General features: G+C 41.7%; 1 protein-coding gene across 9 annotated transcripts; it reads left to right on the forward strand.

The window, feature by feature from the left end:
• Window positions 1-1,055: 1,055 nt before the first annotated feature.
• Window positions 1,056-60,391, forward strand: sema3fb (sema domain, immunoglobulin domain (Ig), short basic domain, secreted, (semaphorin) 3Fb). 9 transcript variants are annotated; one of them, XM_085405748.1, is made up of 19 exons: window positions 1,056-1,504; window positions 3,425-3,605; window positions 39,010-39,170; window positions 39,527-39,589; window positions 40,073-40,192; window positions 41,457-41,546; window positions 43,238-43,331; window positions 45,329-45,448; window positions 45,702-45,841; window positions 47,056-47,170; window positions 51,918-51,987; window positions 52,089-52,233; window positions 52,462-52,684; window positions 53,744-53,832; window positions 53,958-53,999; window positions 54,636-54,793; window positions 55,167-55,234; window positions 55,474-55,622; window positions 57,520-60,391. In XM_085405748.1, exons 2-19 carry the CDS (start codon window positions 3,488-3,490, stop codon window positions 57,970-57,972), a joined length of 2,418 nt encoding a protein of 805 aa, XP_085261874.1. In that variant the 5' UTR covers window positions 1,056-1,504; window positions 3,425-3,487; the 3' UTR covers window positions 57,973-60,391. The 9 variants fall into 9 exon arrangements, with proteins under 9 accessions (XP_085261874.1, XP_085261876.1, XP_085261870.1 ...); XM_085405750.1 differs by having other exon boundaries at window positions 55,474-55,607; XM_085405744.1 differs by having other exon boundaries at window positions 54,636-54,792; window positions 55,142-55,234.
• The last annotated feature ends 11,698 nt before the right edge of the window (window positions 60,392-72,089 follow it).

Raw genomic sequence — 72,089 nt, forward strand, 5'->3', positions numbered from 1 at the left:
ACCTCTCTGTGGGTTATGAAAACAGTTTTGTTTTTTGGCCATGTCCCTGCCTACAGAGATTGTTATTCACTTTATGAATCTTTTAATTATGCAGTGCATCATATATGATAAAAACCCCAAATTCTTGGCAACTTTAGATGAACAAATCTTTATTTTAAACAATTTAAATTTAATATTAAGAAACTCAGCCCTGCTGAGTTCTTTTTATGCCCAGTCTGTCACTTATCATCTTAATTACTGACAGATTCTGAAACAGGTGTTTCATAGTTTTTTCTTGAGCACTGCACAACTTCCCCAGTCTTGTATTTCCCTGTCCCATCTGTTTTTGAAGCATGAAACTGGCTCCAGCTTCGATGCATGTCTATTTTTTAAAGGCTGTTTTTCAACATTTGTCTTTTGAGTTAAATTTGAAATGATTTGAAAAGTATTGTTGTCTGATTTAGTTTTCTATTTTACACATCTGTTTCTGGTTGGTATACAGCCTTTGAATTGCCAGTTTGTGAACACTTTCGGCTGTCTCATTGTATGACCGTATATCTATAAAAAGGACCCTAATCGTTATTTTCTACTTTGTTTTACAGACAAAGTAGAAAATAACTAATTATTAAAAAAAAAGACTGATGACTTATTACACTGTCATAAGACCACTGAAAGCCCATAGTTAACAAATAAAGACCGGCAGACAGTGGGACCTGGCGCAGAACACTTTGTCTCTGTTAGTGCGTTAATCCTGATCTTGTTTAAATAAGGTGTGAACCCCTGATAAAATCGTCACAAGGGGATGATCCTAAAACTTTCTGCTTTGATCTCTGTGTAATAATAAATGTTCCATGATGAAATGGTGATACAAATACACTTTCAGTCAGCTACGCGAGACCAGAGCACAGTATAAAGTCTATTCTCTGACTGTGGTATGATAAGGTAGTAAATCACGTCCGTCGTCCCCCCCCCAGGCTGGCAGGCTCACTGATGGGCGGCTCGGCTTGTCGCTGCCCGCCCTGTGGGTGTGTTTAAGGCAAATGGGCCTCTGCATCCACCTGCTAGCGCCCTGCTTCCCTACAGTCAGGAGCGCCCAACTTTCCGACGGAGCACACGCTACGCGTCTGGACACCGCGGGGACTTTTCTTGTATCGAGCGGCTTCCCCCCCACGAGATGTTGATTGTAGTCGTGCGACGACAGCATCCAATCGACTCGCACAAGGTTCAGTTAGGAACATTTTCTCCCTTTTTATTTTCGCGCAACTGTAATTTTTCTCATTGTGTTCACTGACAACTCCGGGGCCAATAGACACGCAGTGCGCACAGGTACAAAGTGCCCCCACCCCACCTCCACCCCACTCCTGAACGGGGTTCGACCAGAAAGCCGCGCCGGGATTTTCTATTGTTATTACTGCTTTCAACTTGGAGAGAGAGAGAGAGAGAGAGAGAGAGAGAGTGATCGATCTGTTGGAATTGGTTTGTTCAATGACTTGCAAGGCTGAACTTATATCCGGAGACCCGTGAGGTAAGCCTGTATGGACTGTTCCTTTGTGATTATGTATCTATGTATTTATTTTACACTTTATTTCCTTATTATGAATATCACGCAACATGTTACCTGCATACAGGATCGCGCTTTTTTTTTGTCAAATACTTGAATTTATGATTGGCACCACGCCTTACCGACTCTCTCATTTTCTTTTTGAAACAATGAAACAGAAACAGCAAATTATGATCATTATTAATTTCTTTTGATCGGAAAATCAATTCCAGCGCGAATCATTATCACTGTTTATTTAATAGCTGTGCAGTTTACCGTGCGCTCTAATACCGCACCAGACTGTTTACAGTTCTGTCGTCCATGTGTAGCCAAGACTGCCAGTCTGTTACACACATTTCAGCGTGTTTCAGCAACATTCAACATTTTTGCATGAAATTTGTTTTATTATTATTATTCATTGCCGAAGAACACATTCATACATGCACGTGAATAAAGTTGTATAGTGTTTTATTTATTTTTACATACAATACAACACTGAGGAATTTCCCTGTGTCACGGTAACTGTGAAATGTTTTAAAAAATGTTTTTAATCGGCAGCAAATGCAGATGGTTATTTTCTTGTCTGCTGGATTAAAGCAGCGCTGTAGCCACTGAGCCCTGTCCATCCAGATTTTACTGGTTTCCGTCTGTAAGTTTTAATGATTGCATTACATTTGTTCAACACATGTCAGTTAATAAACTGTGAAGAAGCTGAGACCTTTTCTTCTTTTAAGCTATTTGGACTAATATGATGTTTCCATGACTAAAAGGGTTTTTGTTTTTTTGTTTTTTGTTTTTGTAAACTTTTGTATTAATATTTCATATCACTGTCTATGACATACATATTTGTATTTTTTACTTCATGGTACGGTGTGTCTTTCGCAATCCTCGGTGTCATCTGTGAGCGGTGCCTTGTTTGATTTCATGCGCTTGTGCGAAGGAGTTGGCCTCTCTCTTAGAATAAACAACTGGATGGTTTACAAATTGTAAACAGCCGAGGTTTAAACAGCTGCTTTTACTCATAAATTCGCTTCAGCCAACCAGTCTGAAGACTGTTCTGCTCTGTTGAGGTCTCTGAAGGTGCTTTTGAGGTGGAAATTCGTCCAATGTTTGAAGTGTCAGTGGTTTGTGCGGAGAGGAGATATGCAGGCTGTAGGTGTCCGGTCAGTGAGCTCAGGGAGGCTTTATGGGAACAAAGGTGGAAAAGAAAAGTTTTGCAGGTAAAGAGGTAGCTGCATACACGAGTATTTCTTATGGTCAGTCACATATGTGTGAAACATCAGCTGCTTAAAGGTATCTATACTTCATCAACAATTAATGTCACCACCTTTTTTTTAGTTGTTCAGCTTTGAGGCTGTCATTACTTGCAGGCCTTTTCTTTAATCAACAGCTAAGACCTGTATTTGAGATGCATCAATCACAATGTTATTTTTGTGCTATTTTCCTTAAGTAAGTGTGAAGTTGTGGTATAGCCTGGCATTAGGTGAACCCAGTAATTACAGCGTGGTGTCATGATGCAGGAATGCATTTTGGTTGCGTGTAGAGGAGCAGAAGAAAAGCTTCAGTGGAGTCAGCGCGATCCTGCCATTATTTTGTCGCGCTCTGAAAAACAAACATAATTTTTACCAAATGGAAGCAATGTGCAAGTCTCTAAAAGTCTGGCTCCTTTCCATTAGGACTCATCAGTTTAATGAAGCTCCCAGAAATCTGGGCGTAAACTCTGCACCTCGGTGCAGTGTCGCCCAAAACTCGCAGTGTGATGGGGCCCTTGGGAGATACAGATTTGACGCGTCACATAAAATTATAAATGAAAAACAGGCTCACGGTGGCAGATTCTTTTTTGGTTTTAAGTGTAAAGTAGAGTCAGCATCTTCTCTTCTCACGTGTTTCTTTTTGTCCCTGCAGATTTAAAAAAACAAACAAAAAAAACAAAAAGCAGCCTTTGGAGCTACAGGAGGTTGGTCCACCATGCAGCTGGACGGTCTGTGGACGGTCCACACCCTCCTGGCACTGTGCGGCTTGGCTTTTGGGAACCAAGTGAGCAATGAGCCACTGGCCGCGCCCCGTGTCTTCATCTCTTTTAAAGGTGGGAACCTGAACTGCTCTCTTCTACCCTCATCTTCCCTCTTGCTTCTAATTCTTGGTTTACTCCTGGCTTTCCTGTGTTTTAGTCAGTGCTGGTTTTTCCTCTGCCATGAGTTTGCTCACCGGCTGACTGATGAAATGACAGTTGTGCAATTGGAGTGATTGTGGCTTTGATAAGTTCTTGAGGGTTTTTCAGAGGAAGAACTTAGAGCATCACCAGAGCAGCGCTGCGCAGACCACAAACAAATCATGCAACTCTCATACGCACGCTGCTCCCTTTCCTCAGACCTCCAGGCATCATAATAACCACCAGATGCTCCCACTGGCCTGTATTGCACAAATACAAACACAAACAGTGACGGAGCAGATGCACATATTGAGAAATGTGTACGTCTCGCCCATTTTGAGAGCATATACATGATTATTGTTTTAGTTAATCAAATGCAGTGTCTTTATCTTCAGTCTTCTTTAGTACTGAATCTCTAAATTGGAGCCACAAAGAGAGATGGGATAATAAGGAGCATGTAATAACTCCATGGCCATTATGTGATTATTCTCTGGTGAAGCAGATGCACTTTGGGAGGCGGGGGGAGGTTGTATTTGTGCGTTCCATCGGCCATACAGATTAGGTGAGATGGTCTTCCGGGTTCTCCGGGGTGCAGAGTGAGAGAGAGGGTATTACCAAGAGCAAATTGCCAGGATCAGCCAAGCAGAGCGACATCCCCGGGGCCTGTCCTGCTCGCAGATCAAGCCTTTGATTAGCATCCAGAGAAAAGCTCGGGGAGCAAGCGGCAGCTCCCCTGTTTGCTTTTGCTTTCTTCGTTTCCCAGCGCTCCCTGGTAGTACAAGTTGACTTAATTAAGTGGACTGGCACAGTTCATTGTCGAAGGCGTTTTCCTGCTTTAATCAAGTGGGATTTAACACACCAGTGAGCTCACATCCCGAGTTCAGCCGTTTTTTCATTTTCCAGATATCATCTTAGTGCTGTGTTGTTTTAGAGAGAACTGTGCAAATTGTTTGTGTGCGTGTTGTTGGTTTTTTTACTCTATAAGCTGTTCTGTGTCCAGTGAGCTTGTGTATAGGTTCATCTTTGGATGGCTGAACTTATATATTTGAAAGCGACAGACTACAGGCGCTGTTCTTTGGCTGACAAGGAAAAAGCTGGGCACTGCTGCTTACCTGTGTATGTTTGCCTCTCTAGTCAATATGAATTTCACAGTCTACTGCTACTGCCTCTCTCAGAGGAATGCACCCCCCTCTCCATTCAATATTATGACTCCCTCTGCCTTAATTGCTTTTTTGAGAGGGGCCTTGTAGTCCTTACCTTGGCAAGCTGGCTGCACTTCCCCTGATGCATCATGATGTGTAAAGTTTTTTGCTTGAGCTGTTTGGGAAGGCAGTTTGCCTCTGAGCGGCGGCATAAATGGAACACAGCTTGAAGACAAGTATGGGCAATATGCAGGTCTTTTATGGTGAGACTACAGGAGGGTATGAGTTAATTTTCAGGTCCCACTTCATAATTATTGATCATTATGCCAGTGAGTCACCCTGTGAAGAAAAATCTTAAATTGCAGCTATAAAGCTGCTTGTCTGTGCTGAACTAAACACATGTTTCAAACTGATTAACTTGGTAGCAGAGCAGCGAGGTTAAGAACCATGACCTCTGTCTGGGAGGCCCTCACTTCCCTATTAAAGCAGGTAGAGTAAATCATGGGACCTAATTGCTTTTGCCTTTCCTCCATGTCGCGTGTGCAGCTTTTATAGCAGGAAAACACGTTCGGCGATGCTAAAATAACCCTCTCAGTGTACTTAGAGGACACGGGAAGTTGAACAATGTATCTGCTCATATGCATTTGATAAAAGATTTGTGTTTGCAAAATCTAATGGATAAAAAGTCTAACGGATAAACTTAGCAAGTAGACTTTGTTCAGGCTTATCAGCTGAGGAGAAAGGGCAACTCTGGCTGAAGAAGCCTTCCTCACTTTAAACAGCAAAAAGCTGTAGTCAGTGTCAGATGAGCAAATTGGGGACAAAGCAAACCCATAACAACTAATCAAGTGACTTTTTTTTTAAGTCGACTGGCATGATAGACTCTTATCAGATAAGTAGCTTATTTACACAGTGAAAGTTTTGATATTAAAATATCTTCCTGTTTGGGGACTGAATCAATTATGGTTTCAATAACAGTTTTTAACACACAGTAATGCACGTTTTCTTCTGTTTTAATGATTTTAATGGAGACATGCATCCTGTGGAGATGAAAACCTGTCTATTGTAATAATCACTTTCTGGCATCTTTGAGCTAAGTTATCTTAAATAAAGCAACCAGTCTTCGTTTAACACCAGATACAGTGCATTAGTGAAGTGATGGGCAGAATTGTGTATGTGCTCCACCCTTTTCTCTGAGACTCCCAAGTCACGCAAGATCTGAGTTTCAACATTTTAAGAGTTACATTTTTTCTTTTTTTTTTAAATCTTTTAAATGTTCTGCTTATATCACGCTGTGTTGCAGAAAACATGGCATTTTCTAAATGGACAAAACACTCCAGGGAGGAGGGAAAAAGTCATGCTGCTTCTGTTGGCCCACATTTCTGCTATAACATGTTTCAGTTCCTGCATAAAGTAGATCCAAATCTAAATCCATACTAATGGCTCTGCTACTCTGGGCACATGAACTTTAGCCTCATCTGGGCTGCTGTGAGTTCATATGCTTAAAATAATCGCAGAACATCACTTAGGCTGTGCTGTGTTCTTCAAATGCTTTAAATGCAGTTGTTGACATAACGGGCGTGACCGGTGATTACGAAAAAAAGAGAGAAGAAGAAGCCTTTTAATGTAAAGTTTTTCTTAGTCTGCTTAATTGCTAAGGCAGACGGCAAACGTCAGCTCAGAACAAACAGAGGCACGGGGTCAAGAGTCTCCATGCAAATTTTCCTTTTGGAAACAAGCTTCTCACACTTAACTTCAGCAATGCCACTCTGTCCCGTCAGTACAAGTAAAAAGTCCTTTAAATGCCATAACATCATCAGGATTACAGCACACTAGCCCCCACCTCCTCCCTCTGACTGCGCATGAGGCCAAAGCCACCGGGATGACGGCAGAATGTGGGTCAGCTCCGCTACAATAAACAGGCTCGCCACAGGCAGTGCAGGTGGCAGTAAGAGAAAGCCACCCTGGCTCATCATTAAGCCACATATTTCTCATCTGCACGCCCTCCTGTGAACGGCAAACAGCGGGCTACTATTTTTACCCCACAGGAAAGTCTGTAGTCTATATTGGGTGAGAGTGCATGTGTGTTTTGGTGGGTGGGTGGCAGCGTAGAGGGTTAGAAACTTCCCTTTGGGGTTAAATGCCAGGCATTCTGGTATGTGTCAACCCGTGTTATGGGGTGGTTATGTTTCTGTTTAGCTTTTAATTCCATCGAGTAACAACAGATGAGGATCAAATCTGAAACTGTCATGTAAAAAGCAGTGTAGCAGGGAAGTAGCTGCTTCGATAAGTCAGTAGTTTGGTATCGCTTCGACTTTGGGCTCGGCCTTTTACAACCAGCCTGTCACTTGTCTAGTAAATGTTTAAACTGTTATTGCTGTTGTTCACACAACACATTCCCATGGTCACTTTCTTCTTTGGAGCTATAGATTAGTTGCCCGAATGAACCCAGGCTCTTAACACTTGTGACCTTATCGGCGTGCATGTTTGAGTCTGAAGCCTTAAGTGTTTATTCAGCATTGATTGTTTCAGTGACAAATGCAGTTTAAACTTTTGATCTTTTGTATTATTACTTGTGCATTTGCTGACAGTAATAACAACCTGCAGCTTCCCTTTCAGTTTCTTGATGCACATCTGACTTGCTTCAAGCATACTGGTAGAATTTCACCCTCGCAGTAATATTGCAATGGTGCCCGACCGCGTGCATAAGCCACGAAACCACTGACCCTGTCGTCTGGGGCTGCTGCTGATGTTTTGCTGTGATCTCTAATTACTGTTTGCGAGGCCTGAGTCCATATAAACCCACGGCAGTAGAGTAATGACTGAAAAAGCACTGAAAACCACTATTACTTTGGCCACGTCCCAGACCTCAGCTTGTCTCCACAGCAGCTAAGCTCAGTTATATTTAGTGTAAAACTCTCTTCTCCCTCGGCAGCCACACAGAAGTCATTTGTGGCGCTGTGGTTAACCACTGAACGCAAACGGCCAAGTGGTGACGGTGGTTTAAGTGCAAGTGTAGTTTGGTCCGGAGCAACTTGTGCTCTGCTGCGATCCAGCTGTCAAAAGTGTCACTTAATTGTAACGTCCAACTTGGCCTGGAAACCACTGACTTTTAATTTAATGGAGTGGGTGTAGAGAAGAGTGTGTATATTAAAGAAAAAAGAGGCTGAGCCCGATGTTCCAGGAAATGGTGTTAATCCTCCGCTGCGGTGTACATGACTTCAAAACATTTGTATTTGTAACGGCCGCTCCTTAAACTTTATGGGGAAAATTTGTCTCTCATTTATAATCACTGCTGAGGACTTTAGAATTCACACATTTGTTTTAATTTATGGACATAACTTCTGTTGCGTGGTTTTCCTATAACTTCACACGTGTGAGGAAACACATTAAGTGGGGATTTGTGCTCAAGCAATTAAAAGCTGAGTTCATGTTAAAATGGGATGCAGCTCAGCCTGAAATCTATTTATCTCTCTGGCCAAGCTAATTTCTGAGCACAGCATGGTTTATGTTCACTTCATTGAGCTTCATTTAAATCTTTTTAGCAGTTGGCGTAAATGAAATGTGACTGCTGGTCTGCAGCAGTCCTCACCCAACTTTAGGCATGAATGCTTGTCTGGTCACAGGTAATCAGTGAACGCTTCACAGCGGTATACGTCCAACGGCCTCAGACTGAGAGGTCAGACTCTGGGATCGATTATCTGTCTGTCTCTGCCCCCCTGCAACCTTAACTCTGCCCCCTATTTGGTGGATGACTGATAGTACCGTGATTACATTTTATTTCTGGACCACTGAGTCTATTGTTTTGATTGGAATGCACTGAAGATGAAAAATAACAGCGTACTTTTCACTTAAAGCACAGTGTCATTAGAATTTGTGTCTGTGGATAATATTTTAATGTGATTCGCAATGAATCAATATGTGTTGCAGGTTCTAATTATTCTTTTCTTCAAGTTTTACTCACATCCGTAATGAAAAGTAATGTAATCTGTAATGCATAATTGCTTTTAAATGTGCTAAGAATTTATCGTCATAAAGTTTTGCAATTGAATTTATTCATCTGTTGGCCATAGACTGCAGTACTGCAGGAGACAGTGCTCCTGCCACCCTCACCCCTCTACTTGTCAGGTATATGTGTGGGACAGACGTGTGATATTCCCTGAAAAGATGAGTCTGTTGGCTCCTTTCAGCATGTTGCCCCTGAATCCAGCAGTAAGCTGATGCCCCGTCTCTATCAGTGCCAATTTCCTTCTGCAAATAAACTCGCGTTCACAGTGTCATCTCATAGCCAACCGTTAGCTCTGTCTGAGCCTCCCACCCGGCGCTGATGCTGCGCCTCCTGGAATATGTGTTTTATCCTCTCACTGCCAATCGCTGTTAAATGCGCACAGGCTTTTCTTTATGATGGTCCATGAATTGACTCATTGTGTTTCAGTGTTATTGAATATAGCCGCTTGGCACCTCTGCTTGATTCTAATGCCATATGGCTGTGAGGTTGTAAAGAGTATCACATGCTGCTTGGGTGGTCCTAAGGTTTGATAAAAGAGGGAGTAGTATCATTGCTGGGATTCTCTTTCTTCAGCATATGGTTACTGGATGTAGGGAGTGTGTGTGTGTGTGCAGGTGTGTGTGTGTGTGTATGTGTGTGTGTGTGTGTGCGTGCAGGTGTGTGCAGGTGCAGAGTTGTTAAGAGAGAACATTGTTCTTATGCTTCTGATGATTGTGGGCAACCAATGAAGGTGACAGCTGATCCCCCACGCACCACTCCCATCCACAACCAGTTGTGCTGCCCCTCATTGAGTGTCCTTCCTGTTAAAAGGGGGATTTTTCATTCCCATTGTCATCAAGTGGTCATTCATTCAAAAAAATATATCCAACATGCTGACTTTCAGTTCTACCAAATTCTATCTGTGACTTTCTGCACATATTTATACTTCACACCTGCACATATGGATAGTATGCATTCAATTGTTTTATAGTGTTGGTTGTGTGTGTGTATGTATGTATGTATATATATATATATGTATATGTATGTGTGTGTGTGCTTCTTTTCATGTGTGCCGAGAATTACCAAATTAAATTTCTTTACGTGTGAACATATAATCACAATAAAGGACTGTTCTTCTTCTTCTTTCAGTTAGTTGAATACATACATACACAATTTCTTTTACAATAGGTCTGTATAATATTAATTAATTTAATGGAATCTGATCAAATGAAATTTACTTGATCGGTATGCAGTTTATGCGAAGCATATTTTCCAAGCATATTGATTATTATTATTGTTTATTTTTTATTATTATTATTATTATTATTATTATTATTATTATTATTATTATTATTATTATTTGAATAAATAAACTTTTGATTTGATATATTTCAGTTGCATTTTACTCTTAAAATTATTGCTTCATGTTTATGAGAATAAACAACATTGTTTTTAGGGTAGGGGTCTGATTGATAGGATCTTACAATATGAAGCACCTGGAAGTGACTGTTGTTGTGATTTGGTGCCATAGAAACAAAGATGAGTTGAACTGAATTAAAAATGGTTGCTGTAACCAATTAACAGTTTAACTACTGGTCATATTGGGTAAAGAAAAGCCTGAACTAATTTCAGAAGCCTGAACTGGTAAATAACTCCACTCTAACCATAACATATCAAAATAGCTGCCAAATAGTCTGTTAATTTCAGCTCAGCTCTAATCGAACTCTTATGCCTTAATGTCCTTTTTCCTTCTACTACTTAGCTAACTTTCTCTGGCATCGGAACTACAGTAAATGCACGGGGACTGGGGTGTTTTGGATTCCTGGCGTGTCAGCGGCGCTCTCTTTTTGCATCTGCAGTATGAGATCTGTCATATCGAGAGCAGGGCGTTTGCGCTTTGGTCAGGGTTTCACCTGACGAGCAGCCTTCTGAGTCAGGTGACTCGCCAGTGAAACCGAGATGGTCTCTCAAAATGAATGAGGACCCAGTGTTGTCTCTCCATCTTGTCTTTCAAGGGCATGTTGCTGCATCTAATGCCGCCACCCTGACTCTCCTCACAAGACTGAAAAATACCACCCAAACTGTCCAGATATTGTTGTAATTTTTTCTTTCTTTCCACCAGTAGCTATCTGTTGCACATATGTTTTCTATTTATGGAACTGTACACTCTTCCAGTTTTTTATGAAATTGCCAAAATATGCAGGTTTAGAGCACTAGAGATCTCAAACCGAGCAGAGGACGTGGTTATGTCACAGTATGGACAAATGTGTTGGAGTCGTAAATTATTTTGCATGTTGAAACCAAGTAATGAGGTTAGATGATGTACTTTGTTAGTTTCTGTAATCACAACAAGCTGCCAGGGAAAGGTTTTACTGCCAACAGTAGCCTAAAACTTCTCAAAGGAGAAAACCATCAGTCACCCTTTGTTGTCATTGTACTACATTTTCCTTTGTTGAGGAAACTGATAATAGATAATGATGTAGCATTCCCAGCCTTGACATCTTGGTAACCTGGTTGGTATCTAGCACACCTGCCAGTCTTCTAGGCTCGTTCTTTCCAGGTGGCATAATTAAGACTTCCTGTGGGACTTCATGTCTTTTCTCACTTGTGAAAACAGGGCATTAGCGGAGACCGGATGAACAGGTTGAAGACTCAGACTAGCTTTGTCTTTGCACTGCTGCTGAGGCTGAACATTGTATATTCTTAGCACCAGTGTTTCTCTTGTGGCAGATTAAGGTGTCAGGGAGAATAATGGTCCAGACGGCTTACACAAGTTCTTGGATCCAGCTCAACCTGCGCCCAAGTTTCACAAAAGGTTTACGGTTTCGAATGTGGCATTGTGTGTTTTCCTTTAGGAAAATGTAACTCAAGAGAAACATGGTAAAAAAGACAGGAAGCTGTACACAGAGGTGTGGGAGTAAGATAATGAGACAGGTAAAATGAATTCAGTGGTTGCCCAGGTGAATGGCACCTGCTTTGAAGTGCTTCTTTGTCTTGTCATCTGGGCAGATGGATGACTTGATCCCTATCACGGTCTAATACTCACCAATTTCTGTTATCTTAGATCATCAGACAGAGAATTGTCGTTGCTTTTTGAGACTTAAAACTGTGGATGGTATTCAGGTTTGAGTCATTTATCTGCTCCTGAACACTTCCCTTGAAGCCAGCCTGTCAAAGCACTCTTTTCATTGCAGCTCATCCAGAACACTGAACCACCTTGTCTTCAACCTCTGCAAATTCACCCCGCCACCCCCAACGCCAACCCCCTACCGGGGCTGTATGTAGACGTTCATATCATATTCAAAGCACAGTTCTGCCATACCAGCTTTTGAAGGTAACAGTCCCTTTCCTCTCCTGCCTTGTACCTCCTGGTCTGTGACTTTAGTCCTGCACACCACCCCAAACTTCCCCGGGGTAAGCTGCAAAAAGACACTTGGCTCGTTTTTTGCTGCAAACAGCCAAATCATCACTTGTTCGTTCTTGTTCCTTACTTAAGGCTTCTGAATGCTTACCTCACTCTAGCCTAAAGAGTACAATCAGTCCACGTCTGTAGTTGCAGGCTTTTAACGTTATCTCTTCACGAGGTATCTCATATCACCCTCATATCAAGACGCTAAGTATATAGGAGTTGCTCAGGAAGGTCAAGTGGGAGGGAGTGACCCAGACACGGGAGGTCAAGGCCACTGTCACCTTCTGATCTACAACCTCAACATTATTTCTCACCCTCTGACGCTGGGGGGTAGTATTTCAGATGCCTCTTGCAGACTTGGAACTCCTAAGATGAGCACTTTTTTCGTCCCTGCAGTAAATCCACCATAGCTGAGATGGTGCAATGCACTGTGACGTCATAGACTGCATATTGCCAGTACAGATTAAATGCTGCACTGGACCATCAGTTTGTTAACTGTCAAGACAGAAATGCTGATAATGTTAATGGTATGTTTTCTATGCTTTTGCTGTGTAAACATATTTACTGTGATATCTGACAGCTTGTTTCAATGAGGCCCCAAATTGCTCCCGATGGTCAGGCCGCTACCTTTCATAGCAGCTCTCTGTGTGTGAGGTCGGTCCAAGTACTTGAGCACTTTGGACAAGCATAGGTTTACTATGTACAGTATGAAATGATTTGTTTTACAACTAAAAGATACTGTAGACCATTTATTTAAGTAGAAGCACTGATAGCACCCAGTTAGTGCTCAGGTAAAGTATGTATAGTAACCATGATAAGATAAAAATATTTTAAGTATTAAAAGTGATTGCAAATCGATTATTGTTTCTCATTCATTGACTCTGGGGCAGCATTTTACTCTTGGAATTAGCTGAAGTGGAACAGATTTTTAAAAAAACAAGAGTATTTTGAGATTTTTGTGTGTTTTGCATGTAAATTAAATAATCTGAAAAGCACCTAGTAGCACAAGCTGTCATATAAAATCTACTGGAATGAAAATAATGTTTATTTCTGATATGCTGTGAAAGTGGAAGTAGCTCAAATTCCAACTTAAGAACAAACCATAAAATTTGCAAATATATTTAAAGGTGGCTACTTTTCACCAATTTATTTTTCTAACAATATGCTATATTTACATTTGATCATATGAGGATTAGTTAGACTGTTCAACAAGCAATAGAGATTAATGTTGAAAAAAGGGTTTTGCAAACATTAGGTCATGTTAGTGAAGCTGACGTAATCGCTGCCATGTAGTTTAAGTCATAACACAGAGTTTTTAAAGTGCGGTGTACAAGAAGAGCATACATCCATAAATATCTTTTTCAGCTGAAGCCCCGGCTCCATTCATGATGTTTCTAGTTGCTGTGTATCAGTGCAGCTGGCCGCAGTGATGAAACTGGATTATTTCTGCTGCGCTGTGACTTTTTATTGGGGTTTCAGAAAATTTAAAAAAAGTGATAGTAAGTAAATCCAGGGCAACATTTGACCTCTTCAGATTCGCATTTAGTGACAAACAAATGTTCATTATCAATCACCAGTCACCCATACTGCTAGGACAGAGAAAGTCGTCTGTGAGATTGGAGTGCAGAACACAGAAACTGTGCGCTATTCAGCTCATAAACTGCAGTCAGCAGTTCACCTCCCGCCTAAAACCTTTCACCATGTTTAGACCCTGCTTCCCACCTCTTCATCCGATCACTGATGAGGTCATACATTATTCCACGTTGGTAAGGGGAAATGAGGCCGTTTGGAAGACACACTGAAGAGTTTAACCCATAAGAGCACTCGGGCATAATACAATGCATGCACTTTGATGTCTTTGTTGTGGTGTGGTTTTGAAATGCTGATTTGGAGATTTCTCTTTTGCATGTTGGTGGAGTAGGTGTTAATTGCAGAGTGTGGGGACGGACTCTTGATCCCACCCATTGAGGATGGGCTGGGGCCGGCAGTGACCCCCTGATAGGCTTGTTTTTTTGTAAATGTCCCCCCTGTGGTGTTGTGTCCTCTTGATTGGTGAGGGAGATGAAAAAGGGGAGACCCTGGCATGCAAGTCCCCTTGTTGTTGTTGTTGTTTGGCGTCGCCCACACACTCTTCCCCCTGTGAAGGTCCTATAGCTGCAGGGGTGTTTGTGTAGGTTTGCCTCTTATTCATAGAAGTTCATTCACATTCTGGGAGACCTGGGGGTGGACGTCAAACTGGCATCAGGCCTTTTTTGTCAATGAATGCCGCACACAGGATCCCCGCAGGCCTTTTACCGTGCTTCCTATAGGATTCCTCGGTCCGGGTCCGAGGAGCACCACTGTGGCGCTCCAAAGGGAGGACAGCAATTTAGAGTGGAGGTGAAAAATGAGGTCCTCAGATGGGAAAATGAAAATCAACAAGAGGAAAAGAGACTGTTTACATCCTGCACTCCACCTGGCACGCTGCCAGACCAACAGTGGGAGATGTGTTGCAATATAAAAGCAGAGAGGATTATGAGTAGTAAGGGAAATATTTGTGAAACTATTTGGTAATGCCCTGGTGTTGCTAACTTTGTTCTGTGATCCTTTTCTTTGATTCTCTCGGCGAGATGTACATGCTCATGAGCTCTCCAAGCCTCTTATTGTTTTGTAAATCTTCAGATGAAAGAGCGTGGTGTTACTGTGTGTTCTAAGTCCCTGTTTGACTTCTTAACTCAGTTGCTTGTTTTCCTGCTTAGCCCTTCAATGGTGGGTTAATGAATACTTTATTGCCACTTTACTGTGTGGATCTTAGTGGCCGTATTTAATTTCTCCCCCCTCGAGGGACGTCCTGTGGCGTTTCCCAGAGTTTCGGCGCAGCCTACTTTGCATTTCTTTTCTGCGAGAAGACAAACGCGCCTAGAGTCCAAGATGAAGCGCTCTGACAGAGGGAGGCCGGGACAGAGAAAAGGGGATGAGAGGAAGAGAGGCAGGCACAGAGTGAGCTAGGATTTCACTCCCACTTCTTTCCCTCCGAGCTCTGAATCAGTCCAAAGTTCCTCTCATGGGCTACAGTGTGGATCAGGTTTTACCCCTGCTTGTCTTCTCCTACCTTCCCAAGTTTTGACATGCTTATGTTTTATCTTTCAGGGTGGAATTAAAAGCAGCACAGTAGGGCTGCACAGTCAAGAATAGAGTTGCAGAAAGTTTGTTGGATGAGCTCTCCAGGATAGACACAGAAAAAAAACATAAACACAGAAAACCCATTCAGTAATCATACACCATGGGATGTGTCCATATTTTGTCATTTAACTGGAGTTGAGCTTCAGTGGTGTGGATTTCAGGGAGCAGTGAATGCATTTCTGTGTCACTGTAGTTGACACCTAGAGAAAAAAGACAAAGCTCTCAGGTCCACCTCATGTGGGTCACCACTGATATCATAGCCCACCTTGAAAGTGTTTCTTCTCTTCACTCAAAATGCTGTCAGACAGATCTCAGTAATCCTGCTCAACTGTGATGAGTGTTTGCTGTTTTAAAGCCTGTAATTAAGTCAGTTAACCTCCCCTCTGTTCCAAGAGGTTCCAGAGAGAGAGGTTCCAGGGGGTCCAGGCGCCCTTCTCTGTCACATGCTGAACCCCGTGGTGAGCGATGGGTTTTTAATGGAGGCCTCCCAGCACAAAACCAACCTGAGGGAATATTTAAAAGATTGGCACAAAACAAAAAAGCGCAGGAATGAATAAACAGCCCCTTCCTGTCCCCGTAAATTTGGAAGCCTCCTTTTTCCAAAGGTAATTGATTGGAACAAATTAGCAGCGGAAAGATAAACTATGGCTAGGTGAGATGCTGGGCTTCTGGTGATACGCTCTGGGCATAATTAACTGTTGCGTTGAGGCCCGTGGTAAAGCTCGCCCCTGTGTTTGCCGTATTAGCACTAGTGCTGGACTCTGTGGAGACGATCTGTAAATCTACTCTACGTTCAAGCAAAGTGTTTGAGTTGTTTTAGGGGATGCAGTTTGTTTCCACAAAAGTATTACGCCAGAAATAAGAAAAAAAGTTGGGCGTTGCTTAGACTGGCAATGATGTGGGAGGCACTTGTTGCACATGTGCTATTGTGGTGGTTGTGGTCATCAGTTTGGACATAGGGTATTGTAGTTGCACCTCATATTGCACCTTAAAAAAATCCGTAGTGGCATCAGAGACTAACATCACAGTCAGAAGTAATTACACCATGACTCAGTTTATTATGATTTGCATGGTTAAGGGAAAAGCAGGAGTGTCTTTTAGCTAAAACTAAGGCAACAGAACATGAAAGCTCAGTGAAATAAAATCAACAGAAGATGATAAAACCTGGCATATTTAAATTATACCTAGTTTAAGTTGCACATTATCGGCTTTCCATTCTCTTTCTATTCTTGCCAAAGAAACTTGCAAAATCTAACAACCAAGTTACGTCAAGTTCTGAAACAGCTTTTAACACGCAGACACCAGAGTTGCTGATAGACGCAGCGATGAGTCTTTTCACAGCTCAAGCCTACCTCTACCTCTGTGTCGTTCCAGGTTTAACACATCCACACTTCTTTCTCTTAACAGTGTGCTTCAGCTGCTCGGCAACGCCTCTCGAGATGTCAAGAAAATTCACTTTCATGCGTTAATCAGACGGGAAGTCTGAGCGAGCTCTGAAAAGAGCTGTCATGACCCCAAACAATCACTGACACACCTGATACTTTACCTGTCACAGGGTTCCCTCTCCTTTTTAATTCTCCTTTATGAGCCGTGCCTTCATTGTGAAGGATGCTTTCATGTGCTGTTAAATGTCTGTTGATATGCCTGCAGACATTTTGTCCTTTTGTCGTTAGGGCTTCACACACAAGGTCTGCTGTTAACATTCTCTAATAATGTCATCTAAATTAGGGCTGATATAACGATATATATCGAATGACAATATAAAAACGTCTATCGTTTCATTTTACGCTATCATTTGTTTCGTGGTGTCGCAAAATAAACTGTTTACGGCAATATTTTTTCATCGTTTTAATGGTCACTGTAGTGACTATATTAATTTCTTAAGTATTTCTTAATTTCTAAGCAAGTGCGACGTTCGTGACAACAGCTGTGTGCAGATCAACAGTGCATCATATATCGAGTACGGGAGAGAGTATGAGCGTGCAGCGTTTAAAGCGTGGAAGTACTGACCTTACTTTGAGTTTGATTCCATAAAAAGTGACAAAAACATTAGTGTCCATTGTGCGTGGGAAGAAAACTTCTTTTTACAGCGAAAAAAACCCCCTAAACTTCCAAGCAAGCACTGAGTGCGCTACCACGTAATGGGGAACTCACAGAGAAACTCGCGGATTCTTCCACTGACCGCCGCGGCACACCTGCACCAGGGTAAACCTCCGCCTACCCAACTCCTGCTTTACAGGTGAAAATAGAGCAAAAGGACCGCTAGTCTTTGACTTTATTTATTTTCTGCTGTGTTTTACTTGCATCTATTTGAAAGACTGAGTGTAAACACACACAAAAAAAAAACATTATGTGCTGGAATGTGCAGAAATTAAAATATTAAACAAATTTCTTCCAGTCAGAGAATGTTGCATATAATTAAATTTTTGCTTGATGCATAAAGTTAAAAGATTAAAACTAATAAAACAAGTTTTAAAAAGAGACTTTTCCATTTGATTATGAAAGAGCTATCGCTTTATCACCTATTCAGGTTGTAAATCGTGTTTTTAAAAAGTAACTAAGTAACTAAGTAATTAATTACTTTTGAAAATAAGTAATCAGTAAAGTAACGGGATTACTTTTTTGGGGAAATAATCAGTAATTAGTTACTGATTACTTTTTTCAAGTAACTTGACCAACACTGTTTGAGGTTAGCAACAACAACGGTAACAGCATCGCGTGTCTGCTTGATTATGTTCCACATAAACCTTTCACAATAAAGCTCAAGATCTTGTTGAGACTTTTCAAAACACCGCTTTTTAGTAAAGCTTCCATCTGCAGCCTTGGTTCTCAATCTGACTCTTGCTTGTTTTGATTTAAAAAGGGCCTTGAGGTTTATTGTGAGAAATAACATCTGACAAAATGAGGTGTGCTCATTTCTGCAACCTAGACAAGGTTAAGGGGAAGATGACTGATAGATGGATATTTCTGTAAGTTTCCCATTCTTTCACTCAATTTCAATCAATTCAGTTTTATTTACAGGGCGTGAAATTTAAAACAACAGTCACCTTCTCCCCCATGAGCAAGCACATTGTGACAGTGGGAAGGAAAAAAATCCCTTTTGACAGGAAGAAGCCTCCAGCAGGACCAGGGGCAGCTTTACCAGATTTGTATGCTTTAACCAGAATCCTTATATCCTTATTATAATTATTTTCTATTACTTTCTTTTACCCTACTTTTTAAAAACATGCTGTTTACAATGACACAAATTGTTTACTTAATTACCCCCCTTTGTTTTTTAATGTCACATAATCGTGACACTCATGCTCTGGTAACTTCAGGTAAAGGTTACAACATGTGACATGAGACGAATCTTGATAAAAGATTTTTGTTTGGCGGCCTCAGGCTACGTCCACACGTACATGCAGAAATGAAGGAAAACGCTGCCAGGAACATGCCAAAGCAACAGGTGGCGATATATTCCTAACCGTGTAGAAATGTTGGCCAATCAGAAGTGTAGAAGCCTCAGTGGGAAAAAGTAAACAAAGCTGGGGCATAGAAGCAGAACCGAGTCGTATGTGTGGAGGGACAGTAACTGTGTGTGTATATGTAAGCATTTAAACACTGCAGAGAGTAAAATTAACAGTAACAGTATTGTAGAAATTCATTTCACGGAAACAATAACGTGGCGCACAGTGTGACGTCAAAAAATGCGCACACCTTTGATGCTGCGTTTTCTCCGTTTTTCTCGTCCACACGTAAATGCAAAAACTGAGTTTTCGAAATTATCCACCCTGGCCAGAGTTTTTAGAAATCTCCGTTTTCAGTGACCGAAAATGCCGTTTACGTGTGGACGAAAGGTGCAAACGCATAGAAAAATCTCAGTTTTCAAAAATACCCGGGTACGTGTGGACGTAGCCTCAGTTTTAGAGCAATTACAGCAGCTGACCTGCTGATCTGAAGCAAGTCTTTCTGGTTGGCGTTTATCTAGAAGTTGAATGTTTTTCAAATATAAACTGAGCATTATGCGTAATAATTTTCACATAATATTGTTTCATGTTTTCTTACTTAAAGAAAACCTTGAGAAGGTTTAAAAAGCACTGATAAATGCAAAATAATCTAACTGCCTGCTTTTCATGTGTATGTCAAACATGCATAATTTGTTTTATACCGGTTAAAATCCGGCACGACCCTTTAATGCTGATGTACACTAATTAATCTCCCACTACTCCCAGCGGTGATACACTGCAGTTAACTGCACATTATTCCCAAATATTTTCTCTGCAGTGAACTCTCCCTGGCTGAGATACAAGCAATATATCTTGGATGAATACTCCACATTCTCAAGATAAACTTGCCCGGGGAAGCAGATTACTCTGCTCATATAGAGGTTCCGCAAGAGCTCTGTTTTGACTTGTCTGGCTTAATTGCTGCGTCAATTAAAATGTTTTTCAGAAACACTGTGTGAGCTGGGCAAGGGCCAGGAGAATTGCTAGAGGCTCCGGCTTGTTCACAGCTGTGTGTTGCCTGCAGTGTTGATGAAGGGAGAGTGAGAGGAAGTGAGGCTGAGTTGCCGAGGAGCTCAAGCGGTTAGCAGCCAAACAAAGGCATAAGGTGCGCGCTCCTGCCCGCAGTAAACAACGAGCGCTGTTATCAAAATGTAAACACAAACATTGGGATGTAGTTAGGCTTTATAGCGAAAGAAATAGACTAAAAAGTCACCTAAATACAAAAAGCATCAGTTGTAGCCTTATGATTGAAATTATGTTCATTTTGTTAATATAGTCACCATGGCCCTCTGCGAGTTTATTATTAAGAGTGGAGCCAATGACAACATACGATATTAACAGGATTATAATTGGAGCTGAATCTTGTTCTCTTTGGCGATGTGTAATATATTAATGTGGTCTCCTTTGGGACATGAAGGACGTGACCCACGATGGGCTTCGTACGAAATTAACGGGTAATTGCCGGGTGCTACAGGGCCACAGATGACTGTGAGAACAAGGCCGCTTTCCTGCACAGATATGCTGGCTGAGAGCATCCTCCCATGAAGAACAACAGCATCAGGACATGTAACATGAACCAAAAATGACACGAGTGACGTAGTGCTCCAGCTATCACGTTAATCATGTTGAGCAATGAAGGAAGTCAGAATACATTATTAAAGAGCGACAAAGTTTGTGTATGGGGGAAGCTAAGCTGGATGGATGGACTGCGTTACAGTCTTGGCCCATCCATCCAAGACTTGTTTTTTTTAAGCTTGGCCAAGCTCCTTCCTAACCTTAACCACATGTCTGGAACCTTTAAGAAGCAGTCGCTTCAATCCATAAAAAGGATGTTTACCTAAACCTCAGCAAGACAAAAGGAGTGCCACCTTAAGGAACAACTGTTTAGGGTTTTAAGAAGTGTAGTAAGATCAGTGTCTGTGTTACAGAACTAACAAGCTTTCAGATAAAAACCTTCAAGTCGAAGACCCATCACTCAAACTAATTCCTGAATTCACAAACGCTGAACCTCCAAAACAGGAGCTCTCAAACTCAGTAAAGGTGAATGGTGCCTCAAACAGGAATCAGCTGTTGCTAGCTACACATGTCGTGGTTACACTGGGCCCCTAAATGTTTTCCAACTACCATAATTTATTTTTCTCATTTTCTTATTCCAGTGATTATTCGCCCATTATTTGTGTCTGTTTCGCAGCAATCCCGTGAAAGCCTTCCCACTCGGCTTCCTCCCCTCTGCTTTTCTTGTCTTTACCATCTAGGAATTCACTCTCAACAGTGCAGTATTTTAGCCACTTTGTAATCCATACCTCCGACCTCTCCTGTAGCTTATTACCTACTGCCAAGACTGTTCAAGAGGACGACTGCGGGGTCACAGAACAGGATATCCTGCATGTCAGTCAAACGTCAAGGCTGTCAGGTGTCTCCGATTTTAAACCCAAATCGGGGAAAGCCTGACTGGTCATTAAAAATCTCCCAGGGAGGCTGAGTTTTGAGTTTTGCCAAAGCTCAGTATACTTCCACAGCTGTCAAGGTGTCTGTATGTCTGCTGCGTTGTGGAGATGTCACCTCAGGCACTATTCAGTCAAGTAAGAAAGAAACAGGCTTCCTCTGGATTAATGAGGAAGGGATATAATAATGTTGGGATATAGATGAGTTGAAATGTGACCGGCTCTTCTTTTACATGTTGTTTTTTTCTTCTATAGATGACTTCACTGTACTCTCCCAGGCGTGTTTCCCAGTGCGTATCCCATATATGGGACTGATATCCAGGCTTTTGGCTGAATGAAAAGAAATTTTTATTAAATAAACTTCCACAACCTCAGGATATAAAATGATTTTAAAAGAAATGTATTCTCATGGTCAAGAGACCCCAAAAGGAGTATAATATGGAAAATAAAATCCTGCTCCAGTTTTTATCTGATGCCGTACAGTATGAGATTTATAAGTTTCAGATTTTCTTTTGTCAATTTTGCAATCTCAGTGGTATTGGCCCATAGGGAGTACAGGCAAAGGGAGCGTGCTAAGGAGCATGTATAGCAGTACAGTGAACTTGTTTGCTCCATTTAGACCATTCATTCACTCTTCTCCTCCCCTCCCGCCTACTCCCTGCTGATTTCTGCTGTCATGCCAGCCTCAAAAGTTATAAATCACTGTGGATTCTGCAGCCTTTTCATGGGTTTGTGTAGGGGAGTCCCTTTTGTAAGCTTCAGATGTTTGGGGTCAAAGCCAGGCTATCAACCAAAGCAACCAAAAGAATTGTTGATGTGTGAAGTGCGAGTTTGTAATTGAAACGATAAAGGAAGTCCTATAGGGACTGTATATCATCCCACTCAACAAACACAACAAAGTGTATTAGAGGGATTGTGGACTTCTCAAATGAGGAGGGGGGTGTCTTCAGAAACAACACTTTTCACATTCTACATTTTTCTTCCTCCCGGTTGTGGTGTGGGGCTGCAAGAGCGCAAAAGCGCCGACCTCTGAGTGCACTCAGGCTCTCGGAGAGATTGCAGCCCTGTCAGAGAACACGATGCCGCCCCATTAACTGAGATAAGGCAGGTAGGGATTGAGAGGCTGAGATCAATGAGTCATTATGGGGAGTGCAGAGGATTCGAGGCCCGAGTGGGATGGTTACATTCATGGCTTAGCAGTAGGACGGCCCAGCATTCCCATAACCACTTCCTACCAATCCGTGGAGCGACCATCAGGGTAGGAAAACCCTGCAGGATTTTCTCTGGATTAACAGTTGAGTCCATGTCAAATATTCTATCCAAGAATAATGAGGCAGGGCACAACCTTTTCACCTGACACATTTTCATATCTCCAGAGCAACACATTTATGGATTCTGCTGTTCTGTGAAAATGCTTCACGGCCTCAGGTCTTTGTTCACGTGAAGAAGATTTAGCTCTTAAAGTAAGATAAAATATCGTACATCCATTTTTCTCCAACTGAGTGTAACTCTTATAAAATCCTGGAGGTTAATTAAAGTCAAAATGAGCTCAGTTTGAACATTTGGTTTGTTTTCCATGTAATATTGTGAATAAACTTTGGGTTTGTGAGATTTATGAATCTTTTTTTAAATTAACATTTTTCACAGCATCACAGCAACGTTTTTTCTGAATTGGGGTTGTAAAAAACAACAAAAACAAAACAAAAAAAACCATTATCTATCTCACTTGTGATTTTATTATGTTGATAGTTGCGGCAAAGCCTCAGAAAGAAGTATTTTTTAAAGAAATATGTTGGTGCAGTTTAGTGTGGTTTGGTTTGTGGTGTGATCCCATTTTTCTGTTTTTCCACTACCCATTTTAAATGCCCACTCTTACCTGAGGCACAGTGCTGACAGTCCTCTGTGTTACTCTCTGACTACATTTTGGCTGATATTGATCAAACTTGAAAGGGGAGCCCTTAAGTGAATGTGTAAAAAGTCCTGGTAATCAATGATTGACAGTTGGCATTTCCCCTCATCAAGGTCACCTTGCCAATTTCAGCGTGTGGAAGAGCTGCAGGACAATCAAGAGATGTGAGAAAGAGAGGCTGTTTTGTCTCTTCAGATTTGGCTTTACCAGAGGGAGGTTGAGCGCAGAGCACGACTTTCAATCACAGAAGTACTTCAGCTGCGAGAGCTCGGTAGACCACAACTTAAAGGAGAAAAGGGAATATCGATCTTTGTGCCACTAGCATATCTGCACTCCGCTAGACATGTAATGCTGCTGGGATGGACTTTTTCGGTCTGCAATTACAGCTACAGCTAATAAACCTGGGACACCACAGGATATTTTTTTTTTGGTTTTCTTTGCAGTTCAGTTCAGTCAGAATCTATAAAACACACTTTCTTGGTGTGTATTTCTCACCCATTTGATTATTGCACTATACACCTATTGCTGAAAAGAAGATGTATAGCCATGTAGTCAGGGCTTAGCCAAGACAACCTGTGGACTTGAATTTCGCCCCCTGAAGTTTCTACATGTGATTTTTAAACCTGGTTGCACCTGAAGTCATTAAATATATTTTGACAAGCACGTTTTATGTAGCATGTGTAAATAAAAGCTTGCTTCTAAATGAAGTCCTGCTGGGCTGGAAGTGAAATGTAAGACCACTCAAGTTCACAGCTTATTAGCTCCTTATTACAGGTCACATACTGGTAGAGTTATGCTCATAACATCCCAGCTCTTTAGATTAATTCTGTTTGGCTGGGAATGTGAGAAAAAACAGGAGAAGGCTCCCCTGATTTAGAAAGCATGTTTCCTGAGTTCGGAAAGAAATGAAGTGTTTATGGTGGGGCAAAAAGAGGCCGCACTGAGGGGGGGTTATAAAGGAGGAGCAGTACGAAGATGCTTTGGCTTCACGTTCCTCTTTTCGCCTCTGGGGCTGAGGTTTTGGTCAACACTGCCAAAGCAAACACCTCCATATTCCACCACAGAGGACCCGATGTGAACCTTTCACACACTTCTTGGTTTCGCCTAATCAGCACCTTCCATCTGGAGTTGCCTCATTTATCCTTAGTTTGCATTGTGGTTTTGCATGTGTAGAGAAACTGCTCTAATGGAGACTCTTGGTTCTGTATCCATTACAGCGTTGTTGCATCGTTTGATTATGTTGTGTGCAGTGATGTTTGAAACAACATGACACACCAGGAGTGGCCTCCACTTGCAGGCCAGGGCACCTCCCCTTACTGCAAAAACTGCTCAGAAACAGCTCAAAGAACACAAGAAACATAACCAGGGCTATTGACCTGACCTCTCCACAACCCCCAGATCTCAGTCTGATCAAGCATGCACAGAATTATTCAGAACACATCTGATCTTCTGGGGCTCCAAACAGCAACCCCAGAAACCAAAAGATCAATTTCTAACATCCCACTCAAGTGGATGAGAGACACCACAGGACACCCTGAGATATGTTTGTGTCCATCCGCTGAAGGGTCAGAGCTTTTTTGTGGGGAAGAGGAAAACCTAGACTACTTGAGCCAGGTGTTGTCAAAGTTGTGGCCCATCGTGTATACGTGCATGCTACACATGTTATCAGTATGTTTGAAAGATACAAAGGGAGGAGGCTGAACACATCACTCTCGCACCCACTTGGTCTGCTTCACTCTCTATCCATCTCAGCAGTTATCAGGCTGATTTTAACATCCTGTTAGCTGCCGGGAGATTACCAGTGACAAACTGGGATGGCTAAATCGGCTTGGTAAACTCGCTGACCCTGCAAACCACCACCCACCCTCTGAGCTACTATCTCCTTAACACCACCTTACATGGGAATAGAGCACGGTTGGCCAAAATAACAGTCTGAACACAGATAAAGCTCAGAGGAAGCATGTAGGAGAAGACTGCAAAGAACTAACTCCCTAAAAAAGTCGATCAGGCCAAGTAGGCATGCATACAGTACAAATTCATTGACCAGGCGACGTGAAATGAACTGTTCCTGATATCATAATAACTTGTTTTACTTATTTATTCATTTCTTTTTTTGCCTTTTTGACGTAAAATGCAAATTGTCAGTTGGGGACAGCATAACCCACCACACTGATTCCTAGGGTCCTAAGGGAACCTATTATCTTGTTATGACTTAGAAGCAGGATAAGATTGCAGAGCCTTAGAAGCCCCTTTAAAACAACACGGTTTAGGAACAGCAGGCTTATAGCACCAGAGAGCATAATGAAGTCACAGTTTAGCTTTTTGCTGACTTGTAACTTCTACGCGGGTTTCCTTTAGTGGCCAACAAACTGTTAGTTTAGTTCAGAAGGAGTTAGCCCTGTGACCCTTGGTTCCCATGGGTGCATGTGTTTGGGGTACAGCTCATTTAAAGCTTAGCCTAGTGAACGGTCCCAGTGAGGCAGTGGCAGCCGAAAACACAAAGCTGTTTATAAAGGCTAATCGCCTTCATTTCAGATGAGCGCCCTTTAAATAGAGAAAGTAAGTGATTAGGCAAAATGCAATGAAGCTGCTGACATACATGTGGAAAAACGGGATTTGTTCACTAATCCCACTTCCTGTCCCCAAGGCCTGGGAATCAGGGGCACACTGGAACTCAGCTGATCATTTGCCCCTGTTCAAAGAGGCGACGGGGAGAGGGGGGACGTCCTGCTTCTATCAACATCATGTGGCTCATGTCGAGGGTGACTGATGACTATACAGGCTCCAAATGGCAAAGAAAATGGCAAAGGCTTTCCTGCCTACAAGTTCTGTTTAAGCCTGCCCACCCAAGAAACAGGAAGACAAGCACTGAGGTGGCACCGTGCGCACTTACCCAGGATGAGGGAGCAGTGGGAGACTGGTGGGAGGAAGAGACCTGGAGCAGAGCCACAATGGCTGCTGTCACAATCTGTCCTGCCTTCATGTCATTCTCAGGAAGGGGCAGGAACAACTGGCTTCCCACACGGTGACCCCACACTGGCTCGACAAATAAAGCATTCATAACCACGGGGCATGTCAGCGAGACACTGGTGTCAGATACATTAGGTTTCTATATCCTGTGCCTGTTCAACTGTGAATCTTCATGTAGCCTGTCAGGATGCACCTGAGAGAGCTGGGACAAATTGTTGCACTGAGACGTCTTTCTGACAGTTTTCTATGTGGTGGTCCTGCTGTGCTCTGAAAGCCCTTTTCAAGACAAAGTTGTTCCCCTGCTCGTGCAAATCAAATTATTGGCTCACTGGATGAAAACTACTTGGAAATATGGTTTATAAATTGGATATTTATAATTGAGCTATTATATATAATAGAGCTATTTTGTTATATTTTGTAATTTTGTAATATATTCTATTATATAATTTAGTGACTTACTGTTCTTACTGTCTTGGAACAACTGCGACCACATAATTTCCTCGGGTATTAATAAATTATTCTTAATCTGATGATTGTGATATTTAATGGTAAATCTGCAGAAGATTTACTTTATAGCACAGCATGAAAAACATCAGCAACAAAAAGAAAAATAGAACCTCCTAGCTGGAAGTCAGCCCATGGCAGCTGAAACCTGAATTTTGATGCCCTTTGATGCAACTGCTTGTGCCTGTCACACTCAAAATATTACACACATAAGCATTTAATAATATTTATTATGAGGAACTGTGTCATTCACGATAAGAAAAGTAAATAGTTTTTTAGTGAAACCTCTGGGCAGATTCTTACAAAAACGACAGATCCATCACAGATTCAGCTTCTTTAAAAAAATCTCTTTGTTCGTAAATTTGACAGCAGCTTTCAGGATGTTTGAACAGAACTGAACTTCAGTCTGTAGAACTGAGTGTTGTGAAGCCTGAGTTTCTATGGGCTGCTGTTCTTTAACCGTACCTGTTTCTGTTCTACTTCTGCTTTTGGTGAAGCGTGGCACACATTCAGTAAAATTAATTTCAGCCTTCTCACAGAGACTTTCTACAACATTAAACAGAGAGTGAGACTGAGACAGATCCATCTCCATTACATTAAGGCTGTTCTGGTCTCGTAGCTGACTGTTTCTCCCAGGTGCACACACCGTCTGGCCGCAGACAGTAGAACGCTCAGGCAGAGTGTGTCTCTGCCTTTTGAGTGTGTCCAGCACCATATGTAGGGATTATAAGCTGACATGAATCTGAGGTATGGCAGATTACGATACGGTAAGGCTAAAGGTAATGAGGCTCCTTCAGTCAGGGTTTCACGTTTAGTCTCTGTGGCTGCTTCGCCCTAAATTCCTTTGCTAATTCTGCAGTGGGCTGTCTTTGTTGTTCTGTTATAAATGCGTGTGCTCTGCCTTCTCCCCTGGCCTTTGTACAAAAAGTAGTGTTAAAATGAATTTACCATGCTAAATGTCCTCAGGAAACCAGAAGGTATGCCAGAAGGTATGCACATAACTGTGGCTAGACCACAACCCTGTGATTCAGTGGTTCTCCGGGTGTAGTAATTCAGAGCTTTTTGCAATTCTTATCTCCACTGAGCTGAAGCTGGAGTGATGGCAGAGAGGTTACAACCCCGAGCCCACTGAGCCATTCTCGACATACACACTCCCTTTTTTTCCTTTGCTCCCGTTCAGTGGACTCATTGAGATTCTGGACGGGCCATCGAGTAATGCCAGTTTACCCGAGGCAATCCCAGTTTCCTGATTCCTCTCAGGCTGAGGAGAGATAACCCTGACCCTGAGCTAATCCCAGATTAAACCAGAACATAAAGCACTGCCACTGCTGTCCAGTGACCTCTGACCTCTGCACGTCTCCCAGCTCAGGCTGCAGCAACACTGCTAAAAGGAGCTTGCAAAGATTTTAGCCAGGTATATTCCAATGAGGGCTTCTTTATCTGTGCTGCTGAATAATAACCCCAGAGATAACTCAGAAAGCCAGACTACTTAAGTAACCAGTAAGTTATTAGGTGACAGTTTTAGTTTATTTGGAGCAAAACAGGTCTGCAGAGCTTGCCAAAGTATTGCAGGAACTGATGCGCAGGATGGGTCAGGCGCATTGATGTGTCAGAGTTGAGGTAGAGACTGATAATAAAACACATGTCTGTTAAAACAGAGCCCTGTTTGTGCAGATGTGTGTGATTAGATCAAGGCTCTCCAGAGAGGATCTCCTTCCCTACTAGTTCTCCACATTTGACATCATCCTCAGCCAAACCTCTGCTTTCATGTGTTTCATCTAGACCGAGAGGGAAGGACATTCATTTGTTTGGAGAGAGAACGCAGAGTCCAAAAGCAGATCCTAGTTCGAGGGAAGATACAGAGTCAGACTTACGGATTCTTCATTGCCTCTGCACCGTGAGCACATCTGTCTGCTGTTACAAGAGTTTACATGAGAATGGAGATAAATGTGTATCTCTTTCCCCTCAACCACAACCCTCCTCACCCCTCCCTCACCCGTTCTGCTTGTCCATCAGCACGCTGGACTTGGCAGGGAGCAGGAGAGAGGCTTAGGTGACGGGAGCCAGAGGCTCTGTGATAAGGCCATCTCTCCGCATGAGAGCTCATCAGAGCTGACAGTGAATACAAATTGATGCCATTAGCGAGGAGGGGGTGTGGATGTAGGAGGGGTGGGGCACGACAGTGGCTCCTAATTATATAGTGGGTGAGCCTCCCTAGGTCGACAGGGGCACGGGGCACGGTAGTAACGAGGTGACGACGGTGGGGTGTCACGGCTCCCGCCGACACAGACGATGGCGGTGCGATTTCTGGATACTGTGAGGACAGACGTGGTGGTTAATGATGTGTGATATGGGATCGCTGTTAGTGCGTATCCATTATGACGGATCACATTCAACGTATGTCGAGACAAGAGGGGGGCACACCTTTTCCCTAGCGAGGGAGCTCGCAGCAACAGAATACAAACAGCATGCCATGAATAGCCAAGTAGCTTCACTTTGTTGTGGTTTTAATGGCTGGAATCACGCTAAAGCTCCGCACACACTCATTTGTGTGTTTTTGTTTTTCATGGCAATAATGATTTCAGATACTTTTGTGCACACTCCTGTTTCTACACTGTAAAAAAAATTGTAATATAAAAGTACTTCACTGTGTGTTTTACAGTTTTGTACTGTTCTGTACCATTAATAGACTGTGATTTTACATTTCAAACGTAAATTAACATAAAATCACTGTAAATGTAATAAAACATAATTTTCTTGTTTTTTAAATGTATTTGTCTGTACATATGCATATTTAGATTGTTAAAATACGTTCACAAATGCATCATAATTTCACAAATATTTGTCCGTTATTTGAAAGATTGAACTGTTAAATTAAAATGTAATGCTATGGAAAAATATATAAAATGAATCTTATAAACTTTTTATACATCAAATAATAATAATTATTATTGCCGTGGTTCAAGAGTTGGCAGTTTGCCTTGTAATCAGAAGGTTGCCGGTTCGAGCCCCGGCTCGGACACTCTTGGTCGTTGTGTCCTTGGGCAAGACACTTCACCTGCCACCTACTGGTGATGGCCAGAGGGGAATTATAAAGTGGGATTGTAAAGCGCTTTGAGGGTCTCATAAAGCACTATATAAATGCAATCCATTGTTATTTAAACCAACTGTTAACTGTATATTTCTGTACATTTAAGTATTATTATTCATATTGCCACATTCATTGACCTTGTTTACAGGTAATTTCATTGTTTAATCACATTAAAATGTTCCTAATTTAATGCTTAAAAGCACTTGAAAAAGGCAAAATCCCATGTAAAATTAGGGCAACAAACTGTATTGTCATTACTTAAAATAACCGTATTTTCATGAGAAAGTTATTTTGTTATTTTATGGTATTATTTTGGTGCCCCAGCTGCCAGAATATTACTGTTTTTTTAGGATTTTTTTTTCACGGTGTAGGATTAATGCTGCTTATCCGGAATCAAGTTGTTCAAATACAGTGCTTACAGTAACAGCTTTTTAATTCACAAAAGAACACCATAAAACTTGCAGAACTTTGATTTTCCAGAGAGAGGAAGCAAGGATTCAGAGCTTTTGTATCCAGATGCTTTCATGACCGACAGACAGCCACGCATTTTAACTTGTCTCTTTAATTCCCCTTTTTCCTTTAAAGTTGCATCTATTTGAGGTCTTTGTATCCACAAATAGATTTAACGCTATAAACATGAGTGCAGAAAATTTGTGTATGTAATTTTGTTCTGCTGTCCTAACTTGAACCCATATTCCAGTTCTGCCGTTAGCTTGATCGGATGATACGGGGATCGTGTGCAAAGTATTCTGAGAATTTTCAAAATGTTTTGGTGTTTGCAACATGTACGAGAAAAGAAGACAACCAAGACAACAAGGCAAAAATAACACGACTGCTAATGACTGATTTGTCATCTTAATGCCATGCCTTGTCAGTTTCAAATTTGAAGTGAGATGATGGCAAGCATAACCGCTTTTGGTGATGCTTTGCACATATGGGGCAGGTGTTTGTACAGGCACGCTGTGTTGTCTGTGTTTTCTTTCCTAGTAGCAAGCTGCAGAGCCTGCCTCTCCACAAACACACACACACGCACAGGGTGCAGTGAAGCTTTGAGGCCATCACAATAGATTACCATTCCTCTGCGGGTCAGACTCTTTGGCATTACCAGTGGGTCAGATCATATCTCTAGATTCTGTGCCCTTGCATATTTGCTATCCGCTGAATGATGTCCTATCTGATGTGACACAGTGGCCAAGCCTTTGACCGCTTTTATTATCCTCTGCCCTCACAGTGACGGAGCCAAGACGAGCAGCTGCTGCGTTCTCATGCTCTTATCGTTCCTTTTCCTTTAGCAGCCCAGCTCACCTCAGACCCACTCTCCAGTAATCACACAGGCATTCTTTAACAACTCTGTCACTCCTCTGCTGGCTTTGAAGCATGCAGCTCACGCAAACCCAAATAAGTCGTGTAAATGTTTGACATGAAGGGAAGTTGAAAGAGGCCGTCGAAGGAGAGAGAGAAGGCGCTCTGGGCCCCGAAAGTTGCTGATTTAAAGTGAGTCTGCTGAAAAGACGGCAGCGCAAGTGGCAGTCAGGCCCTCCAGTGGGCACCCACTTGTCCTAAAGCAGAAGGGGGTTTCTTAATCTCCATCGCTATGTTAGTGCCCCTATATCAAGGCTTCCTTATTCTATAAATACAGGAAATCGCTGTGAGAAAGTTGTGCTAGATTAAGATAAGAGAGGAAACACGGCCGCTCTTGCATACAGGCATCTGGATATCGGCCAACTCTGCTCACAACTGTGCAAATTCAATCATTTCTTGGACTTTTTCTTTCAGAAAAAACTCCCATGTTAAACATATGCGTAAAACAAAAGTCTGAATGTGTTGTTTGTGGCTATTTTGCATAGAGGTGCCAATTCTTTTTCACCAAACAGTTAAATACCACATCGTAACTCAATAGTTAAACAGTAATGTTCCAGCTTAGAGGTAATTGCTCAAATAAAGTGCAGAAAGTGTTCTGAACTCTTTCCAAACACATGAACGCCCTCATAGAAAAGGCAAGCATATTCTCCTGACTGAGAAGATAAACAGAAATCTGCAGGAGCGGCATTAGGAGGTCATGCTACAGCAGGATGAGCATAGATTGACACAGTCCTCTTAGACAGATAGCAGCTTGTTTGCCCAATCTCCACTCTTACTCTCAGCTTCATCTCCACTTTATTGGCAAACATAATAAACAAGGTGCACAACCATGCCCGAGAGAATAAAATGCACCTTTATACAGCTCAGCAGGGAGTGGTTCTTATGAATATTTCAGTGACTTAGACTCATACAAATTAATGAGAATTGTGTCATGTCGAGCAAGTCTCTTAAACCTGTGGCACTGTCGCCTGTGGCGTCTCAACTCATTAATGCGCCTTGTTAAAAGTTGACCCAACTGCCAACTAGGAAACCCTGCATTTATTTTCCTTCACCCCCCAGAAAAGTCTCTGAAGCTGTTTTGTGCCGCTCCATCATTGCAACAAAGCGTGCCTTGTGAGGAGTAATAAGAGTGTCTTAACTGGAGTTTTCCTTCTTTGCATTGACAGCATTCAAATATTTGGCTAGGATTCCTGACAAGTGCTGCCTTTGATGTGTGAGAGCATGCAACCTCTCCCACCCCCTCTTAATCACCCTAATTATCACCTGTGTGTGTGTGTGTGTGTGTGTGTGTGTGTGTGTGTGTGTGTGTGTGTGTGTGTGTGAGAACCGACACACCTTTCTGACGGGTTGGAAACTACCTTGGGGCAATGCTCAGGTAGTGCAGCTTGTTTGTGATATGCCAGGAGCTACTGGGGTATTTCTGCACTACCTATTATTGCACTACCTCAGAACATTTAATCCAAGCCTATTTAACCCTACTTATTTTAATTTACACTTGTTTGATCTGCATAGATCATAACCAGCATTTTCCATCTCTAATCATGCATCGCTCCTTAGACAGAAGCACAGGGCGCCGCAATAGTTTCTAATTAGCCACAAATGTTCCCCAATTGAAAACCACTGAGCTGTGAACTGAGTAGATCATTGCTCCACACAATGCTCGTCCGCTTTGTTCATTGCTCCCTTCCTGCTCAGTGTCAAAGCAACGGACTGCAAAGTTTTGTCTTTTCCCATCATCATCCCCCTCCTCCTCCTCACCTCCCATACTTCTCTACAGGGAGTACTGCAGGCTTCAAGCAGCAACATGCACTGACACTCACAGTGGCCTCCACTTTTAATTTACCCAATTTGAAACCAGAGAAATATGCAGTGGGGTGGAACACCCATATCAGTGTCAAGTAGCGAGTGGCCACTGCGCTGTCAAGTGCCAGGATGTGTATTTAGGCCCTCTCAATTCTCTCGCTCACTGTCACTGTTTTGTTTAAACACACAGTCTGAAGTTTTCCATGATCCAATCACTTATCCGACGCTTGCTGCGAATTTGCCAGGAAAGTTATGAGTGGGACGGGCCGCGTACTGTTAAGCTACGCTGGATACAGTAATCGCTGCTTTAATGAGAGGAAGTTCTTGTGTTACCGAAGCACACTGCGAGGTAGGACGCATTAAAAGCTGAATATGATATGTGAAATCCCGTCTCCTCTGTCCCTCGTGTACGGCATGGTGGGAAATCACTTCATATAAGTCGGCATTAACCACTGCGCTTTCTTACTTTCTTACTTCTGGAGATGAACTCTCGTGAGTGCGCTCCATGCCTGTCCAAACATATTTCCAAAGTAAACTCGGCCCGTTGGCTATTAATTTAAGATCAGGAGATACGCTATAACATGCAGGCCTGCAGCCCTGGAGATCACCGTCAGCAGCCAAGTATTCTCTCAGGAGGAAAAGGGCTGGCTCCATCTGACAGTGAGGCATGCTTCTCCCCCTATGTTTCTATACCTCATTTAACCAGGTAAGCTTATAAAAATACATTTGTACTTCTAATGGTCTGAGGAAAGGGTTGCGGTCAAGGTACATCCACTATTCTCCAGAACAACAACTGTATTGTATTGCAGTCTGCAGAACATGTAGTCACCTTGAGTGAATGAGGAACTCAGGTAATCAGTCACAGCAACCTGCATTTAAACTCGGCTAATTAACCTGATGAATGCAAAGAGAAAGAAATAAAGAATCTGTGCTTTGTTCGATATATGTCTTGCTTTGGCACTTTAGTGCAACGAAACACAATTTTCTTCCTAGCCAATCACCCATTTTAGAGTGGACTCACATTGGTAGTGAAGATGGGTTTTGTAAATGAAGTGCTCTTTAAGGTTTTGAGTTTTTACAGTAGAGTCTGATGGGAACTGCATGATGAAACAACCACTAATAACATCACTGTTTCTAACTCTAAGTACTGAACAATGGCAGTTTTGCAGGAAAATGCTAGAATTATAAACTCGATATCAGTTTGTAGTGCAGAAAAACAAACAAAAATAAACAGAGGAATTTTTTTTTTGTCTGTCTGAGGTAGTGCTGAGCTTCTGCTCAGGTTTTGGCATTGTTGTTAAAACAGAGTTGGTAAGAAAGGCTCACACTTTCAGCTTCAAACTACACCTTTAAAAGAAACAGAACACTTAGGCACAAATAATTGTGCTCCGCTGTTAAATTAACACTGACTATTAACATTACTGACCAGCAGCACTAATAATGTTTGCTAAATCATTTTGTTATTGGTCATAGTCATTTTTCTGCTTGCCACTACCTCAATGGTAACAGCTGGTTAATTTTGGTATTAGGTAATTGCTAATAGTTAAATGGCTGACACTGACAAATGTACAGCAAGATTAAAACTTACAACTGTTTAAAGTCCAGTGGTGTTCAAACAGGAGCTTCACTGAGCTTCAGTGCTACTACTGCTAGTGGCAAATTGTTTGGTATATTAATCTGCAGAATGGTCACAGAATTTGAGTTTTGACAAGGATGGTTGTACTGATTATGTCAAATTCACACAAAACTGAATAGTACTTTTTACTTTCTTGATTTGGGTAGAAGTAAATATTTTTAATACTTAAGTAAATACTTGGTACTTAAGTACAATAGTTTTCCATAGGTCATGACCCTCCAGAGAGGGGAGAATATCTTAAAACAAAACTAAAAAAAAAAAAGAAAAAGTAAAGTTTGCTACAAAAATCTTTTGACATTTTCAAATCTTATTCTTTTTTTGTAAACCGCTGGATAGCTTTACCTCAGTTATTTAAAATATAATTAATAATTAATTCATATCTACAACATTTTTGCACACTTGCATTTTATGTGGTCCTGTGCCAGTTGTCTGTTATATGTAGCACCATGGTCTCGGAGGAACGCCGTGTCATTTCAGTGTGTACTGTACAACTGCACATGGTTGAAATGATAATAAAGCCACTTGACTTGACATGACAAGAGGTCCCAGGTTGCCACTTAATTTCTAACACTGCGTTCAATCTGTGCTGTCGCTGTAATGTTGCTGCATACCATATGACTCGACCTACACCATAGCCTGACATTCACCCGCGCAAGCATGTAAAATTCAGCTGCATGACCACAACAAGTGTGATTGGCCTACTTGGTAGTAATATGCCATGTAGACCAAGTATATTGATCTTGGTATACTGAGCGTAAGGATAATGGCTCCGTGATCCAAGATATAACTGGCTGTGATTGTATCTTGCTTGTCTCCAGTGCTAATGCAGAAACCAGTAATCCCAAGCGCTTAGAGTCAATGCGTAATCTCATTTGGTTCTGAAGTCTTCATTCTATCCTCCATTTTTAGCTCCAACATAAATGTATAAATGCAAAAAAGGCTGTTATCTATATTGATATCTTTACTACTTTATGTCAAATTATAGTAAGTAAAGTATAGTAACTACAGCTGTCTCACACAATTAGTGAAGTACAAAGTACACTGTTCCCTTACAGTTAAAATATAGTAGCAGTTAAAAAAAAAGAGGGGACAGTACAACTAAGTCGTGACTGAGTTTAAGTGTAGTACTCGTGTCAAGATACACATCATATCAACTTACCAAAAGTTTGGTAGTAGATTTTTGGCCTTGTATTGTTGGTAGATCTCCAGCATCTTTAGCAGGTTGCTCTGATGCCACTAAGCTAGAATTTCTTCAGGTCTCGTTCAGCTCAGCATCCAGTTTCTCAAAGATCAGCAAAGGGCTTTCTTGAGGCCAGAGTGCAGCGAGTAGCAAGAAACGGGCAGTGGGCTGTTCGAGCCAAGAGCACCTTGGGTTCCTTGGAGAGAGAAGCGGATTGTCTGTGTTCAGCAGACTGAAGAGTGTGGACCGGAACGCCACACACAAAGGAACCGAGATGCCTGAGGTGACTACTGTGAAATAGCTGAACTTTCTGCCTTTATGCTACACCTGCATTTCTTTCATGAACAAGAAAGACTGAAAATAGGAAAAATGTCATAAAGTGACCTTCTCTCATTTGTGCGCAGGTGCAGGCATGCTACTGTAAAAACCCAAGTGAATGAGGAATGGGATAGACACTGAGCTTGAGGATCAGGTTGCCCCACCGGCTTACTTTCACCTCCTAATAGAGCCATTGCAATTTCACAAGGGAGAAGCAGTGTGGTCCTGAAACAAAGCCCCTGCTGTGTGTGTGTGCGTGTGTGTGTGCGTGCGTGCGTGCGTGCGTGCGTGCGTGCGTGCGTGCGTGCGTGTGTGTGTGTGTGTGTGTGTGTGTGTGTGTGTGTGTGCGCAGACCCCCCAGAGTGGGCCTAAGCCATACAGGCAGTAATGGGCTACTATGAGTTTATCTGGCTCTGATAGACATATTCACACTCTGCTCCCAGCCTTTCAATCTCTCGGATAAGTCTGCATGTGGAAAATGCTGTCATGCTCTAATGTGGCTGACAAAAGAGCACAAGTAGTTCAGCCTCTCTGAGCCTGTCCTGTGTGAAACTGTAATCTGCGGCTGCAAATCTGTAAGTAAGTCTGGGAAAACAGCTGATTGAGTGTGCAGCCTAATATATCCGAGCTCAATAAAATGTGACTGGTTGAAAAACATCGGGGGATTGTCTGCAAATTAGATTCAGCTCAGTGCCAGAAAATTAAGACAAATGAGTCGTGTAGCAAACATAAGATTTTGTTACTCTCTGGGAAATACACCCCAACCCCACAAATTCTCCTTCATCTTTTAGGTATGGGCATAAACAACAAAAAGAAAAAGCACACACACTCCAAACTGGCATTCTGCAAAAGTGTAGCCTCTCTGCATGTCTTTTCGAGCTGATTGTGATTGAGTGTTTGCTTGGCACCAATCTCAGCCCAGAGACATGCTGTGCGGCCTGACCTCTGGAGCAGAGTTGCAGCCAAGCTCAGTCTGCTGCCATTATACGTCCTTGATCAACATGTCAAACGAGCACAATGCCATGTGGCCCCGCCTGAGGTGAAGTTTGACTTTGGGATTGAGTTAAGAGGGACTGACAGAAAAGACAATGATATCCAGTAGGTGGAGTGGCGCGCCTTTTTGTAACCAGGTTCTGTTGTAGTTAAATGGATTTCTAAAAGGTGATGTCTATGGTGGAGACCACATTACATGCAAATATGAAGGATAAGTCACGAGGAAAGGCACAACATTTGGGGTAAATTCTACCTGTGACATAGAATTCAGTCTGGCCTGTCTGCATGTTGTCAGATAACTATGAGATTAGAGTACATGTGTTTGTTTCTTAATGTGCGCCTCTCAATAGGGCGTGTTGTTGCTTTGCGCTGTTCACATTTCCTATTCGGCTGACAGATGGTCCCGTCCAGCTCCTCTCTGACAACAAACACACTGAGAAGTCGCTGACAACCTGCTTCAGAAGGGGGGGCGCCCCGACTGGCCCTCGGAATGTGTGTGTATATGTGTGCGTGTGTGTGCACAATGCATTCTTATCCAGTGTGCACTTGGCCTAGAGTGTATGGGGACTCATCATTCAACTTAAGACTCAACACAAATAATCACAGGGTCCAGCCACATGTTGCAGCTCCTCTACGCGGGGCTGACAGCTGCCAATCACTCTGCTGACCTGTAAACGTTCCATTGGTGGGCACAGTTATTAAATCAAACTGTATAAATATAGAATATCTAATGCTATTAATCTTTGCTTATTGACGTAACCCCCGTGCTAAATTTAGATCTGGCTCAAAAGACTGGCAATATCAGATTCCATAGGGAGTCTGTTTAAAAAGGTCTCTAGATGGTGTTTATTTTAAGGACCAGTGGTGGACATGTGGATGTCTTTGCATGCTTGGGTGGCCAGACCTCTTCTTCAGAAACACCTAACAACCTCGTAGTAACGTCAAACCCACAATACATGACTACACATACAGAGCTTGTTAAAAAAAAAATTAAAAAAAATCTTAAACTGGCCATTATAAAGCTACAGTGTGTTTCCTTCAAGGTCTGATATGCCACACTGGCTGTGCGTTCGCTCCTTTAATAACACGCCGGCACACCAGTGTTCAACTATGTCACATTTAACCAGTCAAATGCAGCTAACTGCATGTAACGGTTTATCCTTTGGTTTCCTTCTGCCATGTTTTGGTGGCTAACTCTGGGTTAACCTCAAATCCGTGCCTGTGATCTCTCGATTATAGAAGGAGGCTAAATGGAGGATGGGAACTTTCCTGCTGTTTGAGTGAAACCTCTCTGTTTGTCCAACAGTATCTGAATGCCAGCGTCTAAGGCCTCTTACCCTATAGATTGCAAAGGAGTGTGTTTATGTATGGTGGGACACGGGGCCTTTGTTGTCTTAGCCGTGGCCTTTTGCTCTGCCTGTACTTGGTTGCTGAACGAAGCAGAACATATCAAACAAACACTCCAGCACAGAGTCTATAGGGAGATTGGGTTACTGTAGACATGCGAGGACGTGTCAACTGCATTGTGTTGCTGAAAGCGCACACTTGTCTGACCTTCAGAGAATGGTGTCCAAGCATGCAATGAAATGTTGTGCCTTACCCTATTCCATGAACTATGTAGTATGAACATCATAGCTAACTGCCGGTCTACTGTTTCTGTGTTTGCTGGCTTCCCACAGACTGCCACTAACGAGTGACTTTCTAGATCCTTTGATCCACTCAGGAGGTATTAAGCCATCAGTGCTGTTTGACAGACACTCAGTAGCACTTGTCTCTAATGAGTGGTGTTCTGTTACACAAGTGTCGGTGAAAAACCATCAGATAAGTCCACGGAGGAGTGGCACGAGGAATGTGTCAGTTGCCCATGCATGTGTGCGCGCGAATATGCGCACATGTAGCTGCAGCTGTCGGTAACCAATGCATTTCTGTTTCCATACAGAACTGAGATCCACTGGTACCGCTCATCACTTCGCCTACCTCATCAACACATCTGACTATCGGATCCTTCGTATGGATGAGGACCATGATCGAATGTATGTTGGGAGCAAGGACCACATCCTGTCCCTGGACCTCCATGACATCAACAAGAACCCACGTATTGTAAGACCTTTCCCATGCTTTTCTCCCTTTGGGCCTTAAAATGGGCTGTTACCGTGGGATAAAGCCAGCACCTTTACTGCAGTTTTACCCAAAGTGAAATGTTCCCCACTCTTGCCCCAGCAGCAGACATTTCGGTTTGCTCACATCAAGTTTTTGTTGGACTACTCTTCTTTTTTTTTTGTTTCTGGTGCAGCTCATTAAAACCCTGTAACTGGTCTATGACAATCCCAACAGGACTTATATTAGCCTTGGTGGATATCCCTTTTAAAATTTTAATCCAAATATGCAATAAATGCCAGTGATGTATAACGTTTTGGGCTGGAGCTATAAAATGTCCCGCGTTCCCACTCTTGCAGATCCACTGGCCAGTGCCTGAACAAAGAAGAATGGAGTGCCTCGTGAGTGGGAAAGATGCCAATGTAAGTATGCGCGTTGAAAATGCACATACCAAGAGCAGGATTGCCCGAGTAAAGTTGTTTCCTTAAACTTGATAGCTTGAAAAAATAAAATATATCTTTTTTTTTTTTAAATAAATTGCATTTAAAATATATAATTCCCTCATCTGTTCACATCAGTTTTAATGTGATGAACCTGTTAAATGGAATTACCTGCGGAGTTGGACCTGGCCCAGTAAAATTCTGGTTCCCTCGTGTCTAGCCAATGAGACAGGAATGGAGCAGAGAAGCCCAGAATCCTTCTTTGTGCCAGCTTGAGTTCGGGAACCAAGCACTGCTGGCTGATAGTTTGATATATTGCCAAAATACAAATAGAAGCACATTATTACTGGCAGATTTTTAAGTTTTAATAAGAATCAGTGAGCATTCAGTAAATCAGCAGGAGGTCTGGCAGTAAAGATTAACTATGAACTGCTATTTAATTTCCTTCAATGTCTGTGTTTCCAGGAGGAGTGTGCAAACTTCATTCGTCTAATTGAGCCATGGAACCGGACTCACCTGTACGTCTGTGGGACAGGAGCTTACAATCCGGTCTGCACCTTTGTCAACCGCGGACGCAAACCTCAGGTTAGAATTACAGGAATGTAGAGGCCGAGAAGTTGATCTTAGCAGCATTAAAAACTTCCTCCATCTACATCATGAATGATATGGTTTGCCTTACTCTCCATCCGCCCTACACTAAGCTCCCTTTATGATGATTTTGCTCCATCATTAAGCTTGCTTGTGGTACCCTGTGTCCCCATATGGCGAAGCAGCCAGCACACCAGCCTCACCAGCACACAGCTGTTGTCCCCAGTGTGCTGTTAGAGCTACTCTGTTTAGTCTCAATCTTTAATGGGACCTCTTGAATTTCGTAAACCTAGCCAGTCCGCTTACGCTGCCGTACTCCTCTTTAACACCTCACTTTCCTTTAAATATCACACTCGCTCCCTAATTGTGACCAGGGGACTTTTATAAAAGGCAATAAATAAAAAGTAAATTTCCCATTTGACTTTCCCTTGTGATCACAGAGAAATCGCAACAGCGAGCACAGCTTGCTCGAGCCCCTTGCTGCATACAGCTTGTTACTAATGAAGGGCTTCCACCCAGTCACTCACCTATCCTTCCACCCCTTCATGCATCCATCCAGGCCACCCGCCAGCCTCTACCATGTGAGATGCTGGGTAATTGCAAGTGGGAGCTCCCATTATGGGGTGCAAGTGGAATGTTCCAGTTCTAGTGGATTAATGAGAGGGCTGTTATTTTCTCTGTCACACTGACAGGTCCAAATCATACACCCCTGAGCACCTTTCTCAGCTGGTCTGTGGAGTTAACCACAACTGTAAAAACAAGAGGGGGTAAACTCTGCACGGACGCATGTACACACACATATCCTGACACACATACTGTAGGAACACTTGTCATTCTTAATTCAGATGGATTTCTATCAATAGATTTTACCATCGCAAGAAACATTCCTAAGATGCGCTTAAAGACTCGTAGCTAAATGTTTTGCAGTGCCAGCAGATTTTAGGGGTGTGTATGTGGCATACTGTGACAGCCTTTACTGACAAAACCACAGAATAGAGGACTGTTATTGTTGCCTTTTCCACCATCTGGTCCAATAAAGAAACCCGCATTCCCTGCACAGTCTTGCGTACATATTTCTTTATCCTTTCCCTACGCGCTTGTATTATATTGATCTCAGAAGTTCAGGGTTTAGGGAGTTTCTCATGTCTCATGTCTGGAGGTCAAAACAGGCTCAAGCAATCTGCAGCAAGGTCATGAAAGGCCTTGATCCCTCCTCATCAGTAGTGTAACGCCGAGAATGTATTGCTTTTTCCTGTTTTAGACGTCCATGTATCTGCAGATGGCCCAAGCCAGAGGAAGGGCTAACCGTGCAGCTGAACCCAGTGCGGTGCACGAGACACTCGGACTCAAGGTGCGATGCGGGCCCTGTCTGCACGAACCGATCACCAGCAGCATGCTCCCCTTTTTTGTGTCTGTGCCCATTTTGTCGATACCATCTTTAACCTGGCCATCGTTTGTTCATCTCTGTAATATTTTCCATGCACTGTTTTTCAGTCCCTGCACGATCTCGACATTTTTAGTGTAATTTGAAAATGCATTTCATTTCACGTCGCTTCGTTTTCTCCTTGTTTTATTCACATTTCCTTTGTGTAAGTCTTGTTGTCTGAGCACCCTGTCTTATTAGCCTTTGTCCTTTTGGTGCTTTGCCTCTGTGTTAAATGCCACATTTTGCATGAGAGCTGGCTAATCAACTGGAAATGGCTGATCCGGCTGTAAAAAAAACAAAAGATACACGGCCCACGTTTAATTAAACAGGCTTTTGCTGCTGTTCAATGCATGACACGGTCATTTCTATTTAGCATTTAGCTGGAGCTGTAAAGAGCAGATTTCCGAATCATTCTTCTTCATCATATCAGACATTCGAGGGTGTCACACCCAGCAGTTCTTCACCCCAAAGAGCCCTCCGCCTTCTGTAGGAATGTTATTCAGGCTCTCCCACAGAGGCGACAGGACTAGTCAGCATCTGACCCACTCCCACAGCAGGCTCTGTTAGCTTAGAGCAAACACCAGCCATCTGTAGCCAACTAGCTATGGAGCTGAGGAAATAAAAGAGTCACATACTTCAACATGTCTTCTCTGTTTGAGCTCTCCAAGCACTTTAAAAAGCAGAGAGGGACTTTTGAAGGACAACAGGGCTTTATGTGAAGTGGGACACTTTGAAAGTGTTTCAACTGTTTTCTTTTTCAGGCCGATTCTTTTTCTACACGTGTTTCAACCTTTTCTCAAGGGTCACATTTTATAGCAGGGTTGTAAAAACACATTCAGGGCACAGTTTCCCTCCGGTACACATAAATGTTTGTGACCGTTTTTGGGTTTTTCTCCAGAATGGCTTTGAGTAAGCTGCCATCTACTTATCGGCGCAAGTGGTGATTTTAATCAAAGATGATGTAAAGGGTTGCGTGTATGATCTAGTGAAGGGAGTTTGGCACAGTGCTCCTAAATAAGTGCTGACGGACACCGACACAGATGTCTTCATCTCGGCCTGCTGGGAGTAAAAAAATAGGGATTGGATGTGCTCTGGTTTTTGCGGCGGAGCTACAGGACATGTCATTGCGTGCCACTGTTTCATTTTCCCCACTATCATACGCAAATTCCTGCTAATCACCTTTCAGTGCTTGCGTGCTGGGATGCCATGAGCAGTGAGCATCAGTCATCCAGCCTCCATCGCAGACTTGTTTTCACTTTGCTGGATTGCAGGTGTCACGAGTCGACCTGCACACCCATAGGCACAGAGAAGCTGAGAGATATTTGGCATGCAGCTTTATTATGCCGAGAGAAGCAGCACCGCAGCACATTGTTTTTTACAGTGGAGTGGCATGGAGATGGATTAGAAATCCATCGCTTTTCCTGCATGTGTTTTTTCTGTATGAACACACACTCATTATTTTGATACTTCATCCCCCATCAGGACCTATAGGTCCCGCAGGAGTCAGAGGCAGCGCATATGCTGCCTCATTTTCCCTACACAAGGGAATCACAGTGACAAGATGGAGAGTGTTGAATTTATTGCCATCTCTGTATGATTTTTTTTTTCCATTTCAGGAAGAAATCTTCCATTTGGAACCGGGCAAAGTAGAATCTGGGAAAGGAAAGTGCTCCTATGACCCGAAGCTCAACAGCGTGTCAGCTTTGATCAGTAAGTATCATCTGGGTTTGGTCACATGGGATTGCAGGCACAGGCACGGTCCAGCACAGTTCCTTCTAGCAACAGCAGTGTCATCTCATATGGATTCTTCATCTTTTCTTCCATTTCTCCTTATATGATCTTCAATGGGCTTATGTTTGGCATACTTTGTAAAGAGCTTTTTATTGTTAGCCAGTGATAACCACAAGGTCAGGTCAAGTGTCCTTGTCACTTTGCCTTTTTCCCACAGTTTAGCTAGAATCACTAGGAATTTTTCCTTCTTAGGACTGCAATGGGCTCAGTAATATGTGACTATTAATATTTATATCCTCCACTGAGGAATTAGTGGCTTCAAGTCTAAATACGTCTGACATGCAAAAATAAAAAAATAAATAGTTATTGTATTACCATTTGAAAAACTAAAACTTTGACTTAATTTGGCAGTGTGCTGATATGTGGGATCAATGCCTCAAACAAAGTCAGTGAAGCAAAATATTAACAAAACGATTGTGTGCTCTCGCTTTTTTCACGTTTCAGCCGTTAGATGATTTTCAATTTTCAGTGAGATTAGGTTTGGATGAAATGTCTTATCATCTGTTGTTTCACTCATGAAGCCAGTGTCCTCTGTGCCACTGCCCAAGGTCATTTAGTCAGGTCCAGGCCGCACAGTTGCCACCAGTGAAAGGCGATCTTCTCTCTGTGGGTCGAGGCGGCGGGTGTAAATCACTGGCACTGTTTTCCCGCATTAGCGCAGTGCCAGATGACCAGTATGGAACCAGTACTGTCATCCAAGATGGATTTACCTCCCACATCCACCAGTTAGCGTCATGTAAGGGACACTGTTGTTAGTGTTGATAAGGATTAAGAACCCTGTACCACAAAAATAGATTCACCATTGACCGCTGACTGCTCGATGCGCCACCGCATTAGGTATCCTATCATCCGTGGACATTTTAATGATATATCATCAATCTCCCTATAGTACTGCCGGGGACCATGACATTGAGTATAATGGTGGTACAACAGTGTTTCCTGTTCCTACTGTCTCCATTCTCCATCTCTGAGAGCCCTGAGAGGCACACCTGCTCTCCAGTGGGGCCCACACAACAGCTGGAAGACCAACACCTTTCCTCCCTGTGGCTTAACAAAGCTGTTTTTATACATTTGTCAGTCTGCACACACGGGAGTGCTCATATCTCATGTCTTAATGAAGTGCATTTGATGGCTGTTTCAGGAAGTTTGAAGTTTGTATTGATAGGAGCACACAGTTAATACCCTGAAATAAGAGAAAATATGAATGAATTTAATGTTTTAAAAATAAGAAATTTTTATAGTGGATCTGACCACCATTGATACAGTTGCATTTATGACAGTGTCGATTGTTGTTTGTGTTCAGCGGATCAGCAAAGTGTTTGTTAATTTGCAGCTGAAAAAATCCCCAAGAAACGAACTATATACTCCTATTTTAGTAATTTTTGCTAAAAGCTGTAGAGCACATCAATTTTAGAGAATTAAAAAGACATTTGTAGTGGGCTGAGGTCTGACTACCACACAAGAGGCCCAAAAGTATGTAAATGAGAATTTTGTTGAACGCTTGAGTATCTTTATCTCCTTCGTGTCATAAGATAATTTTCTTTGTCTTAATCCTTTAAACAAGCACTTTGTACTGGTACAAGAATACAAGCTACTTATAGTGTTTTAAAGCAGTACAGCCCCAAAATGCTGACATATTATTAGGAGACAATGAGAACAGTGGAGGCTTACCTTGTTTATCAGCCATTTAAATGTCAGTTGCTTACGTCTCAAGTTGCAACCACGTCCTGACCACTCGCATGTGCAGATGATGACTTTGTTATGCTTAGCTTCTGTGTTGTGAAACTGAAGAGCGTCATGATTTTTCTAAATATACTTTTTGAAATAAAAGCTGGTGGTTCGTGCCAAGGGTGGTGCTGGAATAATGTCAGAGTCGAGGAATCTCACGAAACTCAAGTGTTTTCTCTCTTTCTCAGATGGAGAACTGTACGCTGGGGTCTATGTTGACTTTATGGGAACAGACTCTGCCATTTTCCGTACTTTGGGGACAAAGACTGCCATGCGAACAGATCAGTACAACTCCAGATGGCTGAACGGTAACAGTCCTATTTAGCCTATAAATGATACACAAGACTGATCGCGGCCTTTTGTGCACAGCTCCTTATCGTGCTATCCAAACAAGCTTATAAAATATAGCTAAAATGTAAGGATTGCTGTTTTCTGAAGATGTTTAGAAAGCCTCAGCAAGTGATAAACAGGAAAGGCTGAAAGTTTAGAAAAGATCTCAAACCAGATGTTTTCCCCAGATCACTGTCCACATAAACATCTCACCACTTCTTCTCCCCACAGACCCCACTTTTGTCCACATACACCTCATCCCGGATAGTGCCGAGAGAAATGATGACAAGCTGTATTTCTTCTTCCGAGAGAAGTCCTCTGAGATGGGCCAGACTCCTGTGACCCAGTCCCGTATCGGACGTATCTGCCTGGTGTGTATACACTGAGGAGCATTCTTCCACTGAGGTGTGATCCTGATGAAAAGAGAAACTGCAGCGTGATTAATAAAAGTCTGGAGTCTCCCAGTGAGAAGCACCCACTGTCTTTAAATGTGTATGGGCTAAGGACTTGTATTTACCTCTTGTTAACTTGCTGGACTCCACATGTGTCTTTAACCTTCATGCTAACAATGGATCCCTCTGTATGTCAGATTGCCCTCTGACCTCTGATCACAGGATCTCCCTCTGCACTGATATTGTCACTAGTAGTCCTAAAACACAGGATCACAAGGCCTGCACACTGTGTCATCTTACTGAGCTGGTTGTATTTACACATTAAACGTTCCTGTCTTACAAGTTTGCGTGCACGTGTGAGCCTAACAGCAGGAATATGAGAACGGTTCGGAGTACAAAACGTGCGCCTCAGTTCAAGGTTCAAGGTTCTTTATTTGTCACATGCATAGTTATACAAGTATAACACACAGTGAAATGTAGCCTGACACGCTCCTCGACATGTGCAAAAAAATTGGGGGGGGGGGGGGGTGTAGAGGAAAAACATTATACATATATATATGTAGTATATACATTGGGTGAATGTGCAGCAGTAGCAGCAAGCAGGTGAATTCTGTACATTAATATGAATAGACATCTGTTGTTCACTGTTGTATTTATTTGGGGTCAGGTGCTGACCCGACAGACAAACACTCATCCCCCTCTCGGTGGGCTATGGAGACCCCAGCCTGTCACTCTTACTTCGCCACACATCTGGATGCTCTTTGCATTTCTTCGCACCGTGCATACCACCAAAACTACACTTGGTTCATTTATGGTAGAGAGTATGAAAACATTTCAACTTCCCAAATGGGAAAGCATAAAGAGAGTGAAGGTTGGCCACCCTTAAAAAATTACTATAAAAAAGACAATTTCTTACAAAGTGTGACACATTCTCGAAATATCTTGGTATGGATTCTGGCTTCACTCCATCGCAGATGGGAGAGCCTAAATAGGAGGAAACTGTGTTTACCTAACCCCATCAGCACCCCCCCTTAGCTTCCTGTCTTTGCAAATCAGAGACACGTATGTGTGGGTGGCTCCACCTGGGCTTTTTTTATTTTTAAATCAGGAGGGGGTGGGGTGAGGGCTAATGAGGATGCAACTGATGGAGAAACTGTATTTTTGTGTCCACCCCCACCCTTCCCAAAAAATAGAACGACGACGGAGGTCACTGCTGTCTGGTCAACAAGTGGAGCACCTTCCTGAAGGCCAGGCTCATCTGCTCTGTGCCCGGGGCCGACGGCATGGAGACACACTTTGACGAGCTCAGTGAGTACAAAGGACTGTAAACCCGCATCATGCTGTGTTTCTTTCCACTGTTTTTTGTTGATGTGGAAATGAGTAGGTTACATGGTGGGGGTGGGGTGATGTTTTATAGACTTCCTTGTCAATCAGATGTGCTGCAAGCTCCGCAATGCCTTCTCTGTGGGCGGTGGTGCTCACTGCTTATTTTTCAGTTTACATCCTACACATTTGGGGCTGCTAACTCACAGTTATTTTTTATTAGCAATTAGTCTGCAGATTAGCATCTCTATCAGCAGTGTAGCTGTGTGAATCAGAAAAACACATTTAAATCTCACGTAAGTCTTTTGGCACTTTTCAAGTAATATGAGGGAAGTCATTAACTCATGATTGAAATAGTTAGTGCACCTGATGTATTAAATCAAGTTGTAATTGTTGTAATCGGTCTAATTACACACTGTAAAAATTAAATGTGTGTGTTTGAATGTAGTCGTTTTGACACTGAAATTCCACTTTTTCAAAAAAAAAAAAAAAGAAAAAAGTCAGCATTACTTACGCATCCTCCCACAACTTTAGTTACACCCGACGTTTTGACAGAAGCCATGCTTCTTCTTTGTGCAGTTAATCATTCTGACAGTGGGTATTGAATGGCAAAGGAAAAAATGGCGTGACTGGATTTATTTGAGACGTGCTCATTTTCATTTTCTGTCATGTACAATCGCAACTGAAATAGTGAGTAGACAATAGTTCTCTGCAGGGTTTGGTTCTATTGCAGCACCTGCCAAGAGTGCAAATACACCCACACACATCAGTCTTTGAACCATATGGTAGGCCCATCCACCGTATTGTAATAGGACTGACACCCATAACCCCGCCACTGTAGTTGTCATTTACTTTCGAGATTTTTTTTTAAAACAAAAGTAAGTGTATGTGTCTGTGTGCATGTGTGTGTGTGAGTGAGGAGATGGCGGCCTGATGGTGGACGAATGGGGTCACCGAGCAGGAATGTCTGTGACTGTGAGACTATTAGACTGTCTGAGGGAAACTCGTCCTCTGTCTGTCACCACTGGTTGGAAATGGAGACAAAGACTGATAGGGGGATTTTCTGTGTGCCCGCTGTTGCTTTTGAACTAATTTTAAGAAAGAACAGTGCTATGCCATGCTAGTTTTTTTTTCTCTTCATTGCAGTCCTTGCTTTTATCATCACCTGACTGCAGTTAAAAACAAACAAACACCTATTTGTTTTTACTGTTGACATTTATTTTATACCTCTGAACGATTTGGAAAGTGACACTTGAAAACCCGGTGGCCTTTTTGTGTTGTGCAGCCTCTTCCCCACAAATCACAAGTAGGAATGAGCTGCCTTTGCAGTTACAAACAAGGCTTCTGTCTCTACCTAGTTCAGTCGGTGTTGAAACAGACACTGTGCATTGTAGAGCGGTTCTGTGAGCCGGGGAGCTGTCAGTGTTTGGCGCCGATGATGAATCTTTTGGATATTTCTTGAATAAGGCTGTAAATGTTTAATGGAACAGGCTTGTTGAATGAACAAGGACGGGCATGCCAGAGTAGCCCAGAGAGAAGGAACGGCTACACAAAGCAAGCATCCCTGCCAAGGACTCCTAGAGGAGACAATAAATGGGACACAATTTTTTCATGCAAATGGCATCACATTTACTGTCTAGTTTGAATGTTTGAAAAGCTCTTTAGCTGGAGAGTTAGTCTTTGCAGACAAAAGCGGCAATTTTAGGATGTTAAGAGGGCCTTAAACTACTGAGCACAATGGAGATCATTGGGAAATACAACAAAATGTTCTCTTCCTAAAAGTTAGATGAGAACATTTGTGCAACTCTCATGAATGAATATGACATCCCCTTCTATAACAGGCATCTTCTATAATCGTGAAAAATAAATAATTAAAAAAACAACAGGGAAAGTAACTAGCCTGCCCAAATATCCACTTACTAGAACCACTAAATACTAAACCCATCCATTTTCTTCAGTTTTCATGGGTCATGTAGACCCTGGACACCTCTCATCTGTTGCAGGGCTAACACAGAGGGACACCTATTGACGCTCACATTCACACCTACAGCCAACAGTTAAGGTTTGAGCTGTTAGAGGAAGCTGGAGTACCAGGAGATAACTCCTGCAGGCACAGGGAGAACATGTAGTTTCCATTCAGAAAGGCCCAGCACCTTTTATTGTAGAGCTCGGAACATAAATCTAAGAATCTCAAGTAAATGAAACTCTGCCGCACAGCTCTTTTAGTTAGATGACTTCTCTACAGATCCAGTTGCAGTTATGTAATAAACTCAGATGAAAGACTCCTACAAACATCTGCAAGAAAGAAGAAACCCCCCCCACAGTTCATTCAGTCCCTGTTAACATTTTGTCAGATCCAGATTTTATTTATGACTGCTGGACTGTATTATTAATGTCTTCCAGACATGTTTCTGACTACAACATAAACATCTAAACAATGTCTTTTTTGTGCAGTGTGTTGTTTATTTACCTATGTTGAGGCTACCTCTTGTGTGACATGAAAACTTTGGAAAAGTCTTTTTCCAAAGTTTACACAAACATCCACTATCATGTCGAATAAAAGCAGTACTGTAACTGCGCATCTGAAAATGGTTTCAAGCTGGGACACGTTCTCAGTTCAGCTAGATATCCTTGAGTGAGGAGACTCTTAACCCTGCCATTCTCTAAGAGTCTTTAAAATATGAATGTATAACTTATTATTACCCCGCGTAAGTACCGTTCCATTTACTGAGGAGTTTTTCAAACATCCAGAGCAGCTGTTGTCTTTGATGTAGAACGTTTTGGCAAATCACGTCTGAGACCTTGGGAGTTTTTGCAGTTGGAACATGTAACATTTTCTTTGCTCTGTCTTTCAGTTTTTACCTAAATGACCCACAATGATCTAAAATAGTGTTAACCATTATAAAGCTTCTATGTTTTATACAGGCAATGCTTTAAAATGCATTTCTTATCAATAGGTAGGGAGAAGAAAAGCCAGAGAGCAAGAGGAAACGAGTGAAGGAGTGAGATATGCTAGAGAAGAATAGTAATTGTTCACTCAAACAGAAAACCTTTTCTTTTATTTTGTTTCTTTTTTAAATAAAATTGGATGCGTGATGGCTGAGATATTATTGCCAAATGAAAATAAAAAGAGCTGGTTGTGGTATGTGGATCCTTTCCTAGTTGTTATTAACATGCTACATTCCCTGGAGCAAACTCATCCCTGTCCTGTCAGACTAGCTTTTATTGGAACTCACGTAGCTTTTCTCCCCTGAAGCCTTGATCTGTTTTTAGCGACTGTATAACTCTACTGTATGTTGGCCTCGGTGCTGTCTTGTCTACATGTGCACGCACTTGCATCTCGTTGCGTGAAAGTAAAACAGCACCAGCTGGGTGTCACGACAAGGATCATCTGCTGTGTGACACCCGTGACGGCCCATCGTGCTGTGAACGCGCTAAAGCCGTGACCGTTCCCTGCTCTGCCTCTGGCAGCTGTGGAAGATGGCGTGGCGATGTGGGTGTGTGGATGGGTGTGAAACTGGTAGCCACTCAAAAAGAAGGGCAAAGTGCCCGCTATCTTTGAGCTGTATCCTTTTCCTCCTGAGATGAGTTCACAGCTGCACGCAGTCCCCAGAGGAAGACTGTACAGCCTCGCTAATGTGGACAAGCCCAAAACCCTGCAGTTCAGATTCAAAGATAGCTTATCTCACCCATGTATCATTCTATCTACATAACAGTCTGACAGCTAATTTCTCATGCTGGTCTATATGGAACCGAGAGTGCATAAATCTTGACTGATATAGCTTCTTCTATAGTTCACCCTTATTCTCCCACGTTGCAAGCTCTAACAGCCACATTTGAAGATTTTTCCTAGTCGTTTTCAGCTAGGTTGGGAGTGCATTCTCTTTTTCAAACTGAAGGCCATTTCCTATTGTAGACTGAATATGCCTCCTGGGACTGTTATTTAGGCCAGGTACTAAAGAGCAGAGAGACTCATCACTAATCATGCATTTACTTCCTATTTGTTTCTGTCAGAGGATTGGAGGTGAGCATCTATGATTTAAATACCTCTAAAACTGGCCTGAACGCATACTGTATGATGCAGTTCTCCTTTGGGAGAGAAGAGCTATTTCCTTTCTCTAAAATTGGAAAACGTGAGCTATGGATGCTGGAAAAGGATAGAAAACCGTGTATAAATTTTACTGGGAAATCTCTCGGGGTTTAGCAATCCTCCAGTCTAGACTGTAGATATCCAGACTGTTTGCTTTCACAGCTCGACTTTAAATGCCTGTTTGGGGCTTGGATTGTTTCATATGGGATGATTAGGTGATAGGTTATAATATTGTGGTTGCTAAAGTTCTTTGAAGCTGTAAAAAGCTCCCGCAGTTTTGTAAATACTACAGTAGATTCATTTCCTGTGTGTCATTTTATTTGATTACGTAAAGGCTGGATGTATAAATGCATGCAATATAAGGCACCGGCACAGATTTTCCAGGTTTATGCAATAAACAAATAACACATCATGTGCACTACTAACATGGATTTTATAGATGTCTTAATATCAACTATTATAGCCATGCTCAAGACCTAAAAATGCAGTTGTGTATTTTTTTTTAACACAAGCTGGTTGGTTTCAAATCTCAGCCTCCCCACTAGCTGAGAGTGACTGGACTCACTGAAACAACTGTAAATATTAGTGAAGAAGAGTGCTTGCGCTTTGCACTGACCTGACTTCTCTCTTTTTCCATCACAGGAGATGTTTACATACGACCAACACAGGATATAAAAAATCCTGTCATATATGGAGTCTTCTCTGTCTCTGGGTTAGTGCACCACACCAGATCCTGAGCAGGCTCTGTTCCTGCTTCTTTTTTAAGTTACCCTTTTTTTTTTGTCTTTGGCTCACTTTGTGTTTCCTCCACAGCTCTGTGTTCAAAGGCTCGGCAGTTTGTGTGTACTCTATGGCTGACATCCGGATGGTCTTCAATGGCCCCTTTGCCCACAAGGAGGGACCTAATTACCAGTGGGTGGCCTACACCGGGAAGATACCCTACCCTCGACCTGGCACGGTGAGCTTCACCTCTCGCTGACCCTGGACATAAATCCCATTGCAAGCTGGCATAACAGGGCCTTCTATCTAACTTAAGAAACAGCTCGAGTTAGATGCAAGCATCAGCATAAGCAAACTTAAAATATTACTGCAGGACAGGCTCTTCACCAGGCATTTTTTTATTTATTCACATCAATTTTTTCGGCTTGTGGTACTCATGCAGAGAATGTTATTGTTTCCCTTCCAGTGCCCTGGAGGTACGTTCACCCCCAACATGAAGTCCACTAAGGACTATCCAGATGAAGTGATTAACTTTATGAGGAATCACCCTGCCATGCACAACGCAGTGTACCCAGTGCACAAGCGCCCCCTGGTGGTTCGGACCAACGTGGACTATGAGTTCACCACTATTACAGTGGACCAGGTGGCAGCTGCAGACGGCAACTATGAAGTGCTCTTCTTAGGAACTGGTGAGTGCTTTTCTAAAAGTGCAATAACTTTATGTGTTAGAAATGATCCGTGGAGCCAGTTCTCCATTTGTGGGTCATTTGTAACGAATGTGTATAAATGAAGTCAGTCTGAACCCGCGACCCCTTTGATTAGAGTCGGGGAATGGTGACTGACAGTGTCAGTGGGACACTGAATAATGGAGAGCAGAATGCCCCAGCCCCCTGGAAATAAATCTCATGTAAGTGGAGGGCTTGGCTCCCCTGCAATCATTTATCATTAGGAGAAAAGCATTCTTCCCCTTTTGTGCTGGAGTGGAACTTTAACCAATCAAAGGGCTTTTACCTCGCTGTCTTCTCATGGAGTAAACAACAGGAGATTTGTACCTGGAGGGCGGGGGTGGATCAGCAGCGGGGGGGGGGGGGGGGGGAGTAAAGCGGAGAAACAGAAAAGTAGGGAGGAAGGAGGAGTACAGTGAGCATACGCATCACCTTAATCTTGCCCACTGGTGTCAGAGAGATTTGTCTGTGAGCCTTTAATAAGGCCCCTGTGTGACAGCCGCCACAGCTCAGTATGCTGCCTTTACATGTCGTGTGTGATGCCTCCTTACCGGTTTCTTTGTGCGTCTGTGCATTATGAGGAAGAGACTAATGGGCCTGCGTGTGACGGCAGCCACTTTGGAGGAATGTGTGTCCTTTCAGCCGCTGTCAGAGGCAGCCTTTCAGTCCTGCACCGGGGCTAGAGCAGAAGTCATAATAAATCTCAGGTGTCCCCTCTCACAGGAACTCTTTGTAGAACATCTCACGGCATCCAAATGAATAGGTCAAGGCAAGAATGACGGGAAAGGTTTGTCATGGCGGCAGCAGTCAGTGTTCCAAGGAGAACAGAGCTTCGTGTCACTGAGGGAACCAAAGAGAGCCGTGTGACAGAAACACAGAGTACAGTGCGGCCTGTTGATATGAGGATTATCTCCTGTTAAAGGTTGCTGAGAAAATAAAATGGAAATCCAAGGGCCCGTTGACAAGCGGCGGGGGTGTGAGGATGTCTGTGTGTAACTGACGTGTGTGTGTTGTGGTCCACAGACAAGGGAACGGTACAGAAAGTCATTGTGCTGCCTAGAGATGACCTTCAGACAGAGGAGCTGGTCCTGGAGGAAGTCGAGGTGTTCAAGGTCAGCTTTGATTGCTCTCTCTCTCTCTGTCACCCTCCTTTTTATTTCTGTTTTGCTATGTGTGTCTGTTGTGCTTAAACTGACTGTAACACACTGTGCTCCCCATTCTCATTTTCTACATCAAGGTCCCCACTCCTATAACTACAATGAAGATCTCGTCCAAAAGGGTAAGCCTGTCTGCACTAACTGATTTACCTAACCTTTGCTCACACAGGAGAAAAGGAACCCGCCCTCCAAAGAAATTAATGATGTGATTCGAAAAAGGTCACAAGCTACATGCCTACAGCTGTATTCCCGTTATTTTTTTCCCCTTCCCTCATAATTCATAGAAAAGTCTGGGAGACAATGAAGAAAGAAAAGATGGAAAAGACATTAAAAGCTCCGTATTTTCTTTCAAAATGATTCAGATACTTGGCCTCTTCTGCACGTTATGACACGAGTCTGCAGATGGAGTTAGGGTTACACAAAGCCTGCCAGACTGATGAATGTCAACAGCTGATCATAAAATTATGATGGCAACCTGATAGAGATGAGCTCAGTGTTGCCCCCGATGATCCAGGGACTGCTGCTGTTTTAGGATGGATGCTCATCACATCCAGCTGGGTTTAGGTCTTTATGTGAAAGAAAATAAACGCTGTCACACAAATTATTCTTATGCTTTAATGTTGGAATTTCAGCAGCATTTACATTGAAGTGTAGTTTTCTAAATATAGAGCACTTTTTAAAAAACATACCTGATGTGTGTGATTTGCAGTTCTCCTATAAAAGTCTAAATACCTCTCTCGCCCTCTTTCTTTCAACAGCAACAGCTGTATGTGTCATCTGCAGTAGGGCTGACCCAGTTGGCTCTGCATCGCTGTGACATGTACGGCGAGGCCTGCGCTGACTGCTGTCTGGCCAGAGATCCTTACTGCGCCTGGGATGGCAAGTCCTGCTCCCGTTACTCCGCCTCACAGAAAAGGTAAGCACCAACAGCCCTGTTAGCATGAGCTACGCTAACTTCATAACTAACTGACTGACCTAACGTGCGTGTTGAGTGGCGCTCAGTTGAGATTGCCTGGATGGCTGAATGGCTGTTTCAGTGGCATTCCTAATCAGTTGTGTTCATGTCCCGGTCTTTGTGGCTGATGACACTAATAAATCATCTTCTTTTAACAAGTAAAAACACACAACACAGATGTTAAAGATGTTAACATGACGATAGTTTGTGATAATTTCAATGTGCATTGAGTACGTTACTGCATTTCTGTATTGTCAAACAGCTTTGAATGGCTTGCAGTTGCTTTATGATGTTTTTCTCTCCTTATTTGGCAATACTGGTCTGACCCATTTAGACGTAGCCGGAGGCAGGATGTCAAGTACGGGAACCCCATCCGCCAGTGCAGAGGCTTCAATTCCAAGGGTAAGACATGTGTTCCTGTGCCTCCTGGGTTGCTGTTACCTTATTAATAAATTTAGACAGTTGACATTTTGGCTCATTTTTGCTGCTAACTGTATAACTGTATCCCGGCACCTGTTAAAGTAATTACAAAGGCAGGATTTTTTTTTTTTCTAATTTGCCCCAACTGAGATTTTGGTTCCACGGAGCTCATGGTAATGAGTGTTTTGGTTGCCATGGAAATCTCTCTCTGTGCCCTGCAGCCAGTAAGAACACTTTGGAGATGGTGCAGTACGGGGTGGAGGGGAGCAGTACCTTCCTGGAGTGTCAGGCCCGCTCTCCACACGCTCTCATCAAATGGCACGTGCAGAGGGATAACAGTGACCGCAGGAAAGAAGTGAGCGGCCTAACAGTGTGTTTCTCAATTTTTCTTGTTATACAAGCAGATTATATTACAGGGTAGCTCACTCAAATACATAATTATCCATTTTTAATGTCACATAGACTTCCTGAATCACTGAATTTGCTTGGATTTCCCTTCATTGGTAACACATGAGCAGTTCCACAGATTTCCTTTTCGATATGCTCACCACAATGTTTAATTTCTTCACTATGTTGCTGTGGAGAAGAGGAGAGATTTATGTGCAGTGTGACACATTTGAAAAATAACTCTAGTCTAATTTCCTCTTGATTATCTGTTAACGTGATTAAGTGTTTTGGGCTGTGATTGAACGATGCCTGATTTCTTGCACAGGCCTCCAGCTGTCCTGAGGCACGGAGGGAAGGACACATAAAGGGGAGCTGTGAAAAAAAGCTCTCTGTTGTGATATACAACCCTCAGGATCTAGTTAAAGTTTTATTGTGAAGCTATGTAATGTTGCTGCCTCTCTTTTATTGACTATTCTGTTGGATGGTATCTGTTCCCAAAAGCAGAGCAGTCTTTGCTGCTGGTGAGCAAAAAAAAAGAAAAGAAAAAAAGCTCCCCTCATCCAATCAGATTTCTATATGTAGATATACATACAGATGTAGTTACAGTTCATTCACAATTTTTGATGGCTCTGTTTTCTTTTTACCTCATGACCAGAATTAATGGTGAAGACACCTGATGTAAAAATACAAACAGTGAAGCTCAGATCAAATGCTGGAACAAATAAATAGAATCAGCTTCACACATTCAGCCTGAAGTGCAAAAGGGAGAAATGCAATTAATAACGCAATTAAATCAATAAGATATCATGTCTGTTGTACATGATAGACTCAGCATATCATAATGGATCGTTTCCACCTGTTACATTTTAAAGGATAAGACCTGTTTCTATTAATATTTGATAAAAGCCTATATTTAGTTATGCTGAGAGTATCAAATTCTATACTTATTAGTCCCAGGAAGATGAGTTTGCTGTTATTATGTGACACTATAACATGCTTTCAAATTTAAGCGTCTTCATTTCTGCTGATTATGTTAAAACCTAAAACAAACACATTAATAGCACTACCTCCAGCAGTCGCAGAGGTTTGGAGCAATAGGTGGAGATCAAATTGTTCGATATACTGATATGAACATACCTACTGTCTCCCATTGGTTTGTTGACTGCTGTTTTGAAGCCTTTCTAATTTTGGCCTCTGTGATTATTGTTATCAGCTAAGGCTAGCAGGCTTTATTAGAAAACTTAGTGTATTGATTTTGCTAAGTAACAGGCAAACATAAAACAAGAGTTTTGCCCTCCAAAGCCAGCGCATAGACTTATTTTTTTTAATTGTAAGAAAAATTGTTTCAAAGGACACCAACACCACAAATACACTCAAAAGATCTGGCTTAGTGACTTGAAGTAACCGAGGTGAAGCCTGGCAGACAGTTAACAGCCTAGTCTGCACCTGTAACTGAAAAGACCCAGATGATGCAAAACTTTGAATTTTCAAAGAATTTTAATTTCATTCATTTAAAAAAATTTTTTTTTAAGCTAAGGTCTAAAGGTGACTCACTTTTGTAGACAACCTCAAGTGGCCACTAGAGGAACTGCATGTTTGGCACTTGGCCATTTCGCTACTCCTACAAATTAGACAATTATACATGTAAGTAACACAATGGAAAAAAAAATTAAACTACAGTTATTAATGAAACAAAAGAATGATGACTACAAATGACACAATCTAGATGATGTTGGTTACATCTACTTAAACATGCTACATAAACAAAACCTCATTAAGATATATGTAGCACTATTTTTGTGAATCAAGTAAATACACATGTATCTTTGCACAGGTTATTGCACTACTTTTGCTAATGGACTGTAACCCTTCCTTTGCAGATGCGCTCAGACGGTCGGATTTTGAAGACAGAACAAGGTCTGCTCGTGCGATCTCTGCAGCCCTCTGACTCTGGCTTGTACCAATGCACGGCCACAGAAAAGAATTTCAAACACACGCTGATCAAGCTGCAGTTGGTGGTGTTGTCAAGCCGGGCTGTCAACAGTGCACTGGTGGAGGGCGGTGCAGGTTTGATGGCATCTTCTTTCCACTCCGGCAGCACACAGTGGACCCCCAGCGCAGGCCAGTACAAGGACCTGCTGACCATCCTGAGCCAGCCAGAGATGAGCCTGATTAATCAGTACTGCCAGGACTACTGGCAGTTTGGAGACCCGCTGCTGGGCCCCCTTAAGGCCAAAGACCTGAAAGAGCTCAAGGAGCAGAAGAAGCCCCGCAACCGCCGACATCACAGGGACGGGGAGGAGGAAAGGGAGCAGCAGGGAGTAGAGACATGAGGAGCCCGACTTTGTGTCTGAAGCACCCCCCTCAAACCCACCCCCAAACACAACCCTCCCCCACCCCATGAAAACTGGGAGCGACTCAATGAAAGTAGCAGCGTGAAAAAAAAAATATCCACAAACCGGAAAAAAAAGCTGAGAAACTGACAAAAAAAGAGGCTTACGAGTAAACCCCACTACACCCAATACATCCATTCAAACAGTAAGATATATGATACACAGTATTTATTGTAGGTTGTATATAGTATCATTCTGTGGATTTCTTTGTACTTACAGAAAAAAACATGCTCTTTGTGTATAGGTACCTTTGGGGCAAATATTGTTATTATTGATATTGTTAATTTTATTGTTGCTGTTACTGTCATTACAAAACTCATCTGCCAGCATCGTATGACTTTGGCAACTCTTTGAAACGTGTTATGAGGCTCTTGAGCTGTTAGGGTAGAGCTACAGGCAGCTCTGAGTAACGGGGAACTGAGCTACCTGACGGGAGGTGATGGGATCTCTGTTGTTTTTTTGTTTTTTTCGCTTGCTTTGACTAAGTACCGGGAGTTTTGTATATGCGGACACTGCAGGAACACCTGTGATGCACGCAGACAGAGACTTCATATTGCAAGGGGACCACTGACTTATGGTCCCGGTCATTGTGGAGAAACAGTATTTTCTCCATAGGAACCCAGACTTACAGAAGACTACTCGAATATTATCAAAGTTGTAACTGGGTCATTTTACAGGAATCTTGTGCTTGCCCTTTGTTTTTGTTTTGTTTTTTTCTTCTATTTTCTTCTTCCTTGGAGGACGGATTGTAAAATATCTGCAGCACCACTGCTACACGCCAGCAGAGACACTGATCATGCTGAAAATGATTTCCATTTGTTTAGCAGTGATAATAATCTTACTGTACTCTACTCTCAGTAACCTGCAGTTTCTTCTGGCTATGAATCCAAGTTTTTTTTTTAAAGTAAACAAAGCAAAAATCAGATCAGTTATGTTGCAAGTCTATTAATAAAAATACTTTTTCTTCCCGATGCAAACCTCCTTTGAACTGAGACCGAGGTGCAATACGGGGTTGAGGATTTTGCACATTGGGCATTATTCTTTTACATTTCAGGGGACATTGGCTGGGGCCATATGCAACAAGCACACTCGGGCACGGCACAATTGTGGAAGAAACAATTGCAGTGCATTTAGGGGAAAGTGCCCGGATCAGGCAGCAGTTGTTAGCAGTTCTTGGCACACAAGACATCTTTTTTTTTTCTCTTTGACATTCATGTGTGGAAAAAAAAGTAATAGCCCGTATACACAACAGAGCATTGTAACAATGTTGTGACACTAACCAAAATATTGAATATTGGGAAGCTGGCTTTCATTGTGTGCATGAACCTGTATTTGTACTGTAATTCTGAGATAATACGATAGTGTGTGGTTGTTTTGGATTTTTTCTTCTGTTTTATTTTCATCTCTGTGGGTGTACAGTGCAGTCTGACCAACTTAACTACAGCAAAATGGGGAAAATAAATGCTTTAAAGATGCCGTCATTTCAGATATTCCCTGTAAAAAGCACGATACATCTTTTTATTGACATTGTTATAGATCTTGTCAAAGTGTAAAGTAAAATTATGTTGCTCATAAGTTTGGATAGGATATATGTGTGAGAGTCATTTAAGTGGGAATAGAAAGCAAGCATCATATTAATTACACAGAGCCTCTATTAGACAGTTCTGGTGAAAACGTTAATACAGCACATCTACAGGAAGTAAAACTATTGGAGTCTCCTCTGTAAAAAAAAAAAATTAATTCCCAAAAAATCAGAACAAGTTTAAAATATATTATTTTCATGTTACTTTAACATTAAGGGGCTTCCAGTATATCTTCTTTTTAGGCAGTGTGAAAGTCAGTGTGGATGCCTCGGGGAAGATGCATCTATAATTCATACATGGGTATCTGTATCTGCTCCTTAATTTGGGATCTGTCTGTATTCCCAGGAATCAATCAAAGCTCCTGATCATCTTGTTTAAATGAGAGGAGACGAAATATGAAAAAAATGCAAAGAAAGGTTGTACCATTTTTGTTGAGTATTTCTGTTTTTTTAAAAGTGTCTTTAGTTTTTGAGTGTTTTGTTTGTTTTGTATGTTTTTTTTCTTTCTGCATCATCCAGACTTTATGAAAAAAAAATTAAGCAAAAAAAAAAAACAGAAAAAGAAAATGCACAAAGGTGATGTTATTGTAATGACTCGTGTAAATTGCTCTTATCCTCCCTTTCCATTGTTGTTGCTGACTAATAAATTAAAGCTCTATATTTTATAAGAATGGAATGCTCCCCCCCTTCATTGTGATTCGCTTGATGCTGAATGTTTTCCATGCTCTGCCTAGAACCCTCTGGATCCTTGGAATAAAGTTGTACCTGTAAAAGAGATATGTATGCACATTTCTATAAAATGTACGCAATTCGTTTGAGTTTGCAATGAAGTACATTTGTCCTCTGTTTATATCTGTGCATCTGTACCTCAGGGCCTAATAAGTATGGATTATACAAGTTCCTAATCCGCATCGGTTAATATGTCCAGGCTCGATCAGTACTTAAAGGTTAGACAGTCAACAACACTGCAAGCGCCTTAAGGGGTTGATAATCAATGCTTATTTCCTGAGAAAGACAGACACTCCAAAACAAGGTTATTAAAGTTAGGAAAAATAAAAATATAATCTATTTTGGGGAAAGAGGAAAATCAGAAATAGCTTTAGTTAAAGGCTTTGGTCACATCTGTGAGCACAACCTACCTGAGGAGGCTTTGGTGAAATTGTTTATTGAGACTTGAGGAAGCCTGCATGACTCTGAGTCAACTGCCTTTACAAAGTGTGTCTATTTGTATTGTAACATGGCTTCTGAACTTCTTAAATCTGCCACTAACAAATACCCCCCATATTACAAGTAAAAAGACTGAAACTAGTACGGAAACCAACCAGTAAACTAAAATTTGAATTTTCAAACAATAATATCTGAACTTAAATGAGAACACCCACCAATTTGCTTGTTTAAAATAGCGCATTTGACGCGTCACTGTAGAAAAAAGCAGATGTGTGAACAGTTTAATGATGGCTGCTTTCTATTTAGCCGATTCAGCGGCTCATTATGATACTGCTCTGAGTTAAGAAGCTTAAATAGAGCTGGACAAAAATACCTGCTTTGATAAAGGCTTAGTCCAACTTTATTCAAGAAGGTTGCAGAGACCGAGTGGGTCTGGGTCTCTCTCTTTAGAGCTGTAGTCCTCAATGGATCAATACAAAAGTATGAAGCAAAAGTAAACTGAACTAATATGAAATCTGAAGAGAAAACAGACAAAAATTTACAGATGTCATCATACTTTTTCTTCTAAACAACAGCTTGGATCTTGCTTCATGTCTAAAATTGTGGAAAGTGGAGGATGGAGAGAAAACGTTTTGGGTGAAGGAAGGCATGGCAGAAAAACTATGAGAGCTAAGAGCTAACTTCTCTCATTTCAAAACATGAACTTGTTCAGGACATAGTGCAGTTTGCTATAAAAACTGATCTAAGAATGTATATTGCAATCCTTTTTATTTTTTATTAACTACTTTCTATTTAATAAATAAGTTGCAGCAAGATTTCACCTTATACAGCGAGCTCATCGTGTAATGATAAGTTCATGTTTGAGTCAGCTGTGTTTTCAGCAGTGTCGGGCAAGTTACTTTGAAAAAATAATTAATTATAGTTACTAGTTACTTCTTTAAAAAAGTAACTGACTTAGTAACTGAGTTACAAGATTCTAAAAGTAATTAATTACTTGAAAAGTAACTAATGCGTAACTTAAAAAAACCCCCTCTGTGGTCCAGGGTATAATTGGCCATTTTTAACTACTTTTGATTTTACCTTTGAAAACGATTTACTTTGCCTTGTTTCATCCTTTTCAGCACAACCTCGCGTGTCTGAATTTACAGTTATGTTTTCATTTTGACATACTGTAATAAAACAATTGATCTAAAAAACACAAAATCCGAGTAGAAAAAGTTATATTTTTTACTGTAACAACCACAAACATGTTTAATGAATCATAACTTTAAATGCAAATATAAATTGACAATTTTAAAATTATATGCACAAATTTTACAAACAACATCACAAGCCTGATACCTGCAGGTCTGACAGCAGCAGGTGCATCACTCCTGTTTTCTACCTGGAGACAGCAGTCGCCTTGTTGTTCTTACACACAACACAAAACTATCCACAACACTACACACTAACTACACAAGACAACACATCACTCCTAAAACTTCCACCTCTTCCTAAACAGCCAAATGTCATGTTGCCATATCATTCTTTGACTGGTGACATGGTGCATTTTTCCACCAACACGAAAGGGCAGGTTTGGGGTTTATTTTGGTCATAAGCAGAGACTGCTTGCTAGCGCTGTCCTTAGACAGTAAACGTGATGAAACTATTGAGGAAAAAACGCTGCGTATATATAGTTTGTCATGACTCTGGTTTTACGTGGCCTATCAATACAATTTAAAAACTGGTACATCTCACCTTGTTGCTTTGTCTTAAAGTGGTCGTGTGATTGGCTTACCACGACTACTTTATTCTTCCTTAATCAAACAGCAGCACTCATGCCATTGTTTTGCCCCCTCAGCTCCAGGTGTTGTGCCAAAAAGTGATCGTTGGGCAGAAAGCGATTGCCGTCCGCGGGAGCGCGCGCAGCTGCTTAAAGCTGTAGCGCCTGCTTAACTTACATAGACAGCAACTTCCGCTTAACTGATATAAGGTACGGTAAGCTGAAGACAGCTTCAACCGTCTGTTTGTTGAAAAATAGTAACGCGGCCGCACCACAATAGAAATAGTAATTACTTAGATTACTCGTTACTGAAAAAAGTAACGCCGTTAGTAACGCCGTTACTTGTAACGCCGTTATTCCCATCACTGGTTTTCAGACATTTTAAGGGATGTGGCCAAACTTCATATGACATGATATGAAATCTTTGGTCACTAGCAATAATCAGAAATGACTCTCTTGCCCTTTGAGAAAAGGTTTCATCTAGAATTTTACCCTTTATTTTTCAGACCGCATGAGGGCATTATGAGCTGCCATTGTTCTGTGTTCATCTGTTGTGCAATCGTTCATTAAATGCAGCTCTCTCAAGTCCCCTTACTCAGCACTAATATTTCCATCATATAATGACTCAGATGTTACGAGGTAATGGAAGTTCATGGAGGCAAACTGTGACCCACAGCACCCAAGGGGAACAGGCCAGAGCGGTGTCAGTTACATCAGACCAGAGTTTCTGCACCTCATAAAAGCCTTAATGGCACGGCTGACCTCCGATCAGCCCAACAGTGACTCGCTTTTTCTCTCAACAATCTAGGTCAGAATAAAGTGGCAGTGGAAGAAACAGAGATAGGTAAAAGAGGACAAAGACTAAAAGCCACTGGAGGAGCTGGCAGGTAGCTGGAAGTAGATATAATAGAAGAAGACAAGAAAATAAACCCAAGACAGAAAATGACTGTCTATACAAACAAACACAAGACAATTAAAAGCAAGTAATACAATAACTGGATGATGAAAACCTCTCACATACATCCTCACAGGATTTGCATCCATCCATCCTCTTTTCAGCTTCCCTGCTTTTTGATGCTAAATATATAAAACATGGAAAGTGCATGAAACAACATTTTATTTTGTAAAGGACAGAAAATGATTTCCAACATCACACACTTAAGGAATTGTGTCATATACTTGGTTTGTGAAGTTAAGTCATTTACTGTGATGTACTGAGAAACTGTCACTTGGGTGGGTCAGGGTTAGCATTGGGATTTATTCTGAGTAACAGTGGACCTCTGTGGTTAAGAAGAACAAACATACTGGGCTTTAGATATACATGCATTAGACACCTAGGACACCCTTAGGTGCATTTATTCAACTGGTTACCAATGCAAATATCTAATCAGACAGCCACATGGCAGAAGCTCAATGCATTAAAATATGTAGACATGTTGAGGACAAACTGCTGAAGTACAGTTTTCGAACACAACCATCTCTAGGGTTTACAGAGAATGATCTGATCAACAGTTTTCTAGGTGAAAACCTTTGGTAATAACAGAAACCAGAGGATGACGGCCAGACTTTGGGGTGATAGAAAGCAGCAGTAATTCAAATAAAGACTCAGTGCACCCAAGGTATGCATGAGAGCATCTCTTAAAGCATAATACATCAAACCTTGAAGCAGATGGGCTCCAGCCACAGAAGATAACACTGGGCACCAGCAAAGATCAAGAATCTGAGGCTATAACTGGAGAACAGAAGATTAGTAAAATGTTGGTCTCATGAGTCACTGCTGTCACAGAATAGAGTCAGAATTTAGTTTAAACAACATGACCACATGGATCCATTCTGTCTTGTATCAACAGTTCGGGCTGGTGCTGGTATTATAATGTTGTGGGGCATGTGTTTTGGCACACTCTGAGCCCTTTAGTGCCAACTGAGCATTAAATGCAATAGCCAACCTCAGTATTGCTGTTGACCATGTCCATCCTTCATGACCGCAGTGTAATCATCTGCTAATGGTTTCTTCCAGAAAGATAGCGGGCCATGTCACAAAGCTCAGATAACCTCAAACTGATGACAAATCTCCAGCAGCTATGTGATGCTATCATGCTAATATGTGACCAGAATCTCTGAGGGATGTTCCCAGCACCTTGTTGAATCTCTGACATGAGGAATTAAAGCTGTTCTGAAGGGAAAAGAATATCCAAGAGGGTCATAGTGAGGTTTAACTAATTAAAAGCCTGGTTGATGTTTGCGGTTGTTCTCTGGCAGCCAGTGTTATACAGTACAAGCACACCTTTAAGTAGGAACGTTTTCCCCATGAATACTAAGACAAGCAAGGATGTAAATAAATAAAGAAGGCTTCATGTCCCTTTGATGCTCAGACAAACTCAAAGGGTTCATAATTGATGGGAGCTAAATCATAATGAGCAAACAAGCAAAGTCAGTGATGTGGAAGATTTTGCTTTGACTTAAAAAAAAAGAAAAGATCAGAATGCAGAGAACACTTGCTCTCAGATTGTAATATTGGGAGACTTAAACCTTCATATTGATGACGCTTCCTGTAACACTGCTGCTGAGCTCATCACTATCACTGAGTCTTTTAACTTTAAGCAGCATGTTTCTGGCCCCACACATACGAAGGGCCACACTCTTGATCTTGTTTTCTCCCTGGGTTTAAATATATATGATGTATGTGTGGAAGATGTCCATGTGAGTGACCATAGTTGTATATTCTTTAATTTGTCATTTTACGTGGATCCTTCACCTCCTAAATTGATGATCCAAAGGCGGATTATAAACCAGGATGCTGCTAGAAGGTTTTCTGCCATGTTTGTCCCTCGCATGGCTCAAAATGATATGGATTCACTTATTTTGTCTTTTAACAATCAATGTAAATCTATTTTAGATACGGTGGCACCTCTGAAACTAAATGTTGTCCATTCTTCAAATTTCTGTCCTTGGATAAATGAAAGTATTCGAAATTTTAGGAGATATTGTCGCAAATTAGAACGTTTATGGAAGGCTTCCAAGCTTGAGGTCCATAGGGTACATCTCAAGGAATCAATTTTCTCACTTAACAACATGATAAAAAATGCCAGAACGGAATATTTTGCTAATTTAATAGCTTCAAAAAAGAAAAATCCCAGAGTATTGTTTGATACAATTAAAAACATTGTCTCTCCTGATATTCCTCATGTACCAGTCTATACTAAATCTGACTGTAATGACTTTTTAAACTATTTTGTTAATAAGGTCGCTGCTGTCAGGTCTAATATTTCTCCATCATCCTCTCAGTATCACATTGACACGTTGCTTACCTCTGATACCTGGTCCTCTTTTACTCCTGTTACCTTACAGGACATCAGTGCTCTGCTTGGTCGAATGAAACTGACTTCAAGCCACCTTGATGTACTTCCTCCATCATTTTTCATTAGTGTGTTTGATTCTATTGGCCCCTGTATTCTGGAAATAATTAATACTTCTCTTTATACTGGCTCAGTTCCCAGCTATTTTAAACAAGCTATTGTTGAACCAATATTAAAGAAACCAAATTTGGACCCATCTCTTCCAAGCAGTTACAGGCCAATATCAAAACTTCCATTGGTGTCAAAGATTTTGGAAAAAACAGTTGCAGAACAACTTAACAACTTTTTGGAAAAGAACAATGTTCTGGACATTTTCCAGTCTGGTTTCCGCAAATTGCACTCCACTGAAACCGCTTTGCTTAAAGTGTCTAGTGACATTCTGATGGCAGCAGACTCTGGAGAGTACACTGTTCTGGTTATGTTGGATCTCAGCTCTGCTTTTGATACTGTTGATCACAGCCTCATGATAAATAGGCTGAAGGACTTGTTTGGGATTACTGGCGTTGTTTTAAAATGGTTTATGTCATATCTATCTGAGAGATCCTTTACTGTCTGTATAAATCATGTGCTGTCGGAAACATCAGTTCTGTCTTCTGGGGTACCTCAAGGATCTGTTTTAGGTCCTATTCTCTTTTTGCTGTATATCCTCCCTCTAGGCCACATTATCAGACGTTACAATAATATTTCTTATCATCTCTATGCTGATGACATTCAGTTGTACTGTTCTTTCAAAGCTTCTGAGTTGTATAAATTGTCTTGTTTAAATAATTGTCTGTCAGAAATCAAACAATGGTTAAATGACAATTTCCTTCAGTTAAATGCAGATAAAACAGAAACTTTGATTATTGCACCTGATCACATGCTCTCAGAAATTAGGCAGCATATCAGTTTTTTAGACCCTTCATTTCAGTCGAGTCTCAGAAACTTAGGTGTTATATTTGACAGTTCAATGTCTCTTGAGAAACACTCTAAACAACTTGTCCGGAACTGTTTTTATCATCTAAGAAACATTTCTAAACTCAGGCTACTGGTGTCAAAGGCAGAACTTGAGATGATTATTCATGCTTTTATCTCTTCTCGTTTGGATTATTGTAACGGTCTTTTTACGTGTCTTAACAAATCAGCTCTGGATCGCCTTCAGTCTGTACAGAATGCAGCGGCAAGACTTTTAACTGGTACAAACAAGAGGTCACACATTACTCCAGTTTTGGCTTCTCTTCATTGGTTGCCTGTAAATTTTAGGGTTCATTTTAAAATTTTAGTTGTAACTTTTAGAGCTCTGCATGGTGAAGCTCCCCAGTATATCTCTGACCTGTTGAAACCTCATGCTTCATCCCGAGCACTTAGGTCTTCAGGTCAGAGGCTACTGGTGGTCCCACGTACTAGATTTAAAACACGTGGGGATCGGGCTTTTCAGGCACTGGCACCTAGGCTGTGGAACTCTCTGCCGTTGTCTTTACGCTGTCTAGACTCTACTGACTCCTTTAAAAAGCAGCTGAAGACATTTTTATACAAACGGGCTTTTAACTAATTTAATTAATTTTAACTTGTATGTCTGATCTTACTGTAAAGCACTTTGTGATTTTTATCTGTGAAATGTGCTATATAAATAAATTTTACTTACTTACTTACTTACTAGATGTTCATACATAAGTGCACACATGTACACTACAGGTAAAATGTTTTAAAACACGCAATTTTTTTCAAATTTTTAAATACAAATTTTGCAGTTTAATGTCTTGTTGCTCTCTGAAATGAAAGCAAACAACCAAGCAACTGGAATTAAAAAAAATAAATCATGGAATGAATTTATAGACCAAAATGTATTCTAAACTTTTGACTCATCAAAGTAACTGCCTTTAGCAGATATAGCAGCTGAACACACCCATGTTCTTTCCACAATAGAAATCAAATATTCTTCAGAAAGTTCTTCCCATATCTGCTGCAGAAGTTCCCATAAATGTGGCACTTGTAGGTTGCTTTGCTTTCACTCTTCTGTCCAGTTCATTGCAAACCGGTTTGATGTGATTTAAGTCTGGAGACCATCGTGTTCTTTTTTTCCTGAGGTAGTTCTGCCATAGCTTGGACTTGTGTTTTGGGTCATTATCTTGCCTCTCACTGACCCTGGATCCAGGAAAACAGCCCCAGACCATCACACTTCCTCCTCCATTGTCTGACAGTTGGTGCCACACACTGTGGAGCCATCCTTTCACCTACTCGATGGCGTACAAATCCTGCGTGATGAACCAAAGTTTTCAAATTTTGATTCATTGGTCCATAACACCTTCTTCCAGTCTTCAGTAGTCCAATGGCAGTGTTTAATGGCAAGCCTCTTTGTCTTATTCTGACATCTTAACAATGGCTTTCTTGCTGCAACTCGTCCTGTCAAACCTGCAGCTCAAAGTCTTCTCTTCACAGTTGAAACTGAGGCTTGCTTACTCTGACCACTATTGAGCTGTGTTTGAAGCTGTTGGCAAGTGAGCCGCCTATTACGCAAGCTGCTAACTCTCAGAAACTTGTTCTCTGATTCAGTTGTGGCTTTGAATCTGCCAGACCTCTTCCTGTTAGAGTTTGCCCCAGTTTCTGAGTGCCTTTGATGGTGAAGGGAACTGACTTTCTTTGCAATTTCTCTGTATGAAAGACCTACATTTAAGTGTTATGATGGTCAGTCTCTCTTCCATTGTTAATTGCCTTTTTCTCGCCATTTTTGTAGCAACACTTTCTGCAGTAAAATAATGTTCAACGGATGCTCACGAGGCTATGGTACTACAGTGTGTTCCACCACTGCTTTTATGCAGACAGAGGGGATCGTAAGCACTCCAGAAAAGTTGGAACACCAGCTTTTAAGGCTTGATCAACCTTCATTGCTGGAGAACTGCTGGCAGTTCTCCACTTACCTTTGTACCATTTCAAACTATTCACTGGACTTGTACGAATTGAACTGCAATAAATAACTAGAAAAATTGGGGCGCTCTAAAACGTTTGACTGTTAGTGCCTGTCACAAAGGTGGTTGAGACCGTTCTACAAAAAGAACTTTCATTGCTCAGTTTAGACTAAATGACACATCTGAATAAGTGACAATGACAACATGCCTGCTCCTTTTTTTTTAGAACAGGGTGGATTTGTTTCAGGATACAAGGAACAACATATCAGATTGTTTGAAAAACCATCACAGTGCATTCAGAGAGCATCAGATGGCGTCTGGGCTCTAGAGACTTCTGACGTCTCTTTTTCTCCTTATAGACAGGGCTCTGTTCCAACTGCTTATCTGATTCCTACCAGCGTACAGCGGAGGATGTACGGGGTGTTAGGTTGGGAGTCCCACGGTGCTGAATAGATGACACCAGTAACTGAGGTCAGCTTCCTGTGCTATGGCTGTCAAAATTATGTATGTCATCAACACGCAGATCACTTCTGATTCAGCCACCTCTGCCTCTGAATCATAAACCAGTTAAAACCAAGAAGCAGATCTACATGTTGGGAATTCAGCACCACTGACAACAAAAGGATGACCTATTACAATCTGATTGGACATTTCTGTGCTCCATTCTTTACAACACAATAGGGATGTGTTACTGTAGGGAATTATCTCCAAAGAGTCAAATCACATGACATAGTGCCAAGCTATGGCATCATTCAGTGGACTTTTCAGATGTGGAATTCGGCTCTGTCTTATCAGCGAGTCTCATCTGGTACTCTGCAGCTCAGAGGCAGGAGAGTCATTCTCTGGATAGCTCCCACAGTGAGAGCTGTCGGACAGTGCCTGCATTGTCAGGAAGGAAAAACCCAGAAGTCTGAGAGGCAGAAGTCTGGCACGAAACTGTGTTCTTGTTCACAAGCATCCTCCTGAGGATCAACGGAGCAGTATTAAAAACTAAGGCCAGTCTGTTGGAGAGATGATGAACTGACAGCAATTTAAAGTCTTTTTCTGGGACTTGTCATAAACGTGTTAAAGAATTCACCTCTAAAAGTATCTGGCAGTTTTATTTTACACAGTATTCTGGCCTTTGTAAACTGTCAGCCGTCGTTTTGTCAGACCTTCGTATACGCTAAACACAAACAGAGGAGGCTCAGGGGAAAGTGCGAAACAACCGCTGCAGACAAACAGCACCTGTCAAAGTAAAGCAGAGGAATGGGAGGGAGCACCACTGCTCTCTGCTGCATCTATGCAATCATAACAGGGGTCCTGCTCACACATGCATTTCATGCTATCAGCCAGCAGGTGGCATGTTGTCATCAGTACTGTTCATGGGGTTCAACTTCTTAGAAAATAAGTAAAAACACATGACACCTATAACACTTTAACTTATTCTATGATTTTATGTTGCCTGCAACATTTACTGACTGTGGTAGAGGTACTCGCACCAAATCCCCCAGTGCTACTTGAAGTGCTGGATTCCTAAACCCTATAATTAAATAAGGTATTATTGGCTAAATCTATTCAATAAAAACGTATCAACGCTACTAACATAATGATAAACTGTTAAGGATGTTGGAGTGGTCAAGCTGAGCTACTGTTAGGCACCTTAGTTTATTCTTGGAGCTCTTTGGAGTAGTCTTCCCAAAAATTCAGAAGCACAAAATAATTAAGTGTATATTTGTGTATATAATAGTCTGTATTTAAGGAAGGAAACTGGATAGTTTTAACCTATTAGCCTCATTCACTTATTCACATATAAATAAAAATGAGTGGGAAACATAAAAGGAACGTGTTGTTTACATTTAGCTTTATTCTCTGTTTAAAAGGCTTTTTCATGAAATACTAATAGTTAAATAAGATAAATAAGAGTACACAGAGTGATTCACAGCTCCAGTTACACTAAATAGGTTCAGTCAGTTTATCTATGAGTTTGTCTATTGAGAAATATCAGTATTTCAAAATTAACTTAATTGAACTTTATGTTGCGTGCTTATCACTGTTTAGCTCACACATGCATGTTTGTATGTTCAGGTAAGAAACTTCTATACTGCCGGTATTTTAATGTGAGCATATGTATTTAATGTTTGCATTGCAGGCATTTTGCTGTTCCTTCCACTGACGTGACTGCTGACTGAAACAAACCTGGTCACCAGAGGGCAGTGTCAGCTTTTCTCTCATATACCATACCAGCTCTCTACAGCATGACTGAAGTATTTGGAGTGAAGTGTGGAGACTGTTTTGCCACTCCAGTTATATTTGCATTTGTAAATGATTACACTGTTCGTGCTTTCTTTCTTTCGACATCCAACATCATCTTTCTGTGATTAGACCATTGTTGAACATACCTGAAAATCCATATATTTTTAAGTCAGTAACTCAGATCTTGTGCTTCATGTAGATCAATCAAGCACTGTGAAACAATAGAACCATAGATATGAAACAGTAAACTGGACAGCTCAGCAACACCGAAATGTTTGAAAGATCACACAAGGCAAAGTTCATGGTGGCAGAAGAATTTTGTTGGTTCAGAAAAACAATCTTGCATCATCTAGCAAAGTCAAGAACACTGAGATAAGCCAGTCATTGTCAAGATCTGCAGTCCAGAGATACCTTCATGAATGGAAATGCAGAGGACTGGTTACACTCTAGAAAAAGAAGAATGAGATCAGGCTTTCCCAGAAAACTTAAAAACAACAGAAAACAAACAAAAAAAAGATGTTATGTCATGAGCATGTGTAGCTGCCACTGGAACTGATGTTTACTGATCATGTGACTGCTCGTGTGAGCAGCAGGATGAACTGTGAAGTGTAGAGAGCTGTGCTCTCTGCACAGATTCAACCACATTTTGCAAAACTGAGCAGACAGCACATCACAGTTTAAAAGTGATTGGAGCAAATAAAGTAGCAGTAAAATTCTGGAAAAGCATCTCGATGAAGGAAGCAAAGCATTTGGTGACGTCTATGGATTCCAGATGTCAGACAATCACTTACTGCAAACAATTTTCATCAAAGTATTAAAAGCAATCTTTGTATTTAAAATGAAACAAAATTTAATAGAGAGCCTCTGAAAATGGCGGACTATGTGTAAAAACGGCTGTAATGCCAAAACTATCAGTGCAAACTTTTTGTACAATTCAAAATTCAAGTCTGTACTTCAGTCACACATGTGCTGATTTACAGTCCACTGTGGTGGTGTACAGAGACAAAACTAAAACAAATAGGTCTTTGTTTAATAAGTTATGGACCTAATTTGTAAAACCATGTCTATAA

Source organism: Rhamphochromis longiceps, linkage group LG5, assembly GCF_057381845.1.
Source record: "Rhamphochromis longiceps isolate RC_006_pf linkage group LG5, R_longiceps_female_GT1.1, whole genome shotgun sequence".
Classification (NCBI taxonomy): Eukaryota; Metazoa; Chordata; class Actinopteri; order Cichliformes; family Cichlidae; genus Rhamphochromis; species Rhamphochromis longiceps.

Excerpts from the sequence above, each read along its gene's own strand:
- sema3fb (XM_085405744.1), top strand. The coding sequence starts at position 3,488 with ATGCAGCTGGACGGTCTGTGGACGGTCCACACCCTCCTGGCACTGTGC. Across the intron at positions 52,234-52,461 it reads CCTACCCTCGACCTGGCACG|TGCCCTGGAGGTACGTTCAC; the intron begins GTGAGCTTCACC and ends TTTCCCTTCCAG. Across the intron at positions 54,000-54,635 it reads TGAAGATCTCGTCCAAAAGG|CAACAGCTGTATGTGTCATC; the intron begins GTAAGCCTGTCT and ends TTCTTTCAACAG.